Source organism: Lissotriton vulgaris, chromosome 11 (genome assembly GCF_964263255.1).
Source record: "Lissotriton vulgaris chromosome 11, aLisVul1.2, whole genome shotgun sequence".
NCBI lineage: Eukaryota > Metazoa > Chordata > Amphibia > Caudata > Salamandridae > Lissotriton > Lissotriton vulgaris.
This window is the reverse complement of record NC_141699.1, coordinates 582,511,705-582,583,793: the sequence shown is the minus strand read 5'-3', so window position 1 is coordinate 582,583,793 and position 72,089 is coordinate 582,511,705.

Sequence of the window (72,089 nt, the reverse complement as noted above, 5' to 3'; positions counted from 1 at the left end):
ATTAACATGTAAATGGTCTTTTAAAGACCCATGAAGTACTTGGTGGGGCTGTGTGCGCGTGGCCGGGGAAGCTGTCTCAGACTGGGCTGAGGGCTGACACACACACACAGGTGAGAGGGCAGAGAGGGAGGGAAGGGGACACAGAGGGAGGGCAATAGGGAGACACAGAGGGAGGGAGGGAGACACAGAGGGAGGGAGGTGGACACAGAGGGAGGGAGGGGGACACAGAGGGAAGGAAGGGGACACAGAGGGAGGGAGGGGGACACAGAGGGATGGAAGGGGACACAGAGGGAGGGAGAAGGGAGACACAGAGAGAGGGCAGGAGGGAGACACAGAGGGAGGGAGACACAGAGGGAGGGCAAGAGGGAGACACAGAGGGAGGGAGGGAGGCACCGAGGGAGGGAGGGGACACAGAGGGAGAGAGAAGGGAGACACAGAGAGAGGGAGGGGGACACAGAGGGAGGGAGGGGGACACAGAGGGAGGGAGACACAGAGAGAGGGCAATAGGGAGACACAGAGGGAGGGAGGGAGACACAGAGGGAGGGAGGTGGACACAGAGGGAGGGAGGGGGACACAGAGGGAAGGAAGGGGACACAGAGGGAGGGAGAAGGCAGACACAGAGAGAGGGCAGGAGGGATACACAGAGGGAGGGAGGGGGACACAGACAGGGCCGGACTGGGAACCAAAACCGGCCCTGGCAAAGTGCTCAGTCGGCCCCCCCACCCCCGGGGGGTTGGGGGTGCGACTGCGCTCTTTGCCAGGCCGGTTTTCGGCCGATTTTGTTACAGGGCCGTTTTTGCTGCAACGCTGCAAAAACGACCCTGTAACAAAAACGGCCCCCAGGGACTCAAAACTGGCCCCCACCCTGGCGGCGCACCGGGGGATTGCCCGGTGCCCGCAACGGCCAGTCCGGGCCTGGACACAGAGGGGGGAGGGGGACACAGAGGGAGGTAGGGAGACACAGAGGGGGGAGGGGGACACAGAGGGAGGGAGGGAGACACAGGGGGGTGAGGGGGACACAGAGGGAGGGAGGGAGACACAGAGGGGGGATGGGGACACAGAGGGAGGGAGGGAGACACAGAGGGAGGGAGGGAGGGAGTCACAGAGGGAGGGAGGGAGACACGGAGGGAGACACAGAGGGAGGGAGGGAGGGAGACTGGGAGGGAGGGAAACAGAGAGTGGGAGACAGGGGTGGAGACACAGAGGGAGAGTGGGAGACTGGGAGGGAGACACAGAGGGAGAGTGGGAGACTGGAAGGGAGACACAGATAGAGAGTGGGAGACTGGGAGAGAGACACAGAGGGAGAGTGGGAGACACAGAGGGAGACACAGAGGGAGAGTGGGAGACGGAGGGAGACACAGAGGGAAAGTGGGAGACTGGGAGGGAGACACAGAGGGAGAGTGGGAGACTGGGAGGGAGACACAGAGGGAGAGTTGGAGACAGGGAGGGAGACACAGAGGGAGGGAGGGAGACACAGAGGGAGGGAGACACAGAGGGAGGGAGGGAGACACAGAGGGAGGGAGAGGGAGGGAGAAAGAAGGAGGGAGACACAGAGGGAGGGAGAGGGAGGGAGAAAGAGGGAGGGAGACACAGAGAGAGGGAGGGAGACACAGAGGGAGAGGGAGGGAGGGAGAGGGAGGGAGAGAGAGAGAGAGAGAAGGAGGGAGAGAAGGAGGGAGAGAGAGAGAAAGATGTGTGTATGCTGGGTCTGGTGGCTCAGTGGACGAAGGTGTCTGCTGCGGGGACCTGTGTTTAACCTCATGGTCACAATTTTTATTTGCTTTAGCCCCGCCCCCTCCCCCTCTGACCACGCCCCCACCGGTGCGGCCCTCAGCCACAAACCACACTGTAAATTTGGCCCCCAAGAGAAAGTTTGTGAGTACCCATGGGTTAGAACGTTCTGCTTTATTCCCCAGTCTTTCATTATCCTTATGTTGCTAAAAAGGGTTCATTTGGATAAATTCATATTAAAGCTGGTCACTATGGTACGTTTTAAATTATACGTGTGAGCTTCTCCAGACCACATACTGTTCAAATATAAGGCCTACTAGTATCAGTGAGGGGCAATGATGGAGTGAGGGAGTGAGAGGATTTGTGGAGAAGGAGGCTTTTGGGGAGGTCAAAAAAGATTGTCGCACTGGACCAGGCATCACCAGCGCTAAAGCCAGCTCTGTGTGCAGGAACATGGTAGGGTGGGACCTCGAGCTGCAGCAGCAGAGTTGGTAATTCTGGGGGGCTGTGGGCACCTTGAAATAAGTATCCCTCCTGGGGCCGCCGCTCCAGCCCATCCATAAAGAGGACCTTACTGCTTTAACTCACCATGGGGCGGGCAACTCGGATCAAGACATACTCCCACCCAACAATAGTCTGCCGATAGATCCAAGGACTTGCTCTTCACCATTTTCAAAGATGTGACCAAAAGTCCTCATGTAAAAGTAATAGCTTGAAGGTGCTTCTTACGATCACAAAAATTGATTTAGGATGTGCCTTTCTTCTCAGACGACCATTGACCAAAAGCAGTAGGTGGCACATAGAATTCCTGGTGAGATCAAAGCCAATCACTAAACTGAGGTCTTCCCAAATATCTGCATAAGCAGCAACACACAGCCTTGTGGCTAATCGTGAGCCCAAACATTTTGTTTGTGTCTCGGTAACTAGGCATAACTTATTGGTCTATAGAACTGCTTGATTTATAAATGTCTTTGTCAGGTGGCCCTGGAATACCATTAAATGGGAGGGTTGAACCTTTAATCACATGGCAGTATAGTCTTGAGATCCCTAATGTGAGTTGCTTCTCCAGGGGCCGACCTCAGAAGAATGAGAGGCTCTCTCCTCCATCAGGAATTAATTATGAGGCAATCTGGTCACTCACAAACCTGTCTGCATTGGGTGCACTGTCCCAAAGTCCCTTTGAGCAGTCTCACAGGAATGTCGGGCCATATGTTAGATAGGCCTGGACGAAATAATAATTAAGCTGGCAAACTTCCTAAATTTCATATTATGCTAATTTTGCAAGATATCTCAATTTGCATCACATGTTTTTGTATAATTTTTTTGAGCAAGTGTGTGAGATACCAGCTGGAGACTGGTTTGCAGGAAAAAATGTGTCAAAAAAGTAGCATTTTCCACTGGAAACAGATTCCTTCCACCATCTCTCTACCATTTTTGCCTGAGGTGCACGCTCACATAAAAAGTGATGCGAGATACCAGGCAAAATTACATTTTGCTGCAAAAATGTGTTTTTGCATAATTACTTGAATTTTTTATGGAATTTTACGAAAAGGTTGGAGAAAAAGTATGCAATATATAGACACACCCATAGTGTTAAAGATCCCTCCATCGTCAAGGTAACTTGGAAGTCAGCTTAATCCTAAATGGGTGCCCCTTGCAGAAAGAGGTCATGTTTTCACTGGACACAAACTCCCTCCAGAGACATTCACTGGATTTTCCAAGTCTCCCAACTTGTCATGTCAGTTGAAGGTTCACTGTCACAGAAATGGTTAGTCTTTTCAATTTTCAAAGCCAGGTACAGCTTTCTGATTCAGGATGACCAATGTGGCTCCACGAGGGTCATATCGCATTCCCGGTTATGAAGTTATCCACAGAGGAAAACTTTTCATTCAATACATTTTAGTGAGAAATGTGTATATCTCGGATGTGCCTCTAAAGGTTTACCATAGACCCCAGCAGCAGTCAAGACGAAAGAAACGGCTGTAGAACCCAGCAGTGAATACTCTGTACAAAGAAAAGTTAACTGTATATACGCCTTAAAAGACACCAGTAAGAGTTCCTGGGATCATTTTCTAGGGAAGTTTTCCACCTCCTGAAGTTACCAATGAAATGATTGCCTTTCACTGCTGGTGGCAAGGGTATACTGGCCAATTATTAATTGGACCCTGAGTGACCCCTTAGAAATGAGAAATTAAATTTATTCTCTTTGTAATTCCTCATTTTACTCTGCATTGCACCCAGCAACGGGCTGAAAAGAAGACACACACCACACCATCACCCCATACCAACATACATTAGAACACATGTAAACACTCACCCAACACAGTCCAGCTAAACGAACAGACGGACATCGGGCTTACCAGCACTACCCGCTTACTCAAGTAAATATAAACCCATACAAATATTTGGAGCAATATACAAGCCAAATAAATCAGTCATCATAAATATATGACGGAGTAGATCTCCAGCCACTCTCAATAATACTTACAGGACAACTTATTATCAACGAAAATAAAACTAGACTTTGAACTGATGTCTACAAACGTCAACTCACAAACAATGCGTAGAACCAGGGCAAGAAGGTAGTAAACCAGGATGAGAAGCTATCAAACACATTTGGTGCTCTGAAGCCATACCAATAGGCCTATACCTGTAAAATGCAAATGTATGATATACTATAACGAATGAATAGGTTGAAAACCCGGCATCCATATGGTCCTCACAGAGCAACGTTGGACACTGATGAACTTTTTGTTCCCTACTGATGATCATTTTCACTTCATAGAGGCCAAGGATTGAATGGGTATGCATAGCAAATGCCTCTTCGTATGACATGTTTTTATATGATACACACCTTTTTAACAAGTCTGAAGCTTTTCCACTGTATCCCCCCCTCCCCCGCACAACCCCCTTCAAGGCGCTAACACTATATATAGAGCTTTATTTTCATAGGCTTTAGAGACAGGGAAGGACTAGCAGCCTAAATCTTCAGTGTAAACTCAGTGACAGTACAGTACATTTCCTTTTCCACTTATCTCATTAATCCCCATTCCGCCACAGTTCAAAATAAGAGAAGGGTAAGCAAAGCAGCCCCTGAGGACCACCCCACCACTCCCTGAGCAGGCCTACAATCTCATCCATCATCCTGTCAGAGCCCTGAAGCTGTCAGCTTGACAGAGATTAGAAAAATGTTTAATATCTGGGAAGCCCCAAGAGGGGCAAGGCTGGGGATAGATAACTTTGTTCGGGGAAGTTAGCCAAAAATAAACAGAGCGCGTTCGGAGAGGCGGCGAGTTGACGCGCTGCTTCCAGTTTCCCACATCTCCCATGAGTGGACTTCTACAGGGTTCCCAAAAATTGGATCCTGGAAGAAAACATTATCAGAGCTGGAGTCTTAATACTGGGCCATCTGAGAGCAAAGAATGAATGCAATACAGTCTTAGCTCTGGGTTTAAGTGGCACTGAGGGCAGAGCTGAGGTGCTTTGGGGGGCTTGGTTCTAGAATATCTATGCATACTGAAGTGCAGGGCGAGGTGCATTGACTCCCGCCTGACCAAACTTGCAGTTTCCCTGCTCTATTTGGAGTCTGTTGAAGTGCTTTATTTCCGACAGCAGGATCTCAGCCAGACCCGCGAGGATTAGGCGACCTCAGATCTCAAATTTAGGAGTAGAAAATGCAAAGTTCGCAGTCCGAAAGCACAAAATGTACGGTATTTTAGTGGCAGGCATAAAATGTGCTTGTCTTAGAAAAAACTGTTCAACATCACACAGCAGCAAGATGTAATGTAAGATCTCTTGCAGGCAAAAATCGGAAAAGGGCATTTGGTTAAACATATCCATTTGAATTGTCTGCTTAAGATGGATTGTGTTTTATTGTTCATTACTGTCCAGGTGTGGAAGCATTTTGCAACAGGACCATTTTAAGCAACATACGCAGTTCATTGACAAAATATTGAAGACCTAAATATCATGCTACAGAAATAGTGTGTCGAAAAAATTGATTGCAAATATACAGTTTTCCATACATATAATGGTAAATACAAAAATATTGAGAAAAAATATCGTTTTACACTGATATCGAAAAATATATACAATAATATTGTTTTTTAAGATATATAGAGTTAAACATATTAAATATATTAACATGTAGCAGTAATATCATGTAAGTTAAATATATTTAAATAATATATCAAATATATATACATATATATTTATTCAAACAAATACACACATATATATGTGTGTATGTTTATGTACACATATATGATGTAAAACTATTATTAAAATAATGATTTTATTTTATATATGAATTTTCAATTTTTAAATGTAATATAACAAATGTATAAATATAAATATATGCAAATGAGCTGCTGTAGTTTCGCCGCAATCAGCAAAAACCAAGAAACGGCACACCAGAGGACTGCACAATAACTTTATTGTGCACTAGCTACAACGCGTTGCGGCCTAAGCCTTTCCCAAGTGATTCCCTGTACAGCAATCTCCCTTAGAAATAGACTACATGGCGCATAAACATGAAAGAGTTACTATCGGCTTTAGCATACACTCGTGATTTAACCAGAAAAGCAATGTTGTTTGCAGATGTAACGGCAATTCTGAGGTAGCATGGTTGATACAATTCATTCATTTACAATTAAATTAATTATAAATCAACTTTCTACAAATTAACTCCCAAATCAACAAATACCTCCTTGTCAATGAAGTGTGATGTGCAATATAATCCGATGGATTCTAAGAACAATTATCATGTGCTCACAATTTTGCCGATAATGTGTAGGTTGCCAATGCAACTTGGCCATTTCAGTAACATGCCAAATATATTTACCCGTTACTCAATCCTACTCCATTATGATGAAACTCCTGCTAATAATAACAGCACGAATAAACTCTAATTTTTGCATAGTATTGCGTGCCACATCCTGGATGCTACATTGTTTCCATTTGGTAAAAATTATTTGAAATATATAGTTTTAAACCTGCGACAATTTTCATCCAAATCCTGTGTATGCATATTTCATGGAGAGTGAGCTAAAATATCCAACCTCTGATGCTGTATATAGGGAGTATAACGACCATCTCATACCCACATATTTAAATGTTGCTGTGTAGATAGCGGCAAATGCCCCATCTAACAGTGATATTGCAGATATAATTAATGCCAAATGTCACACCTAAAATCTCTATAGTACATGTTTTCAAGATCCCTACGCAATGCATTTATTGATAGGGATTGGCACCTTTATCAGGAGTCAATATACTATTAAGGGGATGGCAACAGGAAGGCCTATATATAAAGTAAAAAGGATTTTGTGGGACTGTGGTGAGTGATCGCCCTTCATAGGGACGAGAGCAAAATGAAGAAACCAAATTGGTCACAAGGCATTACCCTATAGATCGGATAATACCACTAAGGTTTGGGCAAAAATACTGCTCCTTTTGAATAACCTTAGATACCTGTATAGGAATCTAATATGCACTGTTACTGGTTTCACCCTGTGCTCCATATTAAAATTGTGATGAAATGTGTGTTAAATTAACAAAATGTAAAAGACAAGTGAAAATTTCAAATAACGTACAGCTCTTTTCAGGACCTGTGAAGAATTACTTACCGGCCTATGTGTGTGGCAAACTCCTCCCCCCACCATTCATTCCTTTAGGTGTCTTGCAATCTAAATCAATAATGCATTTAGATTCAAGGATCCTGAGATTCCTCTCTCTGTCTCAGTTATTTGAAACTTTCACTAGTCTTTTAAATGTTGTTATCGAAATCACCAAACTCTCTCCTGCACTTCCTCAAATAATTATACTTTTTTGAATAAATAAATATAAAAAAATTGTAGAATAATTATTTCAGTAAATCCCCACACTATGCTCCCACATGCCTAGCAGTCCACATTTAACATATATCTAATTTAAAAAAATAAAACTCAATCAACATATTACGTATTAACAAAAATGATTACTAATAAATGAATACATATTCGTTAATTAATTATTACTTAAATAACTTCCAACCATGCCCCCTAAAATTCCAACAACCGACTCCTAAAATATAACTTAAAAAAATATATTAAGTACACAATAGACATACCTATTGTCAGTTAAAAAAAATTATTACTTTTTTTTATTTAACGAAGTTCCCCATACCCCTACAAATCCAAGAACCCGCATCTAAAATATAACTTAAAAAAAATATAACTTCATAGTTTGCATAATTAATAATCAATGTAATAATTAATTACAAATACATTATGTATTAATTACCTTCCCACCCTATACCCCTACAAACCCAACAATCCTCACCTAAAATGTATTAAAAAATTATAATAATCACCCAATTTCAATGATTAATGAACAATTAATGAATGAATAGTAAATCAATAATTAATCATGTATTAGTTAATTAACTTCCCACCCTACACTGCTACAAATCCAACAACTTGCACCTAAAATATAACTTAAAAAAATATTAATTGCACAATTTACATACCTAATTACCAAACAAAAAATTAATGATAATCAAAAAATATTTATGAATTAACTATACTTATTTAACTTCCCACTCTGTATCCTTACAACCCGCTCCAACACTATAAATTACTATTTTGTAGTTAAATAAAAAATATAAATAACTTTAAATTATAAACCAGATTTAATACCAAAGGCACAAACAATATACAACATATACACTTTGATTATTTAAAAAACATAAAGAAATCTCAAAAATGATATTTCTTACCATAAAACATCGATATTTTTGTCAACGATGTTTCTGCACACTATGGGGCATATTATCAAGGGGGTTTATCTTCGCTTTTTTGGCTTTAAAAGCCAAGAAAGCGGAGATAAAATTATCTCCCTATTACCTAGCTGTCGCTAACACCAGTTAGCGACGGCTAGTAGGAGATAGCGACCATCTTGGGCCCCACTTTGCATGTCAGTGATATTTATCACTAATGATATGCAAAGTGGGCGTGCCAAGATGTTAGCGACTGAAAACAGTCGCTAACATCGCTATCTCCTATTACCAACTTTTGGAGATATTCGCGCTAAGCGCGAATATCTCCAAAAGCTAACACCTGCCCTGAGCAGTTCTTAGCCATATTATCCAATGGGAGGTGGATAACATGGCTAAGAGCATTAGCTCGGTAAAGCATGAATATCGCTGACTTTTCAGCGATATTCATGCATTGCGGCGATTTTTATCGCATTTGCGATAAACCTTGGTAATACCAAGGTTTATTTGCGGTAAAAATCGCTGCAGCGCAGCGGTAAATTTTTGTCTCAAACCAAGCAATAGCGATAATTATCGCTATTGCTTGGTAATTTGCCCCTATATTTCTGTTTCACGATATTAAAAACTCAATATTTGTGTGTCTCGATATTTTTAACTCAATATTTTTTCCAAGTATCACATACATGTGTCAGCAAAGCACTGGCTAACAGCAGGACGCGACAGAAAAAAGCTGTTGCTATGCTCGCCTGTGTCTCATCTGGGTCGTTAAGCAGCTTTTCTTTTTGTTGTCAAAACTTTCACAAGTGCTAAGAAAAAATCTTTCCTTAAATATTTGCAGTTTATAATAATTTTAGGAAATGAACGCGTTTAACACATTATAGGAAATGGTTGTTGATGAAGTCCCAAGGAGGCTTTCGGCAGACTGGTTTCAGTTGACAATTGGCAGTAGAGAAGTGGAGGGTTGGGGAAATATACAGTGAGCCAGGCCTGGCTTGCATTTACAAAGTTCTGAACAGGCAGGCGGCTGAGTAAATTAACACCTTTGCCCAGTGGCATAACAAAACTTATGGGGGCCACTTGCAAAGTATATGGAGAGGGGTCCCCATGATCCGGACCCACTCAGGAGCTCTCAGGCCAGGCACCAGATGCACATGCACAGTGCTGGATGGGTTCCTTGGAGTTTAGGGGCCCCCTCGCACCACGGGGACTGTGGGCGCTAATGTTCCACCACTACCTATGCCACTAGCTGGCCTGTTCCTCACCCATCTTTAGCTGGTCCAGCGACAGTGCAGAGTTAGAAAAAGGTAAATCTGCCTATTTAAAAAAAAAAAAATACATGATAATAGTTACCTAATCACTATTTGGGCTTTGTACATGGCAAAAAGCCTTTTTGCATTCGCAAACGGGCCGATTATGCGAATCAGCACATTTGCGACAGGCAAAAAGGTTTGTACATGTGGCCCTAGGATCCTAGTGTAGCAGGGTCCATCACAAGCCAGCTGACTAGCTCACAGGGAGATACCTACACTTACTAGGTATAGAGAACAACACTGCGCCTTTCTGCAGAGCTGGCTCATAAAAACAAGCTAAATACATACAGAAAACCATTTGCTTTCACGGATACATTACATCCCAGGAGCCTCACTCATCCTGGGTTGAGTTGCTAGCTCGTTCTTAATGTGTCACTTAGGGTCTGAGCAGTACCACATTTCCAGAAGACTTCTAGTGTTCTTCTGTTCCAGTCAGGCGGTGCTGCAGGCATTTTGAAGAGTAGAATAAGTCAGTGATTGGCGATGACCTCTAACTGAATCAGGCTGAAATTCTGTGGCTTTCCCCTGACAGCTTGTGCTGCTAAATGACCCATTCCCTGCTATAGGTATATGCTTTCAGATAGACACTATCTCAAAGTTCCTGTGCCCATGGAAAGTGTTGTGGCATGGCATCTGGATGATGGTATTGGACTGCTGTATGGCATCCCAGACTCAACACTGACACCCTTTAAGGGCATGCTGCATGTTGCTGCACGCCTCATCCAGAACATGAAAACATCTGATTACATCAACCCTATCCAGATTAAACTACAATGGCTCCTCTTGCTGGACAACAACATCTTCAAAACCAGCTGCATCATTTACAAAGCAATCATGACCGCACCTCCACTTCAATGGCATCTCCTCCGCTAAAGCAAAGAAACGTTGCCCCACTGCTTTTAAGCAGTATTAGAAAGGAAAAATAAAATGATAGTAACTGAATGTCATTATAATTTTATTTGTTCCAGCTGCCTGGCGGGTGGGCGGGGCTGCTCGGCTCTCAGAGCAAGGCAGGGGAGGAGTGGTTTGCCCACTCCAAGTGTGCATGAGGCGTGGCCGGCCCTCTGGGGTCAGCCAAACATTCATGACCACTTTGCATGTTGCATTACAGCCTGGGTAAAGAACATGTTTAGGACCTCACTCCCCGTCTGAGCACCAAACCATGGCACTCAGACCAATCACAAAGCTACATTGCAGCATTGTGATTGGTCAGGGAAGCCTGGGTGTGCTTCCTGGGTCCTTTTCCAAAGCGGAGGAGAGACGGAGCAGAGACACGCGATAAGGTAAGTGTTTTTTTAACATTCCCCTCCCCCCAACCCATTTCCCGCAACCCCGATTAATGCTGACCGCACCTACTCAACTTATCTAGAATCAATGCTCACCATCTTTGGGGGTCTCAGCAGCCTGCACTCCATCAGACTTCCGACTAAGGGGTCGATTACGATCCCGTTCGGAAGGACTTCGATTCGGGTTTGGGCTTCCCTAATCTGATTCGGAACCCTTGTTTCTGACCGAATCGTACACAGCTCCCGACGACCAATTACAATGCCTGTAAACTGGTAGGGCTGTCCGAATCGGTTCCGAAAGGCATTCGGACAGCTCATGTCTTTTGGAGCCAAATCATACAGCTCTATGGAATTGGTTTCCGAGCTAACGATTACGATGACTGATTCAGACATCTGTTCTGATTTGGATTCCCTAGAGCAAATCAGCTGCCGGAATCTGCCTTTTGAGGCCTCTCTTCACCCGGGGCCCTCCGAATCAAGTCCCTTGGGGTAACCAAGGGACCCTCTCCCCACCCATGGACAGTGTGGCCAGCACCGTGGGGTGCCTGCCACCGGATGCAAGGTTTTCCTCAGCCACCAATTTCTTCAATGGGATCCTGTGTTCTGATTCGGAACACAGGCTTCCATGGAAGTCAATGGAAGTCCGACCAATTCGTATCCAGAAGCATCCGGATACATCCGCATCACTCGGTCAGACTCACCCGATCCGAGTCCTCCGGAAAGCATTCCGGGACCAATTCAGTAGGAATGCTTTCCTGATTAAATCTTAATCGGCCCCTAAGGGGTTGATTACGATCCTGTTCGGAAGGACTGCGAATCGGATTCGGGTTTGCCGAATCTGATTCAGAACCCTTGTTTCTGACCGAATTGTACACAGTTCCCACAACCGATTATGAAGCTTGTAACTCGGTAGGGCTGTCTGAATGGGTTCCAAAATGCATTCAGAGAGCTTGAGTCTTTCGGAGCAGAATCGCACAGCTCTATGGACTAGGTTTCCGAGCGAGTGATTACGATGACCGATTCGAACAGCCGTTCCGATTTCTCTGGAACAAGTCCGCTGCCAGAATCTGTCTTTGGGGGCCTATAGCAGGCCCCCTTTAACCCAGGGCCCACTGAATCAGGCCTGTGGGGTACCCAAGTGGCCCCCTTTTCACCCATGCACAGTGTGGCAGGCACCATGGGGTGCCTGCCACAGGGTGTAAGGTTTTCCCCAGCCACCCCTTTCTACAAAGGGAGCCTGTGTTCTTGTTCGTAACACAGGCTCCCATTGAAGTCAAAGTATCCGGAAGCAATTGGATACAACTAAATCGCTTGGTGAGATTCACCCGATCAGGTTGTCCGGAGAGCATTCCGGGACCGATTGGTAGGAAAGCTTTCTTGATGAGATCGTAATTGGCCCCTAGGTTGTGTAAAAAAAACACCGAAAAAAGGCAGCCAGTCTTTTCCATCTATGCACCCAGGATCTGGAACAAAAGCCGGTACCCAACAGCATCGCCCCAATGTTTTTCCAGTTTAGGAAAGAGTTGAAGACTTACCCCTTTAAAAAACAATACATCATAAGGCAATAATAGTCCACAAACCAGTTACCTCTCCTATCACACACTGACTTTATGCTTGGCTTTGAACCTATACAGTGCTCCGCTGCCATTTGGTTAGGTTTGACCTATAGAAATACCATATACATACATATTATACATACAGACAGACGTACACGTTGGTTTGTTATTTCCAACTCCAGGTATTGCCAGATTCTCCAAACGTCACATGCCGAGCCCAATTACCTACACAAAGCAATTAAAGAAATCTCCACCTCCTACCAACCAGCGGTCCATGTTCTGCAATATAGCAAAATAATTTACTTCTTCACAATAATAAGGATGATTAATATCGTTATTACTATTATGATCACTACTGATATTGATAATTTAAAGTTTTATCTTACTTTAAACTATTATGTTGAGCTGTCTCCCTACCCGCAAACTTTTACTCTCCACTCCACTTCCTCCAGTCTCACACCATCTTGTCTCGTTTCGTTCTTTCACTGCCACCTAATCTTTCCATTGTAGCTTGTACTTCCTCCTGTTTATTGCTGTCCATCTGACCCTACTCTGCCTTTATTGTCTCTCCCTACCACCGCTCCCATTCTCTTTTGCCATTCTTTCCCTCTGTGAAACTCCTGTCTCTCTCTCATGATAAACTCCCTCCCCTTTTGCCATTTTTCTTCTTTATACGTTCCTTATCCTCACCTTGTTGTATACTTTGTTTTTCCGTCTCTTCTATCACCTGATCTAATTTTTCCTTTTCTGCTGTCTTTTCTGCTTCCCTTTACCCATTTCTCCACTTTGTTCCACACATTTTGCTAATGGTACTTTGTTCCCTCCTCTTCCTCTCTCCTTTGCTTTCCACTGCTATCCCATAATCCCCCAAGGCCCTCTTGCATTCTCATCGGTCTTCTCAAAGTACACTTCAGATTTGCTCTTCACTCCATATGATCACCTCACCAAAGCTGGCCTTTGCTCAGAGAGCGCTCTGGGTTGAACCAAATTTGGGTATCCAGCCATTTTTAGGTTTTGCCTAGGCTGCGCATAGACTGCATGCGTTGTCTTTGCAAAACATGCTGTATCTAGTACATAGGCTGGAAGAATCGCCCATGTTTTCAATTGGCTCCTGTTAATGTCCTTGGTAAATGTCTGCTTTGCATTGGTGAATGTGGTTAATTTGTCCCAACTTTTACTGTTCGAGGCCCTCCCAGAATACTGCCCTTCTTACAAGTGTTCATACTTCCTTTATTTATGTTTGTTTGTGGCACTATTTTCATTTTGATCAACAGGGCGCCCACCGCCTTTCATCTGTTAACATGCCGGCTGTGATCTCCACAGCTCTGCCCAACTCAGGAGAGGGTTTCTGGGGCCTCATTTATGAAAAGTGACGCATCGCTGCATGAAAACAGCGATGCGTCACTTTTCACTGCGCACTCCTTGCGACACCAATGATGCGTCATATTTAATGTATGACGCATCATGTCGCAAGGACTTACAGATACGTCAGTATTTCTGACGCATCTGTAAGCGCAAAAGTGACGCATTGCTGGAGTGTGTCACAAAAGTGACGCAACTCCAGCAATGCGTCCTTTCACATGGGGAAAGCCCCATGTGAAAGGGCTTGCGTCAGTCTTACGCCTGCTGTGGGCCAGGCGCAAGATTTTGACGCAACCGCATCCTAAAAGTGACGCAGTGAAATCTCATAGATTTCACTGCGTCACTATTACGAGGCTTTTTGCCCCCTTTGCATACATTATACCTGACGCAGGCATAATGTGGCGCAGGGGTTTAAAAAGTGACGCATCTACCTAGATGCGTCACTTTTTAAATATGGCGCAACAAGGCGCATGTTTTACACCGCCGATGCGTCACAAAAAGTGACGCATCCGCAGAGCAAAACTGACGCAAGGCCTCATAAATGAGGCCCCTGCTCTTTACCCTCCTAGCTGCATCTCCCCCCTTCCAAGCTGCCTCACGCTTCACCGCAACTCCTCTGCCTACTTTTATTTTCTATGTTTCTTGCTGTTTCTTCTGACCAGCCTGTGAGGCACACATTTTTTAGAACAGCTGCTTTTTAGGTATGTGTCAATAAATACCTCTGACAGTCACAGAAGCCAAGGGACTCTAGCGGCTGCTTTCTCGTCTTGGAGGCGCACTTTACATATTTCAGACCTTTCATTCTTACATACCACAGAGCACCAACTCTTTCATGTCTGAGACCAGAGGCAAAGACTTGCAGCGAGTGTGGATTTACCACACAGCCCCTCCTCACTCCCTGCCAAAGAGATCTATGCAACAAACAAAACAGGCCAAGTCTCTTTCTTCGTTATACTGAAATGCCATGAGTACTGAGCCAGTTGCAGCTGAGCCATATTCAATTCGGAATGGGTTGGCAAAACAAGAAAGTGACTCTCTCAAAGAATCAATTCTTCCCAATCCTTACACACAACTTGTTCCTGTGTTCCCTCGACCACAAACAAAGCCAAGCTGAAGCTGCTACAACGGAAAATGGTGAGTGGAGTTGGGCATGCGTTGCCAGTGCTAGAGAGATCTGTAACTTGATCTCCAGGAGAATGCATGTGATCTCTTGAAATCGCAGCTCAAGCAGGAGTCCATGTGGCTCAGATTCAAAGTCCTGAATTCATCCACGTCAACACCGTTACTTATAAAGACAAAAACATTCAACTACACATAATTAAACACAAAGCCACACAATTAAATATCATGCATTCCACAACACACAATTGCACACCACATAATTCCACTACACAAACTAGTTCAACATCTCATAATTCTGCACCAGACAATTCAATACTACATCATTCCACTGAATATCAAATAATGACAATTCAACTCCACAAATTTCCATTCCATGTCATACAATTCTACTTCAAATAATACCACTCCATGCAACATAATTCCATTACACTCCACGCAAAACAATTGAACTCCAAATAATTCCTCTACACATATTTATACTCCATACTACATAATTACACTTCATGCCACATATTTACACTCCACATTTATCCACACAGCCCCACAACACATATTTACACTCAACAGAATCCAGCTCCGCAACGTGAGCATATTTCCACTCCACATATTTTAACAACATGGAACACAATTCCACAAAATGCCAAGCCACACAATTCAAAACCCCACAATTGCTTATCACACAACATAATGCTCTCCACTCCATACCACATCATTATAGCACACACAAAGACTGAAGGAGAGCAGGACAAGCGTTGCCTTGCTCCCGTTTTTAGGTCTTGCCTAGGCAGCTCATGAACCAACTTGAGCCATAAGTACACTCCACATAATTTCACACCATGCAACACAATTCCAAATAATTCGACACCAAGCAATTAAAAACCCCACAATTGTATACACACAACATAATTACTCTCCACTCCATTCCACATACTTAAACTCAACATAAGTCTACTCCATGCCACATAACACTCCACTTAAATACACTCCACATTATGGCCCATAATTCCACTCTACATATTTTTACTCAGTACCACACAATTCCACACACCACAATTCAACTTCACACAATTCTATTCCACCACAGAAAATTCCACTCCACAACACATCAATTCACTACATACCACATACATCCAATACACACCACACAATTCCACATCCTGCCACATAATTCAGCACCACACCACATAATTTAACACAACACATACTACTCTTCAAAACACCATATCACTACACGTAAGTCCATTACATTTATACAACATAATGACAATCCATATAATTCAATTGCACATGCAAACACTCTATCTGTATGGCCATCCATCCATGGTGGTTAAGGACCACAAACCTTTAGTACCATTATTTTGGGGGTCCTCATCAAAGCCCTCCCCACCCACCCAAGGATTGAGGAATTGATCCTGCAGCTGCAGGAGCTCAGCTTTGCTATAGAATACTGACCTGGCACTCGCAATCCGGTGGACTTTCTATCTCGCCATGTTCGTCCAGCTACCCCCTCAGAATTGACAGATGCTCGAGAGACCAAGGGATACATTTGCTTAGTGGTAGAACAGTGTAGGCCAATCCTCATCTCCATGACTGATGTAGTAGAAGCCATTAAGCAGGATTAGTGTCTACAAATTGAGATCCAAGCAACCCTGTCAGGGGACTACCATCCTCTCCCCTGTCCCGCTCCATACCGCGCTGTGAAATAAAAATAAACTCTCCTATCCCTGAATAATGTCCGCCAAGAATTGTCCATGACTGACAAACGTTGCTTAATGAGAGGCCCACTGCTAGTACTCCCAGACAGTTTGCATCACAAGACCATTCTCCTAGCCCATGGAGCGCATATAAGGTGTTGTCAAGTTCAAAAACAGATTGCGGAGCAAGGTCTGGTTCCCAGGCCTGGACCAGAGAGTGGAGACAGTGGTACAAGGTTGTCCCGCCTGCCGGACCACCGGTCAACCTGACCCCACAGCACCCATTATTACAGAGGAAGGTCCAACCACTCCTTGGCAGTGGGTTAGCTCAGACTCCAGGAGTCTTTCTGATGGATCTCATACGATCCTTGCTGTGGACAGCTACTACCGTTATCCCGAGGTGGAAATTGTCTCAACCACAGAGGCATCGGAGGTTATTCTGAAAATTTAGAAACTGATGGCCACTCATGACCCATTAGGAGAGCGCTCCACCGATAATGGTCCCCCGTCAATGGCCAAGAATGGGCCCAGTACCTCGGCTCCAGAGCCACCAAGCACTGCCATGTCACACCCCACTGGCCCTAAGCCAATGGTGAGGTAGAGCGCCTGGTCAGGATCTTGACCAAAGTTATCCGCATAGCAATGGCAGAGAACAGCATCGTTGAATGTGCCATCTACAACTTTCTGTGAGAGTACCGGATAACACCTCATTTAACAACTGGCATAGCCCCAAGCAAGTTGTGTTTTGGACAAACACTGACAGACACCATCCACCATCATCCCGCATAGTTAGATCAACTGCACCCCTGAATCGTTCTGAGTGCCATTAATCTAACAACAATGACTAGCCCTCGAGGATACTGCTTGCCAAGCGCATCAACCTGAGGAACGGAGATAAAGTCATGTTGAGAGATTATCACGCTGAGGGCGAATTTCATTTGCCTTTTGAGATTAACCCCTGGACTGTCACCGAGATCAAAGGCACTATGGTGACTGTAGTAAGAGGGTCCCACAAGATATCTCAGTTCATGAAAGCCCCTCTGCCTCCTGGTCAGGAGTGCCCCCAAGACAGGGGGTCTGGGGACAGCATGACTGATAAAGAAGAGAATTTCGATCGATCCCCTAGGGGGCCTGCCAGTCTGCCAAGTCCACCCTCACCTCGGCTCAACACCGCTCCACCGTGTCCTATTCCTGTGTATAGTAGGGGAAGCCAGGATGTAGCCAGCAACTCTGGCACAGAAAGTTCATCCCCTGCAAGCTCCACCAGGAATGGTCATGGATGGTGCCTTCTGAGGCCCAATCTGGAGCCATCCCAACGTTACGCTGAGTTTCTAACTGACTGAACGGCCATGCATTCAGAATCTGTGCCCAGTGAAAATCCTTATCAGCACAGCTGGCCACCTTGTGTCTAATGCAGTTTGTTACATTGCTTTCATTGTCTTGTTACAATTTCCAAACCTATGGTAAAGGAGGAATGTAGTGTTGTGATGTGCCAGGCAACACCATGGGGGATGCCCACGGAAGGGGGGGAGTGAGATTGTTATCCCGAGGGCATAAGTGTGTTGGTTTAGTCTAACGCTTGCATCCGACCGTAAATACGCATGTGGAAATGGGCGTGGTTGGTAAGAAGACCGCCAAAGTCCATTGCCTTATGTTGTCTCTATTTATTTGCAGCCGTTGCAATCCTGTGACATTGCAAGCGCCACATCTTATAAGGTTTGGCACTGTTCTGCTTTCTCCCTTTCAAACAACGCAAGTTGCAACACTAGCAATTCCCAATATTACTTTTGCAAGTTTCAGGATGAACGTTGCTCTTTACAAACGTTTTTTTTTCCTCTTCTTGTTTTTGTAGGTAAGAGGTGTTGTGCTTTGTTGGAAACTGTTTGATGAGCAGTCCCTTGTCAGGTCACTTGTGGAGACGTGGGCAAAATTTAATTGACGCCGGCATAATGTCATGTAATTTCATCTCATGCTTGTTCTGCAAATTTCCGTATATTACGCCAATATGACAAATCGCAAAACTGAGAGATTTTGTCGAAAAAATCCGATCACGGGAGCACAGAAATAATCCAAATAAACAGAGCAGGAAAAGCAGTTGTTCGCCCTATTTAGGAACTGCTGTTATTTTTTTAATGCAAAACATGTCCTCACTTCCAAAATAGGCGCAAGGATGCATTTTGAGCTAAAGAATAGCTCAAAAGACCAGACCGGCTTTTTGCATAGTGCGTAATTTTGCATGCTTTTTTCGGGCATTTAGCGTAACTGTAGTTGCTGCGTTGAGTTGTGTGACATTTTAGCAAATCTGGCCTCGAAGCACTTCACAATTCCCTCTTTCTCCTTTATGGCCTCTTATCTCTTCTTTCTCTCTCCACTTATGTCCCCACATCCATCATCCAGGCCAAAAATTGCCTTAAAACTTTATTTAACATGGTCTAAGATCTATCTGGCTCTGCTACAACGCAACCCCATCCCAGTTTAAATACGACTCAATGTGAGAATCTTGCCCAATTTTTCCTTAATAAAGTGGAAACGATTTACTCCAATTTGGCTAGCACCATCCCTTCTTCTTCTCCCCTACCTAATAATACCATGGATTACCTTGCCTCAGTGCCCGAAACCTGCACTGCTCAATCACACATGATTACTCTTGACACCTGGCCACTCTTGGATATTGTAACATTAACCCAACACCTCAGTCAAATTAAATCAGGATCCCTTTGTGACTTATTGCCCATTGCAGTTTTACAGCAAATTAAACCACCCACACTCAATCACATCCTCCAACTTCTAAACACATCCCTTATGACTTCCACTGTTCCCCCTGACTGGAAACATGCAATGGTTGTTCCGTTATTAAAAAAACAGACTCTGACCCTGCACTCCCGTCTAATTTCTGTTCAATTTCACTTCTGCCCGCCCTCTCAAAGATTCTCGAGAGACATATTAACGGGCATCTATTGAAGTTGATTGAAACCAATGGGCTGCTGCATCCTTCCCAGTCCGGCTTTAGGACTGGCCACTCCACTGAGTCCACCCTCCTAGGGGTTACAGAAATGCTTCGACACAGCATTGATGCAGGTGAAACCATGGTCTTGGTATTGCTTGATCTGAGTGCTGCCTTCGATACGGTCTCTCATACCGTACTCTTAAAGGCCCTTCAATCCTCTGATGTCACTGGGGCGGCTCTGAACTGGCTTAGTTTTTTTTTCTTTCTGACCGCACCTTTCAGGTCTTTTTATCCACCTCCAAATCCAAGCCTCACTCTTCACCTTATGGGGTCCCCAAGGTTCTATTCTAAGCCCCCTGTTGTTCAACATTTATGTCAGACCCCTGGCAGTTCTGGTTGAAGAATCTGGGCTGTCTCTTTTTTCATATGCTGACGATACCTAGATCATCTTCTCTCTCTCAGCCGAAAAAACCTCTGAGCCGTCTGCACTCAGATCAGGCCTTAGCAAAGTTGTGGCCTGGATGAACGCCAACTTTTTAAAACTCAATGGCATCAAAACTAAGATCCTGATCCTTGGCAAAGATCGAGGTCTCTGGGGCCCTCAACATTGGCTGCCAGAAATGGGCATGTTTCCTCAACCCTCTACCCAAGTTTGCAACCTCGGCTTCACTATCGATGACACTCTCTCTATGCGGCAACAAGCCACCAAGGTTGCTGCCATTTGCTTCACCATTTTAAAATGGTTGAGGAAGATTGTGTGGATGCTCCCACTTGACGCCCAGCGTACCGTAATCCAAGCCCTTGTAACATCCAGGCTGCATTACGGGAATATTCTTTACTTGGGAGCCAACAAAGAGGTAACAGGCAAATTGCAACGAGTACAAAACTCGGCTGCTAGACTGCTCTGCCGCGCACCAAAAACTGCCCCGACGTCCGGGCTGCTGGTAGACCTCCACTGGCTTCCAATGGAGAAACGGGTCAAGTTCAAGGCTCTGACCTATATGTTTCGTATTATGCATGCAAAGTCTCCCCGTTACTTACAACATCTAGCAAGTCCCTATGTCCCTTCCCGCACCCTCCGGTCTTCCACCCAAGAGAAATTCCAAGGGGCAGATTTATGAGGCCCTTGCGCCACGTTTACGCCGCTGTTGCGTCACGCAAGGCAGCGTAAACGTGGCGCATCCCTACGAACGATTTACAACGTGACGCATCTAGGCAGATGCGTCACGTTGTAAAGCCCTGTGCCGCTTGTGGGCGTTCCTGCGCAGGGTGGGCGTTCCGGGGCAGGTGCGCCTCGCAAAAGTGGCTGAGTGAAATCTATGAGATTTCACTCAGTCAGTTTTAAGCCAATACTGCGTCAAAAGCCTGCGCCTGCTTGAAGCAGGCGTAGGTCTTGACGCAGCATTGTTAAAATGGGGCACCCCCGAGCCTTGCTGGAGCTGCGTCGCGCTTGCGACGCAACTCCAGCAATGCGACACATTTCCGGCACAGATGCGTCACGCATCTGTGCCGTTTTTGCACCATGGTGCACCGCATTATAAATGCGGCGCACCATGGGTGGCGCAGCTGTAGTGCACTGTGGCGCATGTTAACTGGCGCATCCCTCGGGATGCGCCAGTTAACATAAATCTGCCCCCAAGTTCCTAAAGTTAGACTTGCTCGAATGGGAGGCCGCTCTTTTGCCTACCTGGACCCAACCTTATGGAATGCCCTGCACTGCCTCTCCGCTTGCAATCAAACCTTCTTCTATTCCGTAGATCTCTCAAAACACTGCTTTTCAGCCAATAGGTCTCTCTAACTTCTGCTGGTTCGTATAGCGCCGGGAAGCCCTTGTGGGTAGCTGTGCGCTCATATATAAATTTAAATAAATGAAGAAAAATAAATAAATTCATCTCATGCTGCTCTTTCCCTATTTTCGTCTCTACTGCACCCTGCCGCCCCCCCCCCCCTAATAGCCTCCCCTTCTCTACTCGGTCTCCTGCTTTGCTTTCTTCGCCCTGATTCCCCCGTCCCTCCCTTTCTCTCTATTCACACCCTCCCTCCCTTCCTATACCCTGTGCCCTAATATTGTAACTCTTCTCCTGGTTCTCCTTTTTGTCTGACTTTCCTCTCCACCTCCTTTCTCCCCTCCGCCCGCATTATGTACATATTTATATCCTGCTCGCGCCCTCTCTATGACGAACGTGTTCCTCCGCCAGTGAAGCGAGAAAGCTGAGCTTCCCTTACACGTCCTTCCTGGTATCATCTGTCGCCTTTAACACGTTCTCGGATTTTTGCATTTCCATGCATATTAAAATACTTGTTTTCCATGTATATGTGGCTCCCTCCTTATTGCTGCTTTCCAATCCAATCCAATCCAAAAATTCTTTATTTCGGCCATATAGGCCATAAAAGATACAATACAAAACACAATAGCATACATTTTAAAATACATATTACAAATACAGTATTTAAAAGGTTCCCTTCTTGTCCAGCGAGGAAATAAAAAGAGTATCATAACAGTGTCCACAGTTTAAGGGGCTTTTTTCTTCCTAATTAGCCATACTGCCATTAGAAATTTGGATATGGCGAACACAATGTGGCCCAGAGTGCTGGTTTTCATTACTCTATATGCCTGTGAGTAGTTTCTGAACGCCAAGTCTATGCAGAGCGGCGCTATCCAGTATTTTCTAGGTCTGTGATAGGCAGGGCACACAAACATAATGTGGAGGTCATCTTCCTCGTGGGTGTTACAACATGGGCACATTTTACCACCCCCCTTGGTCCATTTGTGGGTACATTTGTTGATGGGGAGTGTGCCTAACCTCCATTGTACAAACAATTTCCTCGCAAGGATGGGGAAAATAAAATCCATAAAAGGTTCAAATACATAAGAATTTTTGGATTCCAGAAATCCCACAGTAAGGGTGCCGCTATTTTGAGCATTCATCAAAAGTGAGAGACTCCTGTCTTTGTAGATTTGGGTCAGGCCTTTGCGTGAGACCCTTTGGCAGCCTTGCACGGGATCCTCCCATAGCTCAGATAAGTTCATAGTGAGCAGTTCATTTTTTACGAAAGCAAGCCAGGGGATTTTACTACTTCGGTTCAGGCTCATGACATGGATAAGGTCCTGCCTATAAAGATGTAATTCGTTCGTGGACCAAAGCCTGTGCCAAAACTTCACTGGCTTCGACACAAGCTCCTCAGCAATAGGGGGGAGACCCATGTCTAATCTCAGTGGCAGGAGTGGTGTGCCTCGTGGAAGAGCTAATAGGCATCTAAGAAAGTTATTTTCCACTCTCGCCAAATCTTGGCCTGCTTTGTACCCCCATAGCTCACTCCCATACATTGCTGCTGCCTTGGCTTGAGTTCGATAAGTTTCGAGAGCCGGGCTTATAGGCTTAAAAGTGGAAGTGCTGGCCACCTTCAAGATTGCACCCGACAACTGGGACAATTTAAGCCTTAATCTTGCTATCTGTCGGTCCCATGATAGATTTTCCTGTAGTGTTACCCCCAAGTATGTAAAGGTAGTAACCCTCTCAAGGCTGGCAGTACCCAGGGTGGGATTGGGCCTGGCTTTATTTGGTGGATTGAATATCATGAATTTGGTCTTTTCCGTATTCAACTCTAAACCATGTTGTCTACAGAAAAGTGCTTTCCGCATAAAAGTTGCTCTTCTCCGTTTCAAGCTTACTACAGCAGGCATAGGTCTCCCGCGGCCTAACCTCCCCAAAAGTCTTTTTTTTTTGCAGTTTTATGTAGCGCCAACTTGGCCCAGGGCCATTAGAGCGCTTTACAAGAAATCTAGTGGCGTATCATAAAGAGCTGCACTTGCACAGCGTAGAACAGAGGGCCTTTATTTTTTGCATTTGAGTTGTTTAAAGTTCATACGTATAATTCAAAAGTCTCTAAATTAATCCATGAATTTTAGAGAGAACAAAAAGGAAACAGAGATACAATCCCTGCTCACTATTTCCAACCTGTGCTGTCCACACTCCATGCATTTGCTCAGAGAAATGTCAAGATATATAGGTATACACTACAGCCCCTGATTACATTACACATAAAGTACAGGGAAACTAAGGGACATATGTATAATCCCCTTTCGCCACCACAACGTCACTTTGTGGTGGCGATGGGGGCGGCGCCTTATGTACAAGGCAGCGTTAAACGACTGAACGTGGCTTAACGCTGCCTTGTACATAAAGGCCTCCTTTCATGCTATGGTTAGCATGAAAGGGATGGGCAGTGAGTGTTCCACCGCAACACCCATTCATTTTAAAGCTGCCCCCTATGTACAAGGGTAGTGTACATAGGAGGCAGCGCCAAAATTAAGACCAGGTAAATCCTGGTTTTAAGTTGGCGAAACGAGGAGAAAAGCATTATTTCTCCTCATTTTTGCTTTTTCCATGAGTGCTTCTTTGTGCAGCACACATCAAAAAAGCAAAATGCCATGGTTTGTTTATGTACAGGAAGGTGTTCCTTCCTGTACATAAAAAAACCATTAACAAAAATGACATTTTGTCACTTTCATGTGTGCTGCATGAAGCAGCACACATGAAAGTGACAGAATGGATTTTTAGGACAGTTTATATGTAGGAAGTGACACCTTCCTGCACATAAACCTTCCTCCCCTGACACCCTTGCACCATGGGTGCCTGTGTTGGTACTAAGGTGCTAAACTTAGCGCCATCGCAGGGGAAATGCAAGACTGTACCACTTTCTTGTAAATATGGTGCAGTCCTGCGTTTCTGAAGTGGCAGAGAGAGGTGTTAAGCCAGGAATGCTAACGCCTCCCTCCGCCACTTCATTGTACATATGGCCCTAAGTGACTTCCTGAGTATCGCATGATGTTGAGGGGAGGCCAGGAGTAGAAAAGGGCTCCCCAGTTCCTACACCAACAGCAATATTTGCTAGGCCACAACTCTACTACTCCACCACATAATCTCCTCCTTTCAGCTTGGTTGTGGTATCCGTATCTGACCCTGTAAACCAGGAAGAAAAGCACGAGGATCATTCTGTCTTCAGCAGTCTTTTGTTCCACTAATACATACCCATTAAATACAGAGACCCATTAAATAAATTAAATAATGCGAAGATGGTATTTACAATGTACAATATTATCATATAATTCTGCGCTCTGCACCTCAGAACTGGGGGTAACATGGTAATTCCACGTGTTGTCTCCACTATATAGTTGCAAAAACTCGGCTTGAGAGTATTTTCCCTCCAAGATTTCGAGCAGGTGTTTACCATTCAGGGCATAATCTGCACATTCAGTAAATACCGTAAAAACTTGGGATTCTAGAGTCGTGATTTCTGTGAGAGACAGAATGTGAGTCAAAATATTTTAGAAAGGCTTGTGTTAGGATTGGTCTCAACAGTATTTACTCCTGTTTTCACTCTAGTTCACACCAGGAGCAGTGCTTCATTTGAGCTGGTGGTTGTAGGTGAGGCCCTGGGGACTCATTTTCTGCGACCAGCACTTATTTTTCCTCATCTGAAATTTACCAAGAGCAAGAAAGAGAAAATATAAAAACGATTAATGGAAAAAAAAATCACAAAGGGGAAAAGAAGGAACCTTTAAGAGTTACTTAAAGGGTCATGAACTGTAAGGTAGTGGGTTAAAGAGGCATGAAGAAAATACAAGACAACCTAGCTTCGGTACTTGGCACACCGACATTTAATAGTGCAGACTGAGGGCTTCTAACCAGAGCTTTAAGCACCAGCACTCATTCTTTCACAAATTAAGCAATGATCAGGAGAGGACTACAAGTTGCACGTACTCCTGTGTTGGCACAGGCATTTGTCACCAATTCATACCTGCAGGAAATGTGCTTGAATACCAGTGCACTATGGGCATTAAAGATGGCAAAATATGTGCAAATACCATTTATGCCTGCTATTCTTCGTCACTACAACCAATTATCAATTGGTTGCAAAAAGAGCTTAAGCATTTGTCACATGTAATATGAGCGCAGATGTGTTTCTGCCCGAATTTACTCATTGGGTGTAAACCTAAATAACCTTATCGGTGTGGTAAATGAATGCCAAGATGGACAACTCAGCCAACCTATTTACTCAATGGGCTTTTCATGTAATAAAGGGCAGTGCTTTCAAAAAGGTGTGTGTTTTTCTTTTTGTGAATTAGCAGTTCTATGTTGTCTGTGTGACAACTGTCTGATGTACATTCCAAACATACGGGCCATATTTACAAGCCCCTACCGCCACCAGAAAGTCACTTTTGTGATGCTCCAGTTGTGCTCTGTGCTATCGTATATTTACAAGGCCACACTAAGCCACTTTGCGTTGCTTAACACAGCCTTGTAAATATGGCCCTCTGCAACGCAGTTTTCAGCGGCAAAGGGACGTGCAATTGGTGTTGCTGTGGGCGTTCCCAGCAAAGCCCATGGCTTTTCGACACCGCTCCAGATTTACAAGGATCTGTAAATCTGAGGCAGCGCCAAAAACTAATGCATTTAAAAAGGAAGCATTAATGTAGCGCAAGGAGGAGAAATACTTTTATTTCTCTTCGATTTTTTGCTCTTTCTATGTATGCTGCATTCTGGGAAGGAGCAAAACACCATTAATGATTGTTCTTGTGCAGGAAGGTGTCCCATCCAGCACAAACAAAATCATCCCTACAACGCAGGCACACTTGCACCATGGTGCCTGTGCTGGTGCCAGGCAGCTTTTTCAGCACTGGTGCAGGGTTGAGCACAGGGATGTGCTGTATCCCCCCCCCCCCCCCCCCCAGCACCTTGAGACCCTACGGGTGAGTAGCGCCGCTCTACAAATTCCGTGATTGATTGATTGTATTCTTGTTAATATGGCGCATCCTGACATTTTGAAAATGACACAGCTCGATGCAGCAAAATTGCTTGTGGCACCAAGCTGCGTCATTTTCGTGTAAATATGCCACTGTGTCTCTTAGGTGGCCATAGGCAGAATGTTGCTGACGCTGGGGTACTCTCACGTAATTTCTGTCATTTCACGTCACACTCGTTACACAATATGACAGAGATTATGCCATTATGCCATGTCACAAAACTGGAACTTTGATGTGGTAAGAATCCTATTCTGCGAACACAGGAATAATTATAATGAGCAGAGCAAGAATAGCTGTTGTTTGACTAATTTATGATTTTATGCTTTTGAATTAGTGTAAAACGTGTCCTATCTAACAAAACAGATGTGAAGATGTATTTTGCACTTAAATAACTGCTCAAAATCCCAAACCGGCATGTTGCATAATAACGCGTAATTGTGCATACCTTTTAAAGGCATTTTGCATGATTTCAGGAAAGGAAAGTATGTGAGTTTGACCCAGGCGTACTATTGGGCAATGAAGAAGCTGCCTTCTTTTGAGCAGCAACATAATCAGAGGATCTGTAGTAGCGCCCCAGTTGCATAAGGGTCAGGGGCGTATACGTGTGTTGTGTTGTTTGCTGCACTACATTTGGGACTTCTTCATGTTTTGGATGATCCTGAAGCTTGCAAAGCTAATATAAGGGATTGCTAGCGTTGGGCATAATCATAATTCCACAAGCCAAGTTTTGGTAAAGTGACCAACTGCGCATCTCCACAAAATATTCACCTACAGATCCAGCTATCACAAAAATCACCCACACTCTCACTTAATTGAAAAGAGAGGTACAAGACCCCAAAAAATACCTATGGTTCTACCTCAGCAGTCAAGTGACTATCTGAATTTAGAAATTAGCCAAAATAAGAACCTTCGTAGGTCCGGGTTTGGATAGAATCAACCTTTGCAGGTCCATATTGGCTAATAATAGGTCTTCTTTTCGGACTTTGCCAAAAATGAAGCCCCTTGCATTCCTTCACTGACCTAAAATCCGCTGTCATTCAAAATTTGACAAAATTGAAAGATAACACGTTTCTATATCTGTGCAAGGCCATTAAGCATTGTGCGTCTCCGAGCAGTGTTTCTACGCGCCCGATTGGCACCAAAAACAAATGCTGTCCATTATCCTCGGATCCCTGTAGCTGCGCCAGCCCGAGGGCCTTGCATATTTCATGGCGGCAAGCTACGAGCCAGCTGGACCGGCCTTCAAGGGACCTCGTGCCTCGCTGACCGGCTCGTGTTTGTTTTCATCCTGTTTTCCAAAGCCTGATCAGAGGAAGCTGCAAAAATGCCCTCACAACGATGCGCGGGCTGCGGTTATGCCCACAGCAAAGCGGGCGCCAGCAAGTCAGACAAAGCCAGTCACAGGCGTGGCGGGCATTCCGTTCTTCTCTAGCTCACCAGAGGGAGGCGATGGTTGAATGGGTGTTGTCCTTGTCGCTAGAAAGTTTTAAACTATAGCTAAAATGCAAAATCAGGTAAATGTGTGGGAACTGGATGTCACTGCATTTAAACATTTTTTAGGTTTCGTCGAGACATCACGTGCGCTGTCTCTGTGAGTCTTTTGTTCACATACAGTGGGTTTACAGCCTGCCCGTGGCTTACCGTTTGTTAGCTTCAGGTTAGCTCTCATTCACATAGAGGCATGGGGGCGTCCTGTCCTCTACTTGTGTTTGGCCCTCATCTGGAGCACTGAGCAAGTACTTGTGTCTTTCACGGATTCCATTTTTGGAACTATTTTTTTGTGTTCAAGCACTCCAAATGAATGCTTGTATTTTCAGTCTGTCTCCCATATTCCCTTCCATTTAGCTTCCTTTCCTTCCCACCAACCCCCTTTCTATGTTGCTACCTTTTCTTCCAATCCTGTACCTTCTTCTCTACGCCACTGCACTCTACACCACTGCGCTAGAGTCTATGCCACTGTACTCTGCGCCACTGCACTCCAGTCTGCACCACTCTACTTTATGCTGCTGCACGTTATACCATTGCATTCTACTTTGCACGACTGTACTCTACACCACTGGACTGTACGTCACTGCACTCTACTCTGCACCACTCTACTCTGCACCATTCTATTCTCAACCACTGTACTCTACACCACTGCACTCTCCTCTGCACCACTCTAATCTATGCACTGCACTCTATGTCATTGTACTCTACTCTGCACCACTCTACTCTGCACCATTCTATTCTCAACCACTGTACTCTATGCCACTGTACTCTACACCACTGCACTCTCCTCTGCACCACTCTAATCTATGCACTGCACACTATGTCATTGTACTCTACTCTGCACCACTCTACTCTTACCTACTGCACTCTATCCCACTCTATACCTCTGCACTCTACGTCACTGCACTCTATGCCACTCTGGTCTTCTCTGCATCATTCTACTCTACACCACTGCACTTTATGCCACTCTACTCTATGCCACTGCACTTTACCCCACTGCACTCCCCACCACTGCATTCTATGTGACTGCACTAAACAAAACTCTACACTTTATGCCATTGCACTCAATTACACTCTACTCTGCACTATTGTATTCTATGCCACTGTACTCTAAGCCACTCTACTCTACTCTGTCCCACTCTACTCTAGTCCACTGCACTCTACGGTACCTGCACTCTATGCCACTCAATTTTACTTGCATCACTCTACTCTGTTCCACTGCACTCTATGCCACTGCACTCTAAGCCGCTGTACTCTACTCTGCACCACTCTACTCTATGCCACTTAACTCTAAGCCGCTTTACTCTACTCTACACCACTCTACTTAAGTCTACTGCACTCCACAGCACCTGCACTCTATGACCACTCAATTCTACTTGCACCACTCTATGGCTCTGCACTCTACATCACTACATTCCACACTACTCTACACTACTGCACTCTGTGCTATTTCACTCTCTGCTCCATTCTACTCAACTGTGGGCCATTCTACTCTATGCCATATGATTCCATACCTCTGTACTCTGCACCACTGATTTCTACTCCACTCTAATCACTCTGCACCACTCTAGTCTATGCCGCTGCATTCTACACCTCTGTACTCTGCACCACTGCACTCTACGCCACTGCACTCTTTTCTGTATATATGGTGCTCTCCTTCTCATGCAGCGCAGCATTTGTACTTGTGGATACTTTGGAACGAGTAGAAAAAATCAAATGTTCCCTGGAATCAATTCCAAATTATTTTGTCGTGTTTCATAGCAAGCTGAGAAAATTTTACAGCTAACACGTGTTTCGCCCCTTTACATTGGCCATCCCACCTGGGGCTTCCTCAGGGCGTTAAAATTCAGTAACTGGGATCAGAGGGGTAGTTGGCCTTCCCAAAAAAGTATTGCGGTCTGGTAGAACGATGGGCAACACGCATCTGTAGTAGTCAGTCGGTCTTTCGGCCACATATGCGTGTTACCCATTGTTCTATATTTACAGAAAAGAGTGCAGTGGCGTAGAGTACAGTGGTGCAGAGTACAGAGGTGAGGACGCCCAAGGCCAGCTGGGCGATGTGAAGGGGCGTAACATGTGTTGGCTATAAAATGTTCGCACCTTGCCATGAAACACAACAAAATAAATTGGAATTGATTGCAAGGAACATCTCATTTCTTCTGCTCGTTCCGACATATCCACAAGTACTCAAAACACTAATGGGGAAGGGGTTTCCCATTGTCATGAATTAGTAAAATCTCACCAGATAAGCCCTATTACCATTGGTTCGCTGAGGCCTCGGGCCCTTTACCCCCTACCCTTTAAACAGCGCATCATTTGTGACTGCCACAGTGCCCTGCGTAGTCATCTCGTAAATCTGTGCCTTATAATAAAATGTTGTTTGCTGGAAGTTTGTGTGACCTTTTTCATGGTAGTGTGCACTTCAGGTAACAAAGCATTGCAAGATACAGCAAAAGAATCTCTCTTGGTGATATATTTTTTGTAGAAACAAATCTGTTGTAAGACAAAATTATGCAAATTTGTGTAGTGAGAAATTTTAAATACTTTTGGGAGACCTGAATAATGTCAAATTCGGGAGTTATGCGAATTTTGATTGTGTAATTAAAATGTCTCCCAGGCCTAGAATCCCTCTAGTGTTGCCAGCAGTGATAAAATATGTATACAAATCTTTGCAGACTGGAAGCTTGCCCTGTTCCTGCCATTATGTTGCCTGCTGCTGGTTGAAGTAAGCATACATCAATGCTACTGCTGATGTACTAGCTTTTTGAGCAAGGGATCACTGGCACCACAGCCACCACTGCTGGAACTGCCTTGTATTAGATCATTGGAATGTTGGGAGCTCCATTGAAGACAATGGAGTGCTCTGGGCTTATAATGGCTGGTGTAAGCCTGGAGCTCCAACATTCCAATGTTTCTTTGTTCACAGCTCTGGCTGTGAACAAAGGCTTCAGGGAACCTGAGGGGATTCCAATCCCCTCACGCTCCCAAAAGGCTTTGTTTTTTTTGTTAGAACATTCTGTCCTCTAGTGACAGAATGTTCTAATAGCCTTATAGCCCTTCGTAGATGGGCTATACCGCTATTAAAGTCCCTCTCCCTTGTTAAAGGCCCTCGCCTTCGGCATGGGCCTTTAACGCTGGAGAGGGCCTTTAATAGCTGGTATAGCCCTCTACGAAGGGCTATAAGGCTATATTAGAAACTACTGATGCCCATGTTATTACTGTTCTCCATGTCATTGGAGCTTCCAAAGATGGGTGCCCTTCCTGTTCTGCATGGGATGGGAGATTGGTTCCCGGTGCTCGGCACTGGCACTTAATTGTCAACACCGGCACTTATGGAAGTTTACTCATGCTGGAATTGTTTGTCCTATTTGGAGGTGAGCACAATTACAGTAGTTTATTAATTCAATATACATTAATTTGGCTAATACCTGCTGCCCACACCATTCTTATAGCTTTGGGGACTAGAATAGTCTAAATTGTCACACTTGTAGGAGTATGATGGTTAGTAGTTGTGTTGGTACTATCATTGGCAGGGCTGGCAGGGGCGAGGGGTGGTGCAAACTGCAGTGGCCACCCAACGAGTGCCCTGACACTTCTTTTTGTTAATAAATTAGGCACTGATTACATCACTGGCTCTGTGTGCTGGCTGCGGTCAGACTGTCTTTGAAGTTCGCACCACTGCAACCTCTGCTTTTTCGTTTCTGGATGTGATGGACGCTTGTGTCATTGGTGGAAAATCTGTCCCTATCCTCCCTCTCTCTGCTGTTCTTGTTCTGTAAGTTATGGCACTTATAGCACTGCTGTTTGTTGTGTTTGTGGCATGCATATGATGACAGTCCATCAAACAATCAGTAGATTTGTAGAGCGCTACTTGTCACCCATGAGGGTATCCATGTGCTGGACAGTGTGCACCATTGCTGTCTGTTCCTTCTTTTCCACATGAGATGAAATCTTGCTGTGCTGTTTGTGGTCAGCATATGATGAAGCTTGCACTATTTGACGTGCTGAAGCTGGTACCACTATCTCTATATTATCCCCACTGTGAGTGTGACAGAAACTTGTATTGTTCTTTTTTGTTCTGTTTTGGTTACACATGTAATTGAAGCTTGCACCACTGCCTATGATGTTTCTTTTTGTCACATTGTTGAAGCTTGTACCACCTCTCGCTCTGATATTCTTAATGTAAATATCGCAGAAGAATCTATCTGTCATAGTTCTATATGCTGTTCCTGTTCTTCACATAATGGAAACTTGCATCACTGCTCTTTCTGGTTGTTTTCTTTCTCAGCGTGTGACTGGAGCCTACAACACAGTCTCTGAAATGTTCCTTTTCTGTATCACATATTATTGAAACTCACATCGCAGATCTCTGTTCCATTTCCATACTGATTGTGATTGAAGATTGCACCACTGCTGCCTGTGGTGCATGCCATGGAAGCTTGCAGCACTGCTGCCTGCACTGCTCTGTTTATGTGTGATGAAGGCTTGCACTGTTGCTCTTTTGTGCTGTTCCTGTTTTGTATGTGATGGAAACTTTCACCTGGGCTTTCTGTTATGGATGTTATGGGTGTTTGCGACACTACTTCCTATGCTGACGTTTTGTATGTAATTAAAGCTTGCACCACTGCACTGTGTTCATTTCTGTTCTGCATGTGATTGAAGCTTGAACCATGGCTTTCTGCACTGTCCTCTTCTGCGTGTGACAGATGCTTGACCACTGTTGTTTCTGCTCTTCCTGTTTGATATTTGTTGGAAGTTTGCAACACTGCACTCTCCACTGTTCTAGTTCTGAAGCTTATTCGACTGCTGCCTGTGTTGTTGCTATCCTTCATGTGATGGAAGCTCGCACCACCACTTCCTGTCTTGTCCCTTTGCTGTATGTGACAAAAGCGTACACCACTGCGGTCTGTGTGTTTCCAAGTCTTCATGTCATGGAAGCTTGTACCAGCACTTTTTGTCTTGTATCACTATTGTATGTGACATAAGCTTGCACCACTATGGTTTGTATGGTTCCACTTCAGCATATGGTGGAAGCTTCCACTGATGATCTCTGCACTGTTAATGTTCTGCTTGTGAGAAAAGCTTTCACCACTGCTGCCTGTGCCCTTTCTGTTCTGTATGTGATGGACGCCTGTACTCCTACACGCTGTGCCATTTCGGATCTGCATGTACTTAAAGCTTGCACGACAGCTCAGTGTTATTTTTCTATAGTGAAGCTGATTGAAGTTTGCACCCCTACTGTCTGCACTGTTCCTCTTCTGCATGTAGTAGTAGTCTGCATCACTGCTTCAACTGCTGTTACTTTTTAGCGTGATGACCGCTTGCACCACTGCTCTTTCTGCTGTTACTCTTCTCTGTGTGGTACAAAAGGGGGTGGTGATGGACGGAGCATCTGAATCAATCAAACACTCACATCCAGTCAAAAGATCTGGGTTTAATCCATCACCATTCTTTAGCCCACTCTGCCACCCCAGTTCAGACATGGCTATTTGCAAATCAGTCTGACCCTGTGCCTCATGGGAACAGTCCAGCCCGAACTGCCAAGCCATGTCTTCCCTGGACCGGAAACAAGCTTCTGAGGACCGGTTTCTGGCATTCCAGCCGTCTTCAGCCTGGCTTGCTTGAATCCAGTGGCAAAGTGAGCAAGGGACTCACGTCTGCATGTACTTAAAGCTTGCACGACAGCTCAGTGTTACTTTTTCTATAGTGAAGCTGATTGAAGTTTGCACCCCTACTGTCTGCACTGTTCCTCTTCTGCATGTAGTAGTAGTCTGCATCACTGCTTCAACTGTTGTTACTTTTTAGCGTGATGACCGCTTGCACCACTGCTCTTTCTGCTGTTACTCTTCTCTGTGTGACAGAAGCTTGCACCACTGCTACCTGTGTTGTTCTGTTTCTGCATGTGATGGATGCATGTACCGCCTTTGTTTGTCTTGTCCATTGTCTGTATGTGGCAGATGCTTTATACTACTGATGCGTGGTTCCAGATCAACATGTGTTGGAACCCGTCATCGCTGCTGTTTACGCTGATCCGGTTCAGTGTATGGCACAAGTTTGCACCACTACCGCTTTTGTTGTTTCTGTTCTACATGTCATGGATGCTTGCAGAGTTGTTGCTTGTGTGGCCTCTATTCTGTATGTGGCAGACATTTGCACCGCTGCTGCCTGTGTGGATCCAGTTCACCCTGTGACGGAAGCTTGCACCACTTCTCTCTGTTCCTGTTGTGCGTGTGATGTGACAGAAACATGCATCACTACTGCTTGTTTTCCCCCTGCTCTGCATGTCATGGAAGCTTGCAGCGCTACTGCCTGTGTGGTTCCAGTTCACCATGCAACGGAAGCTTGCACTGCTGCTCTCTCTTCCTGTTCTGCATGTAATGTGACCAAATCATGCACTCCGGCTGCTTATTGTTTCCCTGCTATGCATGTGACTGAAGTTTGCACTGCTACTGCCTGTGTGGTTCCAGTTCACCATGTGACAGAAGCTTGCACTGCTGCCCTCTGTTCCTGTCCTCCGTGTGATGTGACAGAAGCATGCATCAGTACTTCTTGTTTTTCCCCTGCTCCGCATGTAATGGAAGCTTGCACAGCTACTGCCTGTGTGGTTCCAGTTCACCATGCGACGGAAGCTTGCACTGCTGCTCTCTCTTCCTGTTCTGCATGTGATGTGACAGAAGCATGCATCACTACTGCTTGTTTTTCCCCTGCTCTGCATGTAATGGAAGCTTGCACCGCTACTGCCTGTGTGGTTCCAGTTCGCCATATGACAGAAGCTTGCACTGCTGCTCTCTCTTCCTGTTCTGCATGTTATGTGACAAAAGCATGCATCACTGCTGCTTGTATTTCCCCCTGCTATGCATGTGATGGAAGCTTGCACCGCTACTGCCTGTGTGGTTCCAGTTCACCATGCAAACAAAGCTTGTACTGCTGCTCTTTCTTCCTGTTCTGCGTGTGATGTGACAGAAGCATGTACCACTGCTGCTTATTGTTTCCCTGTTATGCATGTCATTAAAGTTTGCAACGCTACTGCCTGTGTGGTTCCAGTTCACCATGCGACGGAAGCTTGCACTGCTGCTCTCTCTTCCTGTTCTGCGTGTTATGTGATAGGAGCATGCACCACTACTGCTTGTTTTTTCCCCTGCTCTGCATGTAATGGAAGATTGTGCCGCTACTGCCTGTGTGGTTCCAGTTCAACATGCGACGGAAGCTTGCACTGCTGCTCTCTCTTCCTGTTCTGCATTTAATGTGACAGAATCATGCATCACTGCTGCTTATTGTTTCCCTGTCATGCATGTGACTGAAGTTTGCACCGCTACTGCCTGTGTGGTTCCAGTTCACCATGTGACAGAAGCTTGCACTGCTGCCCTCTGTTCCTGTCCTGCGTGTGATGTGACAGAAGCATGCATCAGTACTGCTTGTTTTTTCCCCTGCTCCATGCGACGGAAGCTTGCACTGCTGCTCTCTCTTCCTGTTCTGCAACTGATGTGACAGAAGCATGCATCACTACTCCTTGTTTTTTCCCCTGCTCTGCATGTAATGGAAGCTTGCACCGCTACTGTCTGCGTGGTTCCAATTCACCATGCGACGGAAGCTTGTACTGCTGCTCTCTCTTCCTGTTCTGCATGTGATGTGACAAAAGCATGCATCACTACTGCTTGTATTTCCCCCTGCTCTGCATGTGATGGAAGCTTGCACCGCTACTGCCTGTGTGGTTCCAATTCACCATGCGACGGAAGCTTGTACTGCTGCTCTCTCTTCCTGTTCTCGGTGTGATGTGACAGAAGCATGTACCACTGCTGCTTATTGTTTCCTGTTATGCATGTCATTAACTGCTTCCATGCTCATGACGGAGCCGCTCCGTCATGAGCCTCGGTTGAGCTGTGCTCATAATGGAGCGGTTCTGTCATGGCCCGCTCGGCGCGCATGCGCAGCGCGAAGTCCGCGCCTGCGCTGGACATTCCATTGACCGGGCGGGGCCATGACGGAACCGCTCCGTCATGAGCACAGCTCAACAGAGTCTCGTGACAGAGCGGCTCCGTCATGAGCATGCGCGCGCCGCTCGGCCCCCCTAGCGCTGCGGCGGAATTGCTGCCCCAGCGAAGGGGTTAAAGTTTGCACCGCTACTGCCTGTGTGGTTCCAGTTCACCATGTGACAGAAGCTTGCACCCCTGCTCTCTCTTCCTGTTCTGCGTGTGATGTGACAGGAGCATGCACCACTACTGCTTGCTTTTTCCCCTGCTCTGCATGTAATGGAAGATTGCAACGCTACTGCCTGTGTGGTTCCAGTTCACCATGCGACGGAAGCTTGCACTGCTGCTCTCTCTTCCTGTTCTGCATGTAATGTGACAGAAGCATGCATCACTGCTGCTTATTGTTTCCCTGTTATGCATGTGACTGAAGTTTGCACCGCCACTGCCTGTGTGGTTCCAGTTCACCATGTGACAGAAGCTTGCACTGCTGCCCTCTGTTCCTGTCCTGCATATGATGTGACAGAAGCATGCATCAGTACTGCTTGTTTTTTCCCCTGCTCTGCATGTAATGGAAGCTTGCACCGCTACTGCCTGTGTGGTTCCAGTTCACCATGCGATGGAAGCTTGCACTGCTGCCCTCTGTTCCTGTCCTGCGTGTGATGTGACGGAAGCATGCATCAGTACTTCTTGTTTTTCCCCTGCTCTGCATGTAATGGAAGCTTGCACAGCTACTGCCTTTGTGGTTCCAGTTCACCATGCGACGGAAGCTTGCACTGCTGCTCTCTCTTCCTGTCCTGCATGTGGTGTGACAGAAGCATGCATCACTACTGCTTGTTTTTCCCCTGCTCTGCATGTAATGGAAGCTTGCACTGTTACTGCCTGTGTGGTTCCAGTTCACCATGCGACGGAAGCTTGCACTGCCGCTCTCTCTTCCTGTTCTGCATGTGATGTGACAGAAGCATGCATCACTGCTGCTTGTATTTCCCCCTGCTATGCATGTGATGGAAGCTTGCACCGCTACTGCCTGTGTGGTTCCAGTTCACCATGCGACGGAAGCTTGCAATGCTGCTCTCTCTTCCTGTTCTGCATGTGATGTGAGAGAAGCATGCATCAGTACTGCTTGTTTTTTCCCCTGCTCTGCATGTAATGGAAGCTTGCACCGCTACTGCCTGGGTGGTTCCAGTTCACCATGCGACGGAAGCTTGCACTGCTGCCCTCTGTTCCTGTCCTGCATGTGATGTGACAGAAGCATGCATCAGTACTGCTTATTGTTTCCCTGTTATGCATTTGACTGAAGTTTGCACTGCTACTGCCTGTGTGGTTCCAGTTCACCATGCGACGGAAGCTTGCACTAATGCCCTCTGTTCCTGTCCTGCGTATGATGTGACAGAAGCATGCATCAGTACTGCTTGTTTTTTCCCCTGCTCTGCATGTAATGGAAGATTGCAACGCTACTGCCTGGGTGGTTCCAGTTCACCATGCGACGGAAGCTTGCACTGCTGCTCTCTCTTCCTGTTCTGCATGTAATGTGACAGAAGCATGCATCACTGCTGCTTATTGTTTCCCTGTTATGCATGTGACTGAAGTTTGCACCGCCACTGCCTGTGGGGTTCCAATTCACCATGTGACAGAAGCTTGCACTGCTGCCCTCTGTTCCTGTCCTGCATATGATGTGACAGAAGCATGCATCAGTACTGCTTGTTTTCCCCTGCTCTGCATGTAATGGAAGCTTGCACCGCTACTGCCTGTGTGGTTCCAGATCACCATGCGACGGAAGCTTGCACTGCTGCCCTATGTTCCTGTCCTGCGTGTGATGTGACAGAAGCATGCATCACTACTGCTTGTTTTTTCCCCTGCTCTGCATGTAATGGAAGCTTGCACCGCTACTGCCTGCGTGGTTCCAGTTCACCATGCGACGGAAGCTTGCACTGCCGCTCTCTCTTCCTGTTCTGCATGTGATGTGACAGAAGCATGCATCACTGCAGCTTGTATTTCCCCCTGCTATGCATGTGATGGAAGCTTGCACCGCTGCTGCCTGTGGTTCCAGTTCACCATGCGACGGAAGCTTGCATTGCTGTTCTCTCTTCCTGTTCTGCATGTGATGTGGCAGGAGCATGCATCACTACTGCTTGTTTTTTCCCCTGCTCTGCATGTAATGGAAGCTTGCACCGCTACTGCCTGCGTGGTTCCAGTTCACCATGCGACGGAAGCTTGCATCGCTACATTCTCTTCCAGTTCTGCATGTAATGTGACAGAAGCATGCATCACTACTGCTTGTTTTTCCCCCTTCTCTGCATGTAATGAAAGCTTGCACCGCTACTGCCTGCGTGGTTCCAGTTCACCATGCGACGGAAGCTTGCACTGCTGCTCTCTCTTCCTGTTCTGCATGTAATGTGACCGAATCATGCACTCCGGCTGCTTATTGTTTCCCTGTCATGCATGTGACTGAAGTTTGCACCGCTACTGCCTGTGTGGTTCCAGTTACCATGTGACAGAAGCTTGCACTGCTGCCCTCTGTTCCTGTCCTGTGTAAGATGTGACAGAAGCATGCATCAGTACTGCTTGTTTTTTCCCCTGCTCTGCATGTAATGGAAGCTTGCACCGCTACTGCCTGTGTGGTTCCAGTTCACCATGCGACGGAAGCTTGCACTGCCGCTCTCTCTTCCTGTTCTGCATGTGATGTGACAGAAGCATGCATCACTGCTGCTTGTATTTCCCCCTGCTATGCATGTGATGGAAGCTTGCACCGCTACTGCCTGGGTGGTTCCAGTTCACCATGCGACGGAAGCTTGCAATGCTGCTCTCTCTTCCTGTTCTGCATGTGATGTGAGAGAAGCATGCATCAGTACTGCTTGTTTTTTCCCCTGCTCTGCATGTAATGGAAGCTTGCACCGCTACTGCCTGGGTGGTTCCAGTTCACCATGCGACGGAAGCTTGCACTGCTGCCCTCTGTTCCTGTCCTGCATGTGATGTGACAGAAGCATGCATCAGTACTGCTTATTGTTTCCCTGTTATGCATTTGACTGAAGTTTGCACCGCTACTGCCTGTGTGGTTCCAGTTCACCATGCGACGGAAGCTTGCACTGCTGCCCTCTGTTCCTGTCCTGCGTATGATGTGACAGAAGCATGCATCAGTACTGCTTGTTTTTTCCCCTGCTCTGCATGTAATGGAAGATTGCAACGCTACTGCCTGGGTGGTTCCAGTTCACCATGCGACGGAAGCTTGCACTGCTGCTCTCTCTTCCTGTTCTGCATGTAATGTGACAGAAGCATGCATCACTGCTGCTTATTGTTTCCCTGTTATGCATTTGACTGAAGTTTGCACCGCCACTGCCTGTGTGGTTCCAGTTCACCATGTGACAGAAGCTTGCACTGCTGCCCTCTGTTCCTGTCCTGCATATGATGTGACAGAAGCATGCATCAGTACTGCTTGTTTTTCCCCTGCTCTGCATGTAATGGAAGCTTGCACCGCTACTGCCTGTGTGGTTCCAGATCACCATGCGACGGAAGCTTGCACTGCTGCCCTATGTTCCTGTCCTGCGTGTGATGTGACAGAAGCATGCATCAGTACTGCTTGTTTTTTCCCCTGCTCTGCATGTAATGGAAGCTTGCACAGCTACTGCCTTTGTGGTTCCAGTTCACCATGCGACGGAAGCTTGCACTGCTGCTCTCTCTTCCTGTTCTGCATGTGATGTGACAGAAGCATGCATCACTACTGCTTGTTTTTTCCCCTGCTCTGCATGTGATGGAAGCTTGCACCGCTGCTGCCTGTGGTTCCAGTTCACCATGCGACGGAAGCTTGCATTGCTGTTCTCTCTTCCTGTTCTGCATGTGATGTGGCAGGAGCATGCATCACTACTGCTTGTTTTTTCCCCTGCTCTGCATGTTATGGAAGCTTGCACCGCTACTGCCTGCGTGGTTCCAGTTCACCATGCGACGGAAGCTTGCATCGCTACTCTCTCTTCCAGTTCTGCATGTAATGTGACAGAAGCATGCATCACTACTGCTTGTTTTTCCCCCTGCTCTGCATGTAATGAAAGCTTGCACCGCTACTGCCTGCGTGGTTCCAGTTCACCATGCGACGGAAGCTTGCACTGCTGCTCTCTCTTCCTGTTCTGCATGTAATGTGACCGAATCATGCACTCCGGCTGCTTATTGTTTCCCTGTCATGCATGTGACTGAAGTTTGCACCGCTACTGCCTGTGTGGTTCCAGTTACCATGTGACAGAAGCTTGCACTGCTGCCCTCTGTTCCTGTCCTGTGTAAGATGTGACAGAAGCATGCATCAGTACTGCTTGTTTTTTCCCCTGCTCTGCATGTAATGGAAGCTTGCACCGCTACTGCCTGTGTGGTTCCAGTTCACCATGCGACGGAAGCTTGCATTGCTGCTCTCTCTTTCTGTTCTGCATGTGATGTGGCAGGAGCATGCATCACTACTGCTTGTTTTTTCCCCTGCTCTGCATGTAATGGAAGCTTGCACCGCTACTGCCTGTGTGGTTCCAGTTCACCATGCGACGGAAGCTTGCACTGCTGCTCTCTCTTCCTGTTCTGCCTGTGATGTGACAGTAGCATGCACCACTGCCGCTTGTTTTTTCCCGCTCTGTGTGTGATGGAAGCTTGCACCGCTGCTGCCCGTGTTCTAGTTCTGCAGCAAAATGTCAAACTCGGAATTCAACGCAATCACCGTGCACGACTTACAATAACAAGCAAGTAAAGGCAATAAATCCGGCCAGCGGGAATGCGATATCTGTAAATAAACACATGGTAGATTCTGCTGTGGCCCCAACATTGCGGAGGGCCACGGGGAGGCGATGCTAACGCCTAGTGATGTAAAGAACGAATAGGAACAGATTGAAAGATGCCGCCGCAGAATGGCGCCCGCGCGCATCCAGAGGTCCGGGCAGCGCTGCCGTTTTCTCTGGTGCATCGATATTTGTGATGTGTTTTCAGATAATTATACTTAATCAAAAGCAATCAAAATATGCTAATATGAATTATATCCCATTAACTTCAACCATGAGGGAACATATGTAGAAAATAACCTCGTGGAAACTAGATGTATTTTGCAGAATACTTATCTATCAAAGCAGGAACCCCTGGGCTGCGCCTCAGTCGCGCGGTGCGTGCACGAGATGCCCACGTGGAGCTCACACGTGCCTCGCGCTCGTTTAGTAAGCAGGCTGTCTGACAACAGCACTTGAGTTTTAAATAGAAGGAAATTGTATTTAGATTAGACTGTTACTCCAGGGAAGCAGATCACGTCATCTCCAGCACGGCGTAACCCAGAGGAGGGGATCGCGGGTTCACAGCCTTTCACCTTGGTGATGAATGAATTGGAAGATTGGCACAAACATTCAAGGCAATGTACCTCTAGCATCACATGCAGGGCCGGCTTTAGAGCTGGTGGCGTCCGGTGCGATATTCATTTTTGGCGCCCCCACACCCCATGATCGCCTCCTCGAATTCTCTCACTACCACTGGGCAAAAGCACCCCTCATCGCTCCAATCATAAGTTATTGCTAAACACAGCGCCCGCACTGAGGTCAGCGCCCCTCCACAGGTCAGCCCAGTGCGGCTGCACCAAGCGCGCACTGAGGTCAGCGCCCCTCCACAGGTCAGCCCAGTGTGGCTGCACCAAGCGCACTACTCAAAAGCCGACTTGGTTACATGAGCAGACAGGAAAGGCTGGGTGCTGGGTGGATGGAACTTGGATGCAGCGCCTTCTAGGTCCAGGTCTGGCAGGCTCAAGGCATCCATACATGGATATTAAACTTAAGTACGATACAGCACTCCCACCTTCTCTTAATAAAATATCCTTCCATGGTGACTCCTGTAAGAGCATCACCGTGCATGCTGTGACCTTTAGAGCCTGCCTGGGTGGCAATGCACACCACAAGGTTATTGCGTTATCCTACGGAGTAATTCCCAGCAGCTCACTATAGAGAGCTTCTGGTTCAACATCAACTCCAGACCCTGATACTCCCCCATGTGAATCCATGCTGTCCCCTGAAACCAGATATTGCGCTTCCCCATTAGAAGTGTGAAAAATGCCTTGGAAGTCCGAGCTGCGGAGGACACATGACTCAAAGTGAGTAGCGCACATCTAGGGAACTAGGGGGACACATGACTCAAAATGATTAGTGCACCTCTAGGGAACTAGGAGGATACATGACTCAACCTGAGTAGCACACCTCTAGGGAACTAGGGGGACACATGACTCAAACTGAGTAGTGCATCCCTACGAAACAGGGAGGATACTTGACTCAAACCGAGTAGTGCAGCTCTATGGAACTAGGAGGATACAAGACTCAAACCAAGTAGTGCGCCTCTAGGGAACTAGGGGAACACATGACTCAAACTGAGTTGCGCACCTCTACGGAACTAGGAGGATACATGACTCAAACTGAGTAGCGCACCTCTACGGGACTAGGGAGATACATGACTCAAACTGAGTAGCGCGCCTCTAGGCAACCTGGGGGGACACATGACTCAAACTGAGTAGCGCACCTCCACGGAACTAGGGGGATACATGACTCAAACTGAGTAGCGCACCTCTAGGGAACTAGGGGGTTACATGACTTAAACTGAGAAGCACACCTCTACGGAACTAGGAGGATACATGACTCAAACTGAGGAGCGCACTTCTAGGGAACTATGGGGGATACATGGCGCAAAATGAGTAGCGTACCTCTCCGGAACTAGGGGGATACATGACGCAAACTGAGTAGAGTACCTCTACAGAACTAGGGGGATACATGAATCAAAATGAGTAGCTCACCTCTATAGAACTAGGAGGACACCTGACTCAAACTGAGTAGCGCACCTCTACGGAACTAGGGGGACACATGACTCAAACTGAGTAGTGCACATCTACTGAACTCGGAGGATACATAACTCAAACTGAGTAGAGTACCTATACGGAACTAGGGGGACGCATGACTCAAACTGAGTAGCGCACCTCTAGGGAACTAGGGGAACACATGACTCAAACTGAGTAGTGCACCTCTAGGGTACTCCGTGGAGTGGCCGTGCGCTATAGAAGTATAAAAATAACATGACATAACATAGGGTACTAGGAGGACACATGACTCAAACTAAGTAGCGTACCTCCACGGAACAAGGGGATACATGACTCAAACTGAGTAGCGCACCTCTAGGGAACTAGGGGGACACACGACTCAAACTCAATAGTGCATCTCTACGGAACTAGGAGGATACATGACTCAAACTGAGTAGCACACCTCTACAGAACTAGGAGGACACATGACTCAAACTGAGTAGTGCACCTCTACGGAACTAGGGGAATACATTACTCAAACTGAGTAGTGCACCTCTACTGAACTAGGAGGATACATGCCTCAAACTGAGTAGCACACCTCTAGGGAACTAGGGAGACACATGACTCAAACTGAGTAGTGCACCTCTATGGAATTAGGGCGACACATGACTCAAACTGAGTAGTGCACCTCTAAAGAACAAGGAGGATACATGACTCAAACGGAGTAGTGCACATCTACTGAACTAGGAGGATACATGACTCAAACTGAGTAGCGCACCTCTAGGGAACTATGGGGACACATGACTCAAACAGAGTAGTGCACCTCTAAGGAACTAGGAGAATACATGACTCAAACTGAGTAGTGCAGCTCTACAGAACTAGGAGGATACATAACTCAAACTGAGTAGCGTACCTCTAAGGAACTAGGGGGAATCATGACTTAAACTGAGTAGTGCAGCTCTACATAACTAGCAGGATACATGACTGAAACAGAATAGCGTACCTCTAAAGAACAAAGAGGATACATGACTCAAACTGAGTAGTGCATATCTACTGAACTAGGAGGATACATGACTAAAACTGAGTAGCGCACCTCTAGCGAACTAGAGGGACACATGACTCAAACTGAGTAGTGCACCTCTATGGAACTAGGAGGATTCATGACTCAAACTGAGTAGTGCAGCTCTACGGAACTAGCAGGATACATGACTCAAACTGAGTAGTGCACATCTACTGAACTAGGAGGATACATGACTCAAACTGAGTAGCGCACCTCTAGGGAACTATGGGGACACATGACTCAAACTGAGTAGTGCAGCTCTACGGAACTGGGAGGATGCATGACTCAAACTGAGTAGTGCAGCTCTATGGAACTAGCAGGATACATGACTCAAACTGAATAGCGTACCTCTACGAAACTAGGGAGATACATGACTCAAACCAAGTAGCGCACCTCTATGGAACTAGGGGGACACATGAGTCAAACTGAGTAGTGCACCTCTACGGAACTAGGAGGATACACGACTCAAACTGAGTAGCGCACCTCTAGGGAACTAGGGGGATACATGACTCAAACTGAGGAGCACACCTCTACGGAACTAGGAGGATACATGACTCAAACTGAGGAGCCTACCTCTGAGGAACTATGAGGGATACATGGCGCAAACTGAGTAGCGCACCTCTCCGGAATTAGGGGGATACATGACACAAACTGAGTAGAGTACCTCTACAGAACTAGGGGGATAGATGACTCAAACTGAGTAGTGCACCTCTAAGGAACAAAGGGGACACATGATTCAAACTGAGTAGCGCACTTCTAGGGAACTATGGGGATGCATGACTATAACTGAGTAGCGCACCTCTAAGGAACTAGGGGACACATGGCTCAAACTGAGTAGTGCACCTCTATGGCACTAGGAGGACACATGACTCAAACTGAGTAGTGCACCTCTAGGGAACTAGGGAGATACATGACTCAAACTGAGTAGTGCACCTCTAGGGAACTAGGAAGACACATGACTCAAACTGAGCAGCGCACCTCTACGGAACTAGGGGGATACAATACTTAAACTGAGTGGCGCATCTCCAGTGAACTAGGGGGATACATGACTCAAAGTGAGTAGCGCACCTCTATGGAACTAGGGGATACATGACTCAAACTGAGTAGTGCACCTCTACAGAACTAGGGGGACACATTACTTAAACTGAGTAGTGCACCTCTAGGGAACAGGGGGCACATGACATACTGAGTAGTGCACCCCTAGGGAACTAGGGTGCTTTGTTCATGCCCCGTCCCTTTGCCAAGCCATTGCTGACACCGATAATGCCTTTGTAAATGTGTATTTTCCCACCTAGCGGAGATGAAACACACGCAATTTCAGCAAAGCCAAATCCCTTCCCTTTATCAGAGAAGAAATCTCAGAAAATATGCTTGTCTCTGACTTCCCATGGACTGTGGCACTTCTACATTTTCCCAACATTCAGTACAAGTGCCCACATTCTAGCATCTGTACTTTGAAAATTCTTTACCGACCCAATGAGACCTGAAAAAAACTCATTGTAAGCCAGGAGATGCACACTTTATTGCTAGTAGGACCCGCCTTGGCAACAGAGTTCCACTTGACCAATGTTCTTCCTCTTTTCCTTTGTCTTTCTGTGTGCTTGTTTGCACCTTTGGAAGATCCTGTTGAACCAGAGCTAGAAACAGCCCTGGATCAGCGTGCCTATCCTCCCGAGTTCCACAGCTGAGCAGAGAAGATCTGACCAGCTGGGTGACAATACCTTCCGCTAGTAAGCTCCCTTCTCTGAACACCATCAAATGAACCAACTTATTTAAAAAGGGAGTGTACCTAAATATGATGGCATTAAGAACCAGAATCAGTCCACCTTGTATTGGGTTCCTGAAGGTTGACCTGCCCCAATGACAAAAACCATGGTCTCTTTCCTCTCCTGACGTTCTTTACCTGGCGAGGGACACAGAAGAGGCAAAAAGACCCCCCAGAGATTCACCATGAGCATCTCGAGCAATCATGACTTAGGATAATGGTACATTTGGATTTCTGGTGGCCATAACCCCTCTTCACAAGGGTCCAGATCATCAAGACACTTTCGGTGCAACTGAAACAAATCGTGACTCTAGAAGTGAGACACAGAACAGCACTACTGTCCTCTCCCTCCTTCCCATGAAGAGACAAACTGTTCATTAAAACTGGAAATCCTGATCCTCTCTCTCAGGAAAGGTGGCACAGTACTGGTTTGTTCCACTGTTAATCCTAATTATGAAATTGAGTTTTCAAAGTCTCTGGGATGTCAGATTAAATGCCCAGCCTTGCAGGAAGGAATACTTAACTGTAGCCAGAGCAACTGGAATTATGTGATTCTGGAGCCACAGCGATTTCCACATAATTATGAATTACTGCATATGCTAATTAATCTACCATCTACTGCATATTCTACAGATTTTAACCAAAAACTGGTCCCTAGCTAAATCGGATCAAAAGTCCCTAAAAATGTGGCGACATGTAGTCCTGTGCAGTATAAGGCCCTTCGCAAAGGTTGATTTTTCATACTTAATTTGTTTATTATTGTATTTGGTTGTTAAACTGGTACTAATGAGATATATCTTTCCCCAGACAATGTTACCATGTGTGAAAATCACAAAATACTGATGCAATACTATCACAAAATGTGCCACATTATACTGCATATTTGGCCTTTTCTTGCCACATAATTTAGTCAACCTTGTCACATAATTTGATCCTCCCGTGACGTATAGTTCATGTGGCCCTGTTTATAGCCGGTTCATTCCGTTTCCCACGAGAGGACTATTGTGGAACCTTGAATTTCAACAACTCTCAGGGATTTAAAACAAACACATACAGAACGAAGCTAAGGATAAGTGTACAAAGAACAAAGGGGCATATTACCAAGGGCATTATCGCCGCTTTAGCAGGAATTTTTCCTGCTAAAGCGGAGATAATTGTATCTCCCTATTACCTAGCTGTCGCTAACACCAGTTGGCGACAGCTAGTAGGAGATAGCGGGCATTTAGGTGCCCACTTTGCATGTCAGCGATAATTATCGCTAATGACATGCAAAGTGGGCGATGACAGACAATGGAACCAGGCATCTTTACTATTATTGGCAGTTAGTCGAGTCAGTTTATTTCATGTAAAACCCATAAAACATACAAGAATTAAAGAAAACAATAAAAAATATATATATATAAAAAAGACTATATATAACATATATAACATACAAGAATTAAACAAAACAATAAAAAATATATATATAAAAAAGATGTCTCCAGCAGCCACGCAGGTTTGAAAAGACGAGGCGAGCCCAGGTGCTGGTGCTAGTTATTTTATTTTGCTCTCCACCACACCACCATTACGCGTTTCGGCCAAACAAGGCCTTGATCACATGACAACGTGCAGGGGCGTATGTGCTCCTTTTAAAGTGCTAGTGCCAACAAAAAAGTATTCGTTTAATAGACATGGAAGAAACCCTGTCTAAACAAGTTACTGCTTGAATGCAGGTATGCACGTAAAAACCATTGTGTAATGCTCATAATATATATATAATATAATATAATGAACCTAGGTATATAACAATGGGTGGAACTATCTTTGTCCATAATTATAAATATAAATACATAAATAAAATTATAAATACATACATAAATATAGCAGCAAATACAAGATGTAAACAATCAAAGTGAATTAATATATATATTACATTTATATTAAAATTGATATTATTCCACCACAATGCAATCAAAACCATAGTCCTATATGTGTACTCATAGTTTTCACTGATGTTTGGAGAAACTGTGCCACAGATCGGGTCATCAATGCATGAAAATACCCGTACCGAAGCCCTGCGTCTGAGTTAAACAATACGCAGGCAAACCCTCAAATGTGTGCGCGTAGTAGTTGCTAACATTTGCTTCGAAATCACAACCAAGTGAGTAAGGCAAGTAACAGTACACAATGAGCAACAGTTGGCATACGTGCAAAATCAGCAATAAATATTGGCAGAATATATAAAGAAATAGTGCTACCTAGTGAAAAATAAGTTTGCAAAGTGATATAAAAACAGTACATTTTGAACAGTAAGAAAAATGATTGAGATAGCTAGTATATTTACAATTATATAGTTAGTTAGTGTTGTAGACAGTATTCATAAATATGTGTGGCAATCCCCCCTAGGGGTCTTGGTGTCTAACAAGATTATGTGCCTGGTCTCTTATCTGCGTAACAGCAGCTCACGGTCCCCTCCCCTCCTCTGTGGTGGTACCGTGTCACTGACAAAGTATCACAATTCTGCAGGGTTTTTACCATGAAACTCCTCAAAATGCCTGGCCACCGGTTACGCAGTGTCGCCGTTGGTAATGGCCCGTAGGTGCTGGAGGATGTATTTGTATACGTGTGGTCTTGTGCTACCGACATAACGCAGACCACAGGGGCACTCCAGCATATACACTGCGTACTCGGTGTGGCATGTCAGTTGGCATTTAATTACTGTAGGTTTGTTACTAAATGGAGTAGAATATTCCTTTCTGCTTACTCCATTTCTGCAAGCCTTGCAGGAGGAGCACTTGAGGAAGCCCTTACTTGTGTCCAACCTCGAGCCCGTGGTCCTGATCTCAGGGCTACTAGACACTAGACAGTTACCCATAGTTCTAGCTCTTTTGTAAGCTATGCATGCTAGGTGTGCCCCTAACAAGACCGCCTAATACTGGGTCACTTGAGATAAGTGTCCAGTTACGTTTGACTATATTTCTAATAATCAAATGTTGGTTGTTAAATGTTAGAATAAGACAGGTTTCATTGTCGGCAACTGTGGATGTAACATTCCTGCTTTGGGTGCTACTGGGAAACAAGGATGTTCTATCAAGGGATGTTCTATCAAGGGAGTTCGCTCTACTGATAGCTTTATCTATACTTTCTTTCGAGTGTCCCCTTTGCAGGAATCTGTCCTTACAGGCTAATTGAGCCTCCTTGCAGTCAATGTCAGCGCTACAGATCCTCCTAATCCGGAGAATTTCCCCTTAAGGGATGCTCCTTATAAGGTGGGTTGGATGATGACTACCCGCATGAAGCACACTGTTACCCGCAGTTGGTTTACGGTATAGCTTGGTTTCAAGTTTCCCCCCTCGGGGGAAAACCTCCACATCTAGGAAACAGACTGATTTGTCACTGATCTGAGTGGTGAACTGTAGGTTGAGGTTGTTCTCATTCAACTTCACAATAAACTCAAGTGCCTCATTTTTAGACCCATCCCAAATTAAAAAGAGGTCATCGATGTACCGTAACCACCTTATAATTTTGGTATTCACAATTTCCCTGAAATTAGGCGTGAGGACCTGCTCCTCCCAGTATCCCATGTGCAAACAGGCATAACTGGGAGAAAAGAAGGCCCCCATCGCCACACCCCTCGTCTGCTGGAATAGTTGCTTCCCAAATAGGAAAAAGTTGTATTCAAGGCACAAGGTAATCATGTGAATAATCATGCGTGTATGTTCGGTCAGACCTGCAGATCTTGAGTTAAGAAAATGTTGTACTGCTCTGAGCCCATCCTTGTGAAAAATGCTGGTGTACAACGAGGTAACATCGAGTGAAATTAACAAATAACTCTGGGTGCCTATGTGAGCACTAGGCACCTGAAATTAGCGCCAGTGCAGAGGGATATGCAGGGTTGCAATCAATTGTTGTGAGTACGGTGCAGCCCTGCATTTATGCCAAGAAGGCTAACACCACACTCCATCACTTCTTTGTAAATAAGCCCCATATTTTTCAAACCAATGACACATAGAGGAAAGTGCGATGTCACTTTTTACAACATATGCAAAAGGCTTGCCAGTAACCTGTATCATTTTTACATGTAACAAAAGTTGCTCAACGAGTGTTAATTTTTAAATAGAAGGAAAAAATGAGAAAGGGTCTCAATTGCCTTTGTAATGTTAGTGTGAAATGAAAAAGAGACGTGAGTTTTATATTTTTTATGCCAGCGGGGTATATTAATTTAGCTAACTTTAATCCCAAAATGAATTTCACGGATGAAGTTATATGTTGACAGACAATGGAACCAGGCATCTTTACTATTATTGGCAGTTAGTCGAGTCAGTTTATTTCATGTAAAACCCATAAAACATACAAGAATTAAACAAAACAATAAAATATATATATATATATATATATATATATATATATATATATATATATATATATATATATACATACATATATATATATATATACATATTACCTACTGGTGATAGCCAGTAGGTATATATAGTTAGGATTTTTTCTCTATGGAACTTTTGAAAATTCTATGTCTAATAACTTTGGCGTTTGTGGACGGAATTGGCTGAAATTTTCAGGAAAATGGCACATTTTGTTTCTGAGCAGCCCCTGAAAATTTGGGGGGGGTCGTCAAGGGGGGTCCGAGAAAAAAGGGGGGTCCCAAAACACGTTTTTCCCATTCATTTTTCCATAGGGCGGTTGGCCTCACTTTTAGCTCGAACGGCTGAATGGATTTGCACGAAACTTGGCAAAATTGTAGGGACTGTTAGCCCGATGTGCCTTTGCTAGGTCTCAATATATGTGCTTCAGTGGATTTTGAGAAATTAACGTTTAAAACAAGATATATATCTGTAACAGCGCTCCGGGCAGCGCTCCGGTTCGCGTACTTTTCGCGTAACGGAACTTTGCGATGCGAAGCTGATTGGCTCTCCGGTGTCTGTCAACATTCTAAACAGTCCGGAGCGGCCGCCATCTTGTCTCTCGGTAGGATCGAGAGACAGGAGGAGATCAAAACAAAGGGGGAAATGAAGGAAAGGGGGCAAGGTAGACCCCTTCTGACCCCCTAGGATTGATGAGGGGGATATTATAGAGCCACACGGGCCCCAAATTTTTTTTTAAAAAAATCAGATTTTTTCGCCGTAGAGACGCGTCTTGGTACGCGAACCGGGCAGCTAACCGGGCAGCTAACCGGGAAGCTAACCGGCAGTGTAACGGGAGTCTGAGGAGTAGCTGATTGGCTGTCAACATTGTAAACAGTCCGGAGCGGCCGCCATCTTGTCTCTCGGTAGGATCGAGAGACAAGAGGAGGCCAAAACAAAGGGGGAAATGAAGGAAAGAGGGCAAGGTAGACCCTTCTGACCCCCTAGGATTGATGAGGGGGATATTATAAAGCCACGCGGGGCCAAAACAAAAAAAAAAAAATCCAATTTTTTCGCCGTAGAGACGCGTTTTGGTACGCGAACCGGGCAGCTAACCGGGCAGCTAACCGGGCAGCTAACCGGCAGCGTAACGGGAGTCCGACATATTGTGTTTTTTGAACGTTTGTGATATGTGCACGTGTGGATTTTGTCTAATTAAGGTTAAAAAAATATATATATATCTTTAAGCGTGTTCTGGCGCGCTTACGTTTTGAGTTTGGTTTGCGCTGCAGAGACGATACGTCACAGTTATGCGATGCATCATGAGGCGTCTCACGGGCTACGTGATACGTCACTTAATAAAGAATATATTTTACAGCTATAGATATTAGCTTTTAAAAAACCAATGAAATTCACAGAAAAAAACCATAGGTTATAGACCATATATAGTTAGGAATTTGCATTTACAAAACCTTGAAAATTCACTGAAAAAACCATAGGTTATAGACCATATATAGTTAGGGATTAGCATTTACAAAACCTTATTTTATTTGCACAAAACCATTGAAATTCCATATATAGTTAGTTGCACTAACTATATATCGCGGACCCGCAATCCACTGCTAATGATGTCACATATTACATCATTCATGACATGGTCAGTGACATCACTGATGACATCACTGATGACATCTCAAATGACATCACTGATGACATCACTGATGACATCTCAAATGACATCACTGATGACATCACTGACATCTCATTTGACATTACTGATTACATCACTGATGATATCATTTATGTGATAATACATCTTCAGACTCTAATATAACCTTAGATACACTCAGTGTAAACAGGCACTCACAGACTGTCACACATCCATGGAGTTACTCACACACCTAGTCAGTCATGCAAAGAATCAATCACATCTCCATTTCCTCAACTATACAGTTATACACACCTTACTTATTCAAACATATACTAACACATATTTACTCTCTTATACAATCCTTGATACAAGTTCACAATGATTCATACAGCCACTCTCACATTCACTGGCTCTTATGTTCAGTTATTTATATATGTCAACTCTCACGTGGAGTGTGTTTTACATATGTACTTACTTTGACATGTAGCACTGAGATATCCATTCACTCACCAATATACTCATGCACACAGTCAACTGTCCATACAGCTGTTTCTACATGCACTTTTGAACCCATACACCTAGGGAATCAACTGCTCACACATCTATGCACAGAATTATACACCTCCCAGCCACCCACACACATACTCAGTCTCCCATACAAATACTTGGGCAACCATTCAATAACCCATATAGTTACTGATATAGCTACTGATTTAAACATGCAGCAGTTTACAGAACAACATAAATAATGATTGCCAAATTAAGACACTTTAATCACTAACCCATGCACTCAGTGAGACACATTTAATCATTCTCTCATACAGTCAGTCATGCACCTACTAAATCCTTTATCCAGACACTTATACATCCACTCATTCTTCAATATGTAAGACATATTTTAACTTTACAGAAACATACAGTCACTGGGTGTTGTCATCAGTGATGTTATCAGTGATGTCATCAGTGATGTCATTTGAGATGTCATCAGTGATGTCATCAGTGATGTCACTGACCATGTCATGAATGATGTAATATGTGACATCATTAGCAGTGGATTGCGGGTCCGCGATATATAGTTAGTGCAACTAACTATATATGGAATTTGAATGGTTTTGTGCAAATAAAATAAGGTTTTGTAAATGCTAATCCCTAACTATATATGGTCTATAACCTATGGTTTTTTCAGTAAATATATATATATATATATATATATATATATATATATATATATATATATATATATATATATATATATATATATTTTATTGTTTTGTTTATCCGTGATGTCATTTGAGATGTCATCAGTGATGTCATCTGTGATGTCACTGCTAATTCCTAACTATATATGGTCTACAACCTATGGTTTTTTCAGTGAATATATATATATATATATATATATATATATATATATATTTAAACGGTTCACACTCACGTCTTTTGGTCAAACGACAGTGCAAAGTACGGACACCAATTTGCGTGTTCTTTAGTTGTTTATTCAGCCATGACAAAACAGAAACAATGTCTCTCGACGCGTTTCGGGGCTCCTCCCCTTAGTCACGAGTGTCCGTACTTTGCACTGTCGTTTGACCAAAAGACGTGAGTGTGAACCGTTTGGATTGATTGGGCTCGCTGCCCGGTACGGACCGCTGTTGTAAGAGGAGGGGTCATAGCGGAGTGCAGCGGCTGCTGTACTTACTTGGATATATATATATATATATATATATACATAGTTTTTGTTGTATCGTTTAATTTTTGACTGGCCTCAGAGGTGAAACATTCAGTGGCAAGAACATAGGGGTAGCTTGCCTTTTTGGGCATCATGGTGCCACCCTCCATTTTTGCGTGTTTTAAAAAAAACAAAATGGATGTTCACTGGCAGCTGAGGTCATAAAAATGCTTTTAAATGTAGTTTGTGCTTGTGTTTGTAGGTAAGAGTGTGACCATGAGAGCGAAAACGTGTGTATGTTAGTGCATTTGTGTCTGTGTGTCAGCATTTGTGTCTATTGGTGAGATTATCCGACAGATAGCGAGTAAGCATGAGTGAGGGAGAGTGGGTGTGTGAGAATGTATTGGCAAGAAGACATGTGAGGGAGTGTTAGATTGTGAATGAGAATTAGTGAGTGACAGTGAGTGAATGTAACCACAAGTGAGAATGAGTGAATCAGTGAGAAAGAATAATTGAGAGTGACTTAGAATATGGATGTAGGTGGGACGGGGACGTGGGTAGCAGAAGGATACACCACACGTGTATAGTACAGGGATTTCAGGGGTTTTATTCTTCTTGTGACCATGGTTTTTGGGCTCTTGTGTATCTCAGTCCTATAAGGTCTATATTGTCCTTTGAACAAAACAAAAATAATGGTCCTTTTATATCAGGTATAGGACAAATTAAATGGAGTAGGGGCAGTAGTAGGGATTCTTTTTGGCCATCCTCTAGGGCTTCTCAGGGCTTGGTCCTAGTCTGTTCGTTCATGTCACGTCTTCCCAGGGCACTCAGAGGTAAAAAGGAGGGGAAAATAAATAATAAACAAGTTTTAGTATCAAAGCCCCTTGCTTATGAATACTATGTGCCACCACCACCAGACGTTGTGTGGGAGATGGACAAGGCAAACAGTGAGGGTTGGCCCGGTTACCGCTTTAGCCTAATACTGTGTCTTAGGATCTCACACCTTCCCACCACCCCCACCAAAATGCTCACCGTAACGGTACTCGCATAGCACGCTTGATGGTTAAGCATTCTTTCTCAATTGTTGAGTAGTTTGCCTTACGTGCAAAGAGCTTCCTGCTGATATACAGTACTGGTTTTAGGTCATTGCTATGGTCAGGCTGGCATAGCACGGCACCCAGACCGAGGCCTGAAGCATCTGCTTGACGAACAAATGTGTGATTGAAACCTGGACAGTGTAACACTCGGGCTGTACAGATGGCATGTTTTAGGGTGATAAAGCTGGTCTTATGTTCTGGTGTCCAGGTGTGTATGCTGAATGACTGGGTTTTCTTCAGGAGGTCGGTTAGGGGACTGGCTAGGGAAGAGAAATTGGGTATGATTCTACAGTAGGGGTCTATAAATCCTAAAAATGAACGGACGTCTCATTTGGTTGTGGGTCTGGGAAGTTCTCTGATAGCCTATACTTTGTCTGACTGGGGAAATATCTGTTCTTCCTTGATGGCGTAACCCAAGTACTGGATCGTGTTGGTCCCTAGCAGTGATTTCTTTGGGTTAATGGTGAGGCCAGCCCCTTGAAATACTATGAATACAGCCTTTAGTGTTGGATATGTTCTCCCCACATTAGGCTGTATATGACAAAGTCATTAAGATGCGCTGCAGCGTATCCTTTGTGGGGTTTGAGTATGCGATCCATTAATCTTCGGAACACTGCCGGGGCCCCATGCAACCCAAAGGGGAGCACTTAAATTGATATAAACCGGGGGGAGTCACGAACGCTGTCTTTTTCTTGGATTCGGGGAATAAGGGATCTGCCAATACCCCTTTGTGAGGTCAAGGATTGACATGTATCTGGCCTTTCCCAGGTGCTCGACCATCTCGTCTATTCTTGGCATGGGGTATGTTTCGAATTTGGTGATGGCATTTACCTGTCTGAAGTCTATGCAAAAGCACAGACTCCCATCTGGTTTCGGTACAAGCACCACTGGGGAAGACCAATTGCTCTGGGAGGGTTTGATGATGTTAGACTTAAGCACATCCAAAACCTCCCTCTCTACTGCTTCTCTACGGGCTGCCGGGATACAATAGGGTTTCTGCTGTACGATCTTTTTGTCTAAGGACACAATGTTGTGGTGGACCATAGTTGTTAATCCCGGTTTGGTGGAAAAGAGACCTGGAAAGGTCTCTAGTAGTGACGTTAGTTGATTGGCTTGTGTGGATGACAGACACTCTCCTGTGGGTACTGGTTCGACCACCGGTTCCTTGACTGATAGGAGGGGTAACTCAAAGGGTTTATTAGTACAGGTGAGGTGAGCAGGGATTCCCGTGGTGTGGGATGGCAGGGGTGTTCACATTTTTTTAACAGGTTGACGTGATATATTTGTTTTCCCCCGAAACGTTGGGGTAACAACATGCTATAGGTGACTGGGGTTACTTTTCTTTCTATGACGTATGGCCCTTGTCACTTCGTCAATAACTTGCCCTCCATAGAAGAAGCAACAGTAGGACCTTGTCGGCAGAGGAGAATTCGTGTAGGCGACAGTTTCGGTCGTAATACCGCTTCTGGGCCCCTTGGGCCTCTTCCATGTGCTCGTGCACAAAGCCCCATAACTGAGTTAGGGAAGACTGAAGGTCGGCGGCATAGTGTGACAGGGGTTTCCCCTCTTCGTCCTCCTCCTCCGACTGTTCTGCAGCCATGTCAAGCACAGTCCTCGGTTTCCGTCCAAACACCAGTTCGAAAGGAGAATACCCCATAGACCGCTGTTCGTGGGTCCTCAATGCAAAGAGGACCAAGGGTAGTTTCTGGTCCTAATCTCTCCCGGAGTCTGAGATGACCTTGCTGAGCATGCTCTTGATCGTCTTATTATAATGCTCCACAAGGCCGTCTGTTTGCGGGTGATAAACAAAGGTTCTTATCTTGTCAATGCCCAGTATTGTACAGATTTGTGTCATAAGACGAGACATGAAAGGGGTCCCTTGATCGGTTAGTATCTCTGATGGAAACCCCACACTTGAGAAGAATGATATCATGGCTTGAGTTATCGCAGGGGTGGTCATACTGGATAGCGGGAAGGCCTCAGGATATCTACTGGTGCAATCCACTATAACCAGGATGTAGCGGTGTCCTTTGGCCGAGGGTGTCAGGGGTCCCACCAGGTCCATCCTCACCCGCTTGAAAGGGATGTCTATGATGGGCAGTAGTTGTAATAGGGCTGTCACTATCCCCCCAGGATTGGTGCACTGGCAGCGAACACATGCAGCGCAGTGTTTGGCTACGTCGCTATACACCCTGGGCAAATAGTACTTCTCTAGGAGATATTTCAATGTATTTTCCTTGCCGTAGTGTCCTCCCTCTATCTTGTTATGGGCCAAGAGAAGTACGTGCTCCCTGAATGGTGTTGGTACTATCAACTGTGTTTACGTCTGTGTTCCCCCCTTGAAAGCTCTATATGGTGGTCCTTTTTTTAGAAGCAAATATGGTCCTACCTGCTCTGCTGCTTGTTTGTGGACCTGCTCCCAGGCATGGGTAAAGGTGTTGTCCTCCCGTTGCGCCATACGGAAGCTAGCCGGTTTCTTTCTGCCGGTGTCTGTAAGGGAGAGAGGAAAGGCAGGACAAGATAGCTGTGCAAGGGCAAAATCTCTCTTATCTTTTCTTTTCTCTTGTCTACTTTTTCTTGTCTTGGAACTAGGGGCCTCTAAATCAGTGCCATGAAAAGGGGCCTCCTGCAGCCAGGTCCTGTTGTCTCTTTTTGTGTTGTCCAAGTATTCCTGGAATTTAGGATGGTCTGTCCCTATAATAACGGCTTTGGGTTAGGTGGGTATCACCCCTACTCTTCGTAACTGGGGATCATGGTCTACTTCTAACAGGACCTCGGCCACTGGGTAGGCTTTAGTATTGCTGTGTACACAAGTTACCCTCACTTGTTCTGTGTCTTTTAACTGGGGAGGGGAAATCAAAGAGCCATCCACTACCATCAGGTGGCACCCGGTGTCTAGCAGGGCTTGTTGTTTCTTCCCATTAAGCAGGACTTCCTTCCTAAATTGACGAGGGCCCTTCCCTGTTACGGATATATGGCCTCTGGAGTACCCAACCTTCAATGGTTCTACTGTCAGGGTACGGTGATGACACTGTACGGCTATATGCCCCCATTCTGCACAATTGTAACACTGTGGCCCGTGCCTGCTTGGACCAGGGGATGGGTATACAGGCCTGGGGACCGAGCGGGAAGGCAACCGGGGCTTAAACTCGGCTTTAAGAGTGCCTTTTGGGATTGGGTTGTACTGGGGCCATGCTATTCCACCCTTAAAATCAGGCGACCTATGATGGGCGGAAACAATTTCTACTGCTGACGTGGAGGAGAGGTTGGGGTGTTTCTTCACCGATGACCGTGTAATGGCGGTAGGGCCTCCAAAAACTGTTCCAAGTATAATTTCTCTACTACTTCATCTACTGATGAGGTATGGGTAGTCAACCATCTATTCCCAAGGTCTCTAATTGGATACTAGAGGACAAAGGAGTTGTCTCCCGCTCCCCATTTCTATTTTCAAAATCGACTCCTGTAGTGTTCTTGGTCGCATGCCAACCTCTTGAGGATGGCCTTTTTTTACAATCTCGTAGGCTGTAGTACCCGCAGGATTTGTTGCTTGATTAGTAGCTTGTAACTCGCCGGAGAGGAGCGGGGCAATGTACTGACTCCACCTTTCTTGGGGACAGGCTGCTGTAGTGGCCACCTATTCGAAGTAAAAAAAATAATAATCCTGATCATCCCCTTCTTGGAATGTTTGAAGGACTGTGCTGGGGACATTTGGGCGAACTCAGGTACTTACAATGGCGTCTGTGAGGGGCAAGATTCCTGTGTCTTGCACCTGATGGTTAGTAGTGAGCAAGTCGGCTTGGTTTCTAAGGGCCCCTTGCAGGGCTTCTCGGTCCATCCGTGCTGTCTGGATCTGGTGTTCCAGGACAGCTTGCTTCTTCTCATACCTCTGTGTTGGACTTCTCCACTCCGCTCCTTACGCCGTCGGCGTCCTCTTCTTCCGGATCTCTCTCTCTTTGTTTGTCTCCTGTGGATGACGTCATGGGCACATCTGTCTTCTTCCCCAGTCCTGCTAGACCGCTGACTGACTCTCGAGTTAGGTGCAGGTTCTGCACGATTTCTTCCCACTTCCGGTCTTTCGAATGGTCGGACTCCTCACAATGGGATTGAGAGTAAAAGAGAGAGTGACTGTGAGTATGACTGAATCCGATTAAGAATGAGAGAGTGTGAGGGGAGGAGCCAAGCTCGCGACCGTGATGGCCGCACTGTAGCTCGGCTCCGTCAACCTTCCTGCCTGAAACGCATATCCTGTACCTCATCCTGCCCCGAGGAGACACAATCGGCTAAATATGGGAAGGTGAAACATTGCTAGCACTTACCGTCCGTCCCGGGGGCTCCTAGGTGCCGCGGATCTGGAGTTGTGCCCTTGCTTGTTCCGGAGCCTCCGTGGCGTGCAGGCCGGGTATTCGCCTGCGACGGTCGGCCGGAGTGGGGTGTTGACACCGGCCCCCGGTGGAGGAGAGGGGTCGGCTGAAGAGGCCGTTGTGCGGTTGTTCCGGTGGCGACTGACCGGGCCTGGTCTGGTGGCCCGGGGCTCTGTGGTGGGGCGCGGCCCGCCTTGGACGGGGGTAGACCGTACATGAGGCTTGTCCACCCCTTTTTTGCCTTGTCCGGCCATCTTGAAGCCATTCGCCCGGATTCGGCGGGCGGCGCCCGTGAGACGGTGGCGCCGGCGACCCCTGTTTTTTGGTGGCCCATCTTTCTGCACCAAGATTGCCATTGCTGGAGCTCGAGGAGACTCCGGTGGGCCTTATTGGAAGGCCCGGCCCAGAAGTTAAGGAGCGGAGGGTCCCTGCTGCACTGACAAGATGGCCGCCGACGCCCCGGGTCCCGGACCAGCTTGGGGCAGCGAACCTAGTTTGTCGAGCCGCACGACGGCCGCGGCCTGTGGGCGTGAGCCCACGATCGGTGATGTCTTTGCCGCCCTATGTTCTTTGCGTGCGGCCATGGCCTTCGATGCTGTTACGCGAGATGGCGGTTCTGCCGCCGTGCCTGTTGACTCGTCCCCCATACATGCGGCTCGACTGATGGTGTGTGCAGCTTTGCCCCCCTCGGCTGCTGCGAAGAGTGATGCCGCCGTGCACCTGCGAGACTGTATGTCAGCGGCCCCGAATCTCCAGGAAGCTTCGACTGAGGCAAACATGAGCGAGGGCCCCACGTCGGGGCCCGTCCATGCTGGTCTGGCCGGGGAGCTCGGCGGATGTTTGATTCGAACTGCTTTGGTGTGGTCCCGCGACTGCCTTGTAGGGGTCACCTCGTATTTTTTGGACGGCGGGGCCGCACCCAGTTTGTTTGCTGCTCCTGATGCTGCTACTTGACAGTCTGGTCTGCCGCAGCCACTGCTTGCTTTGCTGTTTGAGACTGGAGTCCTCTGGACTGCACCCTTGGCCTGCCTTGTCTCGATCCTGTGTGCCTTCCATGCCGAACTGCTTGCTACCTACCACTTTGCTAGGCACGGAAGCTATGATCAGGAAAGGACAGGGGTGAGACAGAATTGCTTCGGCGGACTACTGGTTAATGTACGTAGATGAGGACTATCCGCAGCTGTGACAATATGGCTGACTCCTTTTCCCGTTCCTGATGTCTGAGGTTGTGTCTTTCTCGCTTTGATGTGGGTTTCAGTTGTGTTAAGGCGGGGGTAGGAGCTGAATGTTCGATTGCAGATCTCCTCTCCCACTGGATCCCTTTCCTTCCCCTTTTCCTCTTCTTTTGATCTGTTGTTTTCTTTTTCTTACTTTCTGATTCTTCTATATTTCGGGTTCTATTTAGGGCGACAGGCACGCTGCTGGGGGGGGGTAAGCAGTAGCCTTCTGCAGGGGTGCAGGGTGGTGTGGGAGGGACGGGGTCTTTTTGCTGTTTGTTTTTCTCTTTAGTTCTATGGCTCTTTTGTATCCCTTTATCGGGACGCTGTGTCTGCGCGCGTCATCCATGGAGTGTTAGCTGGTGGTGAAGGGGTCGCTTTCCCTCTTCCACAATATCGACTGCACATATGGCATGTCTTACATGATTCGCCCCGATAGCGGGTCCTCCAGTTCTGCGTGCATTATTGCCGTGGGGCAAGTGCAGTGGCGCTGCGTTCTTTCTTTCCCTCTTTCTGACATTTTCCTCTCTACCCCTCCCCTCTTTTTCTCTTTATTTGGGTTAGTATAGTGGATGACTATTATGTTGCTGCTGATTCTTCTGATCTGTGCCAGCACGCATACAGGTGGTGACGGGTGTGTGGCGGGCCGTGGTGGGAACTGATCTGAAACGGGGCGACTACGAGTTGATTCCTATCAATTGCTGCTATTACTTCTATTTATCAATGCCCCTTTGTACTGATGCTTTTCATATAACCCGCCATGGGAATTCAGATTTTGATAGTTGCACCTTATCCTGCTATACTTCCCTATTATATTATAAAATTAACCTTTTTTACTCCTGCCTCTAGCGGTTACAATCGGCTTATTAATGTTTGATTGCTTGCCTGTATACCACTGGGTGACTGCTGGGGAACTTCAATGTTGACTCATGTGCGTTCACAATGCGTCGTGGCCGGCCTGATTGGTTGCAGGCCCGTATTTGTATGCCACTATTCGCACAATAAAGGTTTAAAAAAAAAAAAAAGAATGAGAGAGTGTGAGTGGAAATGAGTGAAGTAAGGGGTGCAAGAAATTATAAATATGTATTTGTACATATATATCAAATGCTCCAAACACCAGCCGGTTGCACTCGTGAGCGGGTGCACGCAAAAACGGGGGTGTACCCGTTGTATTTATCACAGCTACAAATGATCCACGAATCCTTAATTCGTAAAGAAAGCAGCACGCTCAGGGGGTAGTTCCACATGGATTTAATGAGGGAACTTACAGCATACGACGCGTTTCGCCAGAGGGCTTCGTCAAGATATGCTATCTTGACGAAGCCCTCTGGCGAAACGCGTCGTATGCTGTAAATTCCCTCATTAAATCCATGTGGAACTACCCCCTGAGCGTGCTGCTTTCTTTACGAATTAAGGATTCGTGGATCGTTTGTAGCTGTGATGTACATATATATATATATATATATATATATATATATATATATATATATATATATATATATATATATATATATATATATATATATATATATATATATATATATATATATATATATATATATATATATATTACCTGTAGGTAGTTATAGTTAGGAATGTTTTCCATAGGGAATCCGCAACATTCTATTGGGAATAACTTTGGCGCCGGTTGAGGAATCTGCCTGAAATTTTCCTAAAATTTGCCTCGCTCCTTCCCTGAAAGTTTGGGGGGGGGGGGATTCGTCAAGTGGGGGCCGAGATAAAAGGGGGGTCCCAAAACGTGTTTTCCCCATGTTAATTTCCATAGGGCCATTGGACTCACTTTTAGCCCGAACGGCTGAATGGATTTCCACCAAACTTTGCAAAATTGTAGGGACTGGTAGCCCGATGTGCCTTTGCTATGTCTCAAGATATGTGCTCCAGTGGATTTTAAGTAATTTAGGTTAAATAAAATATATATATCTGTAAGCGCGCCCCGGTACGCGCACCGGGCGTGCCCCAGCGCGCTATGCGAGTTCGCGAGCGGAAAGCTGATTGGCTCTCGGGTGTCTGTCAACATTCCAAACAGTCCGGAGCGGCCGCCATCTTGTGCCTCGGTAGGATCGAGACACAAGAGGTGGCAAAAACAAAGGGGAAATGAGCAAAAGGGGGCAGGGTAGACCCCACCTGACCCCCTAGGTTTGATGTGGGGGCCATAAAAGGGCCCGCGGGGCAAAAAAAGTTAGGAATTAGCATTTAAAAAACCTATTAAATTCACTGAAAAAACCATAGGTTTCACACCAGTTATAGTTAGGAATTAGCATTTAAAAAACCTATTAAATTCACTGAAAAAAACATAGGTTTCACACCAGTTATAGTTAGCTGGAAATTTTACTGACATAAAACCATTGAAATTCCCACGTTATAGTTAGTTGGACTCACTATAACTTGCGCGCCTGCAATACACTGCTGATGACGTCACATATTACATCACTCATGACATGGTCAGTGACATCACTCATGACATCACCCAGTGGGCTGGGTGCTCATGTTTATATTCAGGTGCCAATTCTCAGCCCTCCATTGAGCGGGACTCAGCTTGCTAATTTTGCATACCTGCTCCGCCGATCACGAGGAGCAATTTTCTCCCCGCGTAGTTCCCATTCACTCCAGGGTCGGTGCGTTGCCTCCACGGCCTGGAAACGCTGTGATTAAATGATTTCACTTGTTTCCCCAGAGATGAGGCCGCACTCCAAAAGCAGGTGAGTGACAACACTTTATTCAAGTAACAGGCTGCTTCTCGTCCCCTGATGGTACTCCCTGGCCTGACACGTTTCGGGAAGTCCTTTCCGCTTCCTCTGAGGCCAACATGAGTAGTCCATTAATTAAGTGCATACCGCACTGTCCCCTGCATGCTATTTAAATGTCAGTGGTTTCCAGTGTACCAATTAATTATTCATTTTTCCACAATGCCTGCTGGGAGTGCAATGAACACGAAACACGTCTGGCGTGAATCGACAGGCATGCTGTAAACTGGATCCACTGGCCGATCCGGCTTTTACCTCATGAAGGTTGCTGCAGTGGATGTCAGAGTGCGTCTCCAACAGGTGGGAACCTTGGAGCTTTGATTTATACACAGCTTACCAGCCGCGGGAGATGCACCACCCAGAAATTTGGGGCCACGGAGCTCCGAATCACGGAGTCTCAATGTGGAGGCATCCATGGAGGATTGACAAGCTGGACGTGCGAGTGGAGGCCCATTGGTGGGCTTGAAACATCTCAGACAGCAGCACATCACTGAAGCACACACCTCAAGGCCCACAGACCAACGCGGACTCATTCGAGTCGCCCATTGGAGAGCTGATGTTTTTAGGTGGGAGGTGTGGCCTCTATGCCAAAATGACTGTCGCGCCACTGAAGAGTGCAATAAGCACGAAACGCGTCCGGCGTGAATCGACAGGCATGCTGTAAACTGGATCCACCCGCCAATCCGGCTTTTACCTCATGAAGGTTGCTGCAGTGGATGTCAGAGTGCGTCTCCAACAGGTGGGAACCTTAGAGCTTTGATTTATACCCGGCCTCCCAGCCGCACAAGATGCACCACCTGGAAATTAAGCGCCACAGAGCTCCGAATCACAGAGTCTCAATGTGGAGGCATCCATGGAGGATTGACAAGATGGATGTGCGAGTGGAGGCCCATTGGTGGGCTTGAAACATGTCAGACAGCGGCACATAACTGAAGCACACACCACAAGACCCACAAACCAACGCGGACTCATTCGAGTCGCCCATTGGAGGGCTCATATTTTTAATAGGGCGGTGTGGCCTCTATGCCAAAATGACTGTTGCGCCGCTGAAGAGTACAATGAGCACGAAACGCGTCCGGCGTGAATCAACAGGCATGCTGTAAACTGGATCCGCCCGCCAATCTGGCTTTTACCTCATGAAGGTTGCTGCAGTGGATGTCAGAGTGCGTCTCCAACAGGTGGGAACCTTGGAGCTTTGATTTATGCGCAGCTTACCTGCCGTGGGAGATGCACCACCCAGAAATTTGGGGCCACGGAGCTCTGAATCACGGAGTCTCAATGTGGAAGCATCCATGGAGGATTGACAAGCTGGACGTGCGAGTGGAGGCCCATTGGTGGGCTTGTAACATCTCAGACAGCGGCACATCACTGAAGCACACACCTCAAGACCCACAGAGCAACGCGGACTCATTCGAGTCGCCCGTTGGAGAGCACATATTTTTAGGTGGGAGGTGTGGCCTCTATGCCAAAATGACTGTTGCGCCGCTGAAGGGTGCAATGAGCAAGAAACGTGTCCGGCGTGAATCGACAGGCATGCTGTAAACTGGATCCCCTGCCAAACCGGCTTTTACCTCATGAAGGTTGCTGCGGTGGATGTCAGAGTGCGTCTCCAACGGGTGGGAACCTTGGAGCTTTGATTTATACGCGGCCTCCCAGCAGCACAAGATGCACCACCTGGAAATTAAGGGCCACAGAGCTCCGAATCACAAAGTCTCAATGTGGAGGCATCCATGGAGGATTCACAAGATAGATGTGCCAGTTGGTGCCCATTGGTGGGCTTGAAACATCTCAGACAGCGGCACATAACTGAAGCACACACCACAAGACCCACAAACCAACGCGGACTCATTTGAGTCGCCCATTGGAGTGCTCATATTTTTAAGTGGGAGGTGTGGCCTCTATGCCAAAATGACTGTTGTTCCGCTGAAGAGTGCAATGAGCATGAAACGCATCCAGAGTGAATCGACAGGCATGCTGTAAACTGGATCCTCCCGCCAATACGGCTTTTACCTCATGTAAGTTGCTGCAGTAGATGTCAGAGTGCGTCTCCAACAGGTGGGAACCTTGGAGCTTTGATTTATAAGAGGCCTCCCAGCCGCACAAGATGCACCACCTGGAAAGTAAGGGCCACAGAGCTCCCAATCACGGAGTCTCATTGTGGAGGCATCCATGGAGGATTGACAAGCTGGATGTGCGAGTGGAGGCCCATTGGTGGGCTTGAAAAGTCTCAGAGAGCGGCACATAACTGAAGAACACACGACAAGACGCACAGACCAACGTGTACTCATTCGAGTCTCCCATTGAGGAGCTCACATTTTTAAGTGGGAGGTGTGGCCTCTATGCCAAAATGACTGTCGCACCGCTGAAGAGTGCAATGAGCACGAAACGCGTCCGGCGTGAATCGACAGGCATGCTGTAAACTGGATCCGCCCGCCAATCCGGCTTTTACCTCATGAAGGTTGCTGCAGTGGATGTCAGAGTGCGTCTCCAACAGGTGGGAACCTTGGAGCTTTGATTTACACGCAGCTTACCAGCTGCGGGAGATGCACCACCCAGAAATTTGGGGCCATGGAGCTCCAAATCACGAAGTTTCAATGTGGAAGCATGCATGGAGGATTGACAAGCTGGATGTGCGAGTGGAGGCCCATTGGTGGGCTTGAAAAGTCTCAGAGAGCGGCACATAACTGAAGAACACACGACAAGACGCACAGACCAACGTGGACTCATTCGAGTCTCCCATTGAGGAGCTCACATTTTTAAGTGGGAGGTGTGGCCTCTATGCCAAAATGACTGTCGCACCGCTGAAGAGTGCAATGAGCACGAAACGCATCCGGCGTGAATCGACAGGCATGCTGTAAACTGGATCCGCCCACCAATCCGGCTTTTACCTCATGAAGGTTGCTGCAATGGATGTCAGAGTGTGTCTCCAACAGGTGGGAACCTTGGAACTTTGATTTATACGCGGCCTCCCAGCCGCACAAGAAGCACCACCTGGAAATTAAGGGCCACAGAGCTCCGAATCACAGAGTCTCAATGTGGAGGCATCCATGGAGGATCGACAAGATAGATGTGCGAGTTGGTGCCCATTGGTGGGCTTGAAACATCTCAGACAGCAGCACATAACTGAAGCACACACCACAAGACCCACAAACCAGCGCGGACTCATTCGAGTCGCCCATTGGAGGGCTAATATTTTTAAGTGGGAGGTGTGGCCTCTATGCCAAAATGACTGATGCGCCGCTGAAGAGTGCAATGAGCATGAAACGCGTCCAGCGTGAATCGACAGGCATGCTGTAAACTGGATCCTCCCGCCAATACGGCTTTTACCTCATGTAAGTTGCTGAAGTGGATGTCAGAGTGCGTCTCCAACAAGTGGGAACCTTGGAGCTTTGATTTATGCGCGACCTCCCAGCCGCACAAGATGCACCACCTGGAAATTAAGGGCCACAGAGCTCCGAATCATGGAGTCTCATTGTGGAGGCATCCATGGAAGATTGACAAGCTGGATGTGCGAGTGGAGGCCCATTGGTGGGCTTGAAACATCTCAGAGAGTGCCACATAACTGAAGCACACACCACAAGATGAACAGACCAACGTGGACTCATTCAAGTCCCCCATTGGAGAGAGCTCATATTTTGAAGTGGGAGGTATGGCCTCTATGCCAAAATGACTGTCGCGCCGCTGAAGAGTGCAATAAGCACGAAACGCGTCCGGCGTGAATCGACAGGCATGCTGTAAACTGGATCCGCCCGCCAATCCGGCTTTTACCTCATGAAGGTTGCTGCAGTGGATGTCAGAGTGCATCTCCAACAGGTGGGAACCTTGGAGCTTTGATTTATATTCCGCCTCCCAGCCTCGGGAGATGCGCCACCCGGAAATTTGGGGCCACGGAGCTCCGAATCATAGAGTCTCAATGTGGAGGCATCCATGGAGGATTGACAAGATGGATGTGCGAGTGGAGGCCCATTGGTGGGCTTGAAACATGTCAGACAGCGGCACATAACTGAAGCACACACCACAAGACCCACAAACCAACGCGGACTCATTCGAGTCGCCCATTGGAGGGCTCATATTTTTAATAGGGCGGTGTGGCCTCTATGCCAAAATGACTGTTGCGCCGCTGAAGAGTACAATGAGCACGAAACGCGTCCGGCGTGAATCAACAGGCATGCTGTAAACTGGATCCGCCCGCCAATCTGGCTTTTACCTCATGAAGGTTGCTGCAGTGGATGTCAGAGTGCGTCTCCAACAGGTGGGAACCTTGGAGCTTTGATTTATGCGCAGCTTACCTGCCGTGGGAGATGCACCACCCAGAAATTTGGGGCCACGGAGCTCTGAATCACGGAGTCTCAATGTGGAAGCATCCATGGAGGATTGACAAGCTGGACGTGCGAGTGGAGGCCCATTGGTGGGCTTGTAACATCTCAGACAGCGGCACATCACTGAAGCACACACCTCAAGACCCACAGAGCAACGCGGACTCATTCGAGTCGCCCGTTGGAGAGCACATATTTTTAGGTGGGAGGTGTGGCCTCTATGCCAAAATGACTGTTGCGCCGCTGAAGGGTGCAATGAGCAAGAAACGTGTCCGGCGTGAATCGACAGGCATGCTGTAAACTGGATCCCCTGCCAAACCGGCTTTTACCTCATGAAGGTTGCTGCGGTGGATGTCAGAGTGCGTCTCCAACGGGTGGGAACCTTGGAGCTTTGATTTATACGCGGCCTCCCAGCAGCACAAGATGCACCACCTGGAAATTAAGGGCCACAGAGCTCCGAATCACAAAGTCTCAATGTGGAGGCATCCATGGAGGATTCACAAGATAGATGTGCCAGTTGGTGCCCATTGGTGGGCTTGAAACATCTCAGACAGCGGCACATAACTGAAGCACACACCACAAGACCCACAAACCAACGCGGACTCATTTGAGTCGCCCATTGGAGTGCTCATATTTTTAAGTGGGAGGTGTGGCCTCTATGCCAAAATGACTGTTGTTCCGCTGAAGAGTGCAATGAGCATGAAACGCATCCAGAGTGAATCGACAGGCATGCTGTAAACTGGATCCTCCCGCCAATACGGCTTTTACCTCATGTAAGTTGCTGCAGTAGATGTCAGAGTGCGTCTCCAACAGGTGGGAACCTTGGAGCTTTGATTTATAAGAGGCCTCCCAGCCGCACAAGATGCACCACCTGGAAAGTAAGGGCCACAGAGCTCCCAATCACGGAGTCTCATTGTGGAGGCATCCATGGAGGATTGACAAGCTGGATGTGCGAGTGGAGGCCCATTGGTGGGCTTGAAAAGTCTCAGAGAGCGGCACATAACTGAAGAACACACGACAAGACGCACAGACCAACGTGTACTCATTCGAGTCTCCCATTGAGGAGCTCACATTTTTAAGTGGGAGGTGTGGCCTCTATGCCAAAATGACTGTCGCACCGCTGAAGAGTGCAATGAGCACGAAACGCGTCCGGCGTGAATCGACAGGCATGCTGTAAACTGGATCCGCCCGCCAATCCGGCTTTTACCTCATGAAGGTTGCTGCAGTGGATGTCAGAGTGCGTCTCCAACAGGTGGGAACCTTGGAGCTTTGATTTACACGCAGCTTACCAGCTGCGGGAGATGCACCACCCAGAAATTTGGGGCCATGGAGCTCCAAATCACGAAGTTTCAATGTGGAAGCATGCATGGAGGATTGACAAGCTGGATGTGCGAGTGGAGGCCCATTGGTGGGCTTGAAAAGTCTCAGAGAGCGGCACATAACTGAAGAACACACGACAAGACGCACAGACCAACGTGGACTCATTCGAGTCTCCCATTGAGGAGCTCACATTTTTAAGTGGGAGGTGTGGCCTCTATGCCAAAATGACTGTCGCACCGCTGAAGAGTGCAATGAGCACGAAACGCATCCGGCGTGAATCGACAGGCATGCTGTAAACTGGATCCGCCCACCAATCCGGCTTTTACCTCATGAAGGTTGCTGCAATGGATGTCAGAGTGTGTCTCCAACAGGTGGGAACCTTGGAACTTTGATTTATACGCGGCCTCCCAGCCGCACAAGAAGCACCACCTGGAAATTAAGGGCCACAGAGCTCCGAATCACAGAGTCTCAATGTGGAGGCATCCATGGAGGATCGACAAGATAGATGTGCGAGTTGGTGCCCATTGGTGGGCTTGAAACATCTCAGACAGCAGCACATAACTGAAGCACACACCACAAGACCCACAAACCAGCGCGGACTCATTCGAGTCGCCCATTGGAGGGCTAATATTTTTAAGTGGGAGGTGTGGCCTCTATGCCAAAATGACTGATGCGCCGCTGAAGAGTGCAATGAGCATGAAACGCGTCCAGCGTGAATCGACAGGCATGCTGTAAACTGGATCCTCCCGCCAATACGGCTTTTACCTCATGTAAGTTGCTGAAGTGGATGTCAGAGTGCGTCTCCAACAAGTGGGAACCTTGGAGCTTTGATTTATGCGCGACCTCCCAGCCGCACAAGATGCACCACCTGGAAATTAAGGGCCACAGAGCTCCGAATCATGGAGTCTCATTGTGGAGGCATCCATGGAAGATTGACAAGCTGGATGTGCGAGTGGAGGCCCATTGGTGGGCTTGAAACATCTCAGAGAGTGCCACATAACTGAAGCACACACCACAAGATGAACAGACCAACGTGGACTCATTCAAGTCCCCCATTGGAGAGAGCTCATATTTTGAAGTGGGAGGTATGGCCTCTATGCCAAAATGACTGTCGCGCCGCTGAAGAGTGCAATAAGCACGAAACGCGTCCGGCGTGAATCGACAGGCATGCTGTAAACTGGATCCGCCCGCCAATCCGGCTTTTACCTCATGAAGGTTGCTGCAGTGGATGTCAGAGTGCATCTCCAACAGGTGGGAACCTTGGAGCTTTGATTTATATTCCGCCTCCCAGCCTCGGGAGATGCGCCACCCGGAAATTTGGGGCCACGGAGCTCCGAATCATAGAGTCTCAATATGGAGGCATCCATGCGGGATTGACAAGCTGGATGTGCGAGTGGAGGCCCATTGGTGGGCTTGAAACATCTCAGACAGTGGCACATAACTGAAGCACACACCACAAGACCCACAAACCAACGCAGACTCATTCGAGTCGCCCATTGGAGGGCTCAAATTTTTAAGTGGGAGGTGTGGCCTCTATGCCAAAATGACTGTTGCGCCCCTGAAGAGTGCAATGAGCACGAAACACGTCCGGCGTGAATCGACAAGCATACTGTAAACTGGATCCGCCCACCAATCTGGCTTTTTCCTCATGAAGGTTGCTGCAGTAGATGTCAGAGTGCGTCTCCAACAGGTGGGAACCTTGGAGCTTTGAAATATATGTATATATATATATATATATATATATATATATATATATATATATATATATATATATATATATATAGGTTACAGCGTGAACAAGGGCGTGTAGCCTGAAACGCGTAGCTGTTCTCTGTGGTGCTGCTGTAATAAAAACTACCTTTGCTTTTTCCTGTGGTCCGTCTCCCTCGTTTGCTGGCGCGCGCTGTGGTCGTGGCGCTGTGAGATTTGATGAGGAGCCTGTATTTGATGTATATATATATATATATATATATATATATATATATATATATATATATATATATATATATTATATATATATATATATATATATATATATATATATATATATATATATATATATATATATATTTTTCACCTACTGGCGATAGCAGTTGCTTTCACCACACGCAGCAGATGAGAAGAGGTCCCGAAACGCGTCCGGCGTTCACATCACGGGAGAGGTGCTGCTGATTTACTGTGTGCTTGCAGGCTGCCATTAAATCCCTGAACGAAATTTCTCCTTGTGGTCTCCCTCAATTAGAGTGCCTGCATTGAATGGATTTTTGCGGCCAGCTACGGTCGCGAGGACAGGCCCGCCGTAGAACTATGGATCCTGTCCTTGTGCCGGTTGGTGTTTGGAAGCGCAGGAAAGGAGAGTGAGCCGGTGATCACTGTAGGACGATGCCCGCTTACCAGGAAGGCATCCAAAAAGCGGGGCACAGGGTGACAGCAAGCTTCCCCCTCCACCCACTGGGGAATGAATTTTGATTTACTTTTGTAACTGTTTGCACACCCACTGGGGTGAAGTAATGGGCGCACTATAACATCCAGGATGCATTGTGATCCAGCCACGCCCGTGAGGCAGGCTGTACTTGAACGTGCGCAGAGACATTACGTGCTAGCAGTTGCTTTCACCACACGCCGCAGATGAAGGGAAGAGGTCCCGAAACGCGTCCGGCGTTCACATCACGTGAGAGGTGCTGCTGATTTACTGTGTGCTTGCAGGCTGCCATTAAATCCCTGAACGAAGTTTCTCCTTGTGGTCTCCCTCAATTAGAGTGCCTGCATTGAATGGATTTTTGCGGCCAGCTACGGTCGCGAGGAGAGGCCCGCCGTAGAACTATGGATCCTGTCCTTGTGCCGGTTGGTGTTTGGAAGCGCAGGAAAGGAGAGTGAGCCGGTGATCACTGTAGGACGACGCCCGCTTACCAGGAAGGCATCCAAAAAGCGGGGCACAGGGTGACAGCAAGCTTCCCCCTCCACCCACTGGGGAATGAATTTTGATTTACTTTTGTAACTGTTTGCACACCCACTGGGGTGAAGTAATGGGCGCACTATAACATCCAGGATGCATTGTGATCCAGCCACGCCCGTGAGGCAGGCTGTACTTGAACGTGCGCAGAGACATTACGTGCTAGCAGTTGCTTTCACCACACGCCGCAGATGAAGGGAAGAGGTCCCGAAACGCGTCCGGCGTTCACATCACGTGAGAGGTGCTGCTGATTTACTGTGTGCTTGCAGGCTGCCATTAAATCCCTGAACGAAGTTTCTCCTTGTGGTCTCCCTCAATTAGAGTGCCTGCATTGAATGGATTTTTGCGGCCAGCTACGGTCGCGAGGAGAGGCCCGCCGTAGAACTATGGATCCTGTCCTTGTGCCGGTTGGTGTTTGGAAGCTCAGGAAAGGAGAGTGAGCCGGTGATCACTGTAGGACGACGCCCGCTTACCAGGAAGGCATCCAAAAAGCGGGGCACAGGGTGACAGCAAGCTTCCCCCTCCACCCACTGGGGAATGAATTTTGATTTACTTTTGTAACTGTTTGCACACCCACTGGGGTGAAGTAATGGGCGCACTATAACATCCAGGATGCATTGTGATCCAGCCACGCCCGTGAGGCAGGCAGTACTTGAACGTGCGCAGAGACATTACGTGCTAGCAGTTGCTTTCACCACACGCCGCAGATGAAGGGAAGAGGTCCCGAAACGCGTCCGGCGTTCACATCACGGGAGAGGTAGTGCTGATTTAC